Raw genomic sequence first — 72,089 nt, 5'->3', positions numbered from 1 at the left:
CATCAGCCGCATTGTCTCACAATGGGATAAATGTATTAACGCTTATGGAGTTTACTATTGAATGAATGGAGATTTAGCTATTTTTCCATCTATCGCGTTTTCATTTGACAGCCCCTAATGGTACGCTGTGGCAACGGCCTTGCCGCAGTGGATACACAAGTTACCGTGAGATCACCGAAGTTATGCGCTGTCGGACGTGGCCCGCAGTTGGAGGGGTGACCATCCAGCCGCCAGGTGCTGTTGCCATTTTTCGGTGTGCGTTCAGACTCGTGAAGCCAATTGAGGAGCTACTCGACCGAATATTAGCGGCTCCGGTCAAAGAAAATCGTCATAACGACCGGAAGAGCGGTGTGCTGACCACACGCCCCTCCTATCCGCATCCTCAACTCAGGATGACACGGCGGTCGGATGGTCCCGATGGGCCACTTGTGGCCTGAAGACGGAGTGCTATAGTATGCTGTAACAGATCAGTTTAATCAAAACCTCTTAGAAGATTTCTTTGAACTAAATGAGGCAGCCTTCCATTGAAATGAAGATATTTGAATTAATTTGTAGATTTAGCCATTTAGTTCTCTTATTTAGCAAAATCATGCAGTTCCAGTACGTTGCAGGCTCTGGCGGCCGACCTCGAAAGTTAATTAATGTAACATATTGCGCATACATAGGAAAAGGAAGCCATTACTGTACAGCTACACTATGGATGAGAAACTTCTAGAAACAGATCAACCATGAGATAAATAGGAGTATCTATCGAGAGCAATCGTAAGTGTGATGAGGACGTAAAACGAGTAGTGTTCAAAGCAGGTGCCAGACTGAGATTCATAGGGAGAATCTTAAGGAAATGTAACTCATCCACGTAGCAAGCGGCTTGTAAGGTAGTTCTTTGACTGATTCTTGAGTATTGTTCATCAATATAGGATCATTACTAGGGCGGACAGGTACAAGAAGTAGAGAAGATTCTACGAAGAACAGCTCACTTCGTCACGGGATCGTTTACTCGTGTCGAGAGCGTTACAGAAGTGCTCAACACACTGGATTGCAAAAAATTGCAAGAGACGCGCTCTGCACCACTGAGATGTATAGTATTTAAATCCATGGAGAACACTTTACGGGGAGAGCCGTACAACACGTTTTCTCCTCCAACATGCTCCTCGCGTAATGACTACGAGGAGAAAATTCGAGGAATTAAAGCCAATAAAGAGGCTTGTTACGCGCCATTCGCGTGTGGAACAGCGTGGGATATTAGTTTAATGGTACCACAAGTATTCTCCACCACACGTCATGTGGATTGCCAAGTATGATGTAGATACATATGGGCTAGTGACACTACAGTTTGTATTGCTCTACGCTAAATAAATAAGTGATGCGGTAATCCGTTTTTTACATCTGAAGGGAAACAACACTGCAGCAATGCGCCCACAGTTGAGGGTACTGTAGGTGTACGAAATTGACGCGATTTATATATCAATGGGGAAGCGGCGCCCACGCTTCCGGTGTGGTCAGGCAAGTGCGAATGACGGAAAACGAGGTGGCAGACAATGTGTCTCTGAGAATAACCGGAAATAACAAGATATGTTGATGTACTGGTGCTCTAAGACATAGTGTAGGTGATAGTGGAAAAACTAAAACACAACCTTGGATCAGTTTTCAGCATCTTTTTTGACACTCTGAACATGTCGAACGTCGCCACCCGGTGAGTTACGCGACTGCTCACATCCACTCAAGAACTCGTCGAATCAGATTTTGTCTTTTTTTTTTTTGTTAGAGTGCTAGCTTCCGACTCTTCTTGCAATAAAGACTTTAATAAAATGGCAAAAGTAATGTAAATCAGAACACTGGGAGAAGTTGTGATCCAAACAACAATTGATTTATTGATTTCTAACATCACATGACAAAAGATGGCTAAAGTAACGCCACACAAACATTTTTATCTGACAAACGTATTCAATAATATGCGGTCTATGGTGAATAAATTGATCAGCTGGGGATCAACACACCACACTAACTAGAACGAGTCGCTTTATCTGATTTCATAACTGTGAATCGTGATATGGCCTAAGAACTACGCTACTATCAAGCTACTGTACTCTACTATTCCATAAAGAAAAATGTGGTTCCAAAGAAGAGGGTGCTGAGAAGCATATAATGGAGCCCTACACCGTAGCAGCGAATACTTTACCCTACTGCAGGTGAGTGGGCCCGCATCTCGTGGTCGTGCGGTAGCGTTCTCGCTTCCCACGCCCGGGTTCCCGGCGGGGTCAGGGATTTTCTCTGCCTCGTGATGGCTGGGTGTTGTGTGCTGTCCTTAGGTTAGTTAGGTTTAAGTAGTTCTAAGTTCTAGGGGACTGATGACCATAGATGTTAAGTCCCACAGTGCTCAGAGCCATTTGAACCATTTTGCAGGTGAGGGCAACACAGCACGATACGCTCGCAGACTACATCCACGGACAGCGACAATCTGTTATTAGCGGCACGCGCCTGGAAATATGCAAGTACGCGGTGTCACATTCGGCTAATTCGAAACACAGATACTTCCCTATGATCCTCTGAAACCCCGGTGGATTCCAGTGTGCAGGTGGACCCATTTGCTGGTGTGCCAAACCAATTTGACTCCATGACATGACCAAAAATGACGGAATATGTCAAACGTTTAGACAGCCGACTCAAAACAAATAAGTACAGACGTGCATGACTCATTGTGTGCGTGATGCAAGAAGCAGTACCTCTGACGGTTCAGATGGTGACTGGCACAGGCTGTAAGTTGCACCCTACCAAAGGTCACAATTCTCACCGTTTAGGTAAAAACCTGCTGTTCTTTACTAGCGAAGCTCCATTACAAGAGTGAGATCTTTTCTTTCCCTACGATTTCCTCCGCAGCTCGGTAGCATAGCGCATTTACATGCTTAGACTACACCCACCTTAGCACAAGCCAACCATGAGCTGGAGCTCGGCATTCGAAGCTGGGAGACGGCCACCTTGCTCTGCATACATAAATTTGACGTACGAGCGACTTTAAAAATTAATTGGGAGAAAAGGAAAAAGGATTCAGCTTCGCACCCTATTTCCCACGCGTTTACGCCATGTCTCTGCGAAAGCATGACTTGGATAGAACCACAGCCCTCAATAAAACGATCGTTATCTCCCCTGGTGACTCCATTTAGATCTTTCTAAAGAATGGCCTCAAACTCGCTAAAAGCCTCGTGCCTTCACAATCATGTTTTGTACCAGAGTCTGGACGCCTGGGCGCCACTGCTCTCTCCCACAGAATTTGCAGAAACACTCCGCCGTCTCATCCGTTTTCTACTTAACAAGGGCCCATACATACTCTTTATTATTGCCGACCATCACATCTTACAAAGCCCTGCTCATAGCAGCAGTGACTCCTCGGCGCTAGTCAGCCTACCTGGGCGTGGCTGCAGACTGACTGGCGCCATCCAATGTGTCTGCACAATGAGACTGGGGGACTTGGCTGTTGGGAAACGGTTTCACCCAGAGAAAAAGTTCGCCTTAGCTTTCAGCTGCCGTACCCTTTTACTGCAGTCAATTATATCGGCACCCTGTTGCTTCAAACGCAAGTAAAGCCTACCACTATGCCTACACTAGACCACACAAGCAAGAGCATTAACTACTAAAAACCATTTCATCATATGAATGAAGTCAAATCATATCAAATATAGCAACTAAGTAATAAAGATCACCTTCCCTGTTAACATTAAGCAGTATGACACCGTATCAAAAGTGGGAGTGCCCCGAAATCTCTCATGGGCGCAGTACAGTGGAGGCCATAAGAACCTAAATCATATCTTTAATAAGACGCTGGCTTTGAGTTAAGCAATCCATCATTCCTGGAGACAGGTACTGCAAAAGAACTTATTTGACGTCAGGAGACGAACAACCATGAGGAATAACGACAGAGGATCTGTGACACTGGCTAGAAAGTTAAATGAATAGTCAGAACCAGAAGCGCTTGGTAAATCTATCTAAAATAACTGCTTTCCATGGTCGAAAAGTAAACGTACTATGGCATGGGTAGAAAGGCAAACACGTTCCATAGCCCCTGGTGCATCTGCAGGAAGCTCGAACAGTTCAGATGGCAAGGAGTTGTTAACCGGTACAGTCGTAAGAAACTAACACTGCATTGGACAGTGGCATACAGTTAGTAGCGCCAAACTGAGTCAGCAGTGAAAACTCTGCAAATGCGTCAGGACAACCATTAGCAACACAAACTCCAAACACAAGCGCTGGATGTACCTCTGTTACCCAAAGACAAAGTATGAGAGCAAACAGAGGAAACATGTGGATTCTCCACCACCAAAAAGAGGGGAAGATCGAACCATTATTATGCATGCTGATGCTGAGTGTTTTCTGGGTTTGCCATGGTGTGGCGCTAAAATATTACGATCATAAGAATGAAACCTTCTCAATAGCACACCATCGAAACGTTCTGACGATGTTACAGGACACAATCACAAATGCGGTATCTTGGAGAATCAGATTTTGTCTCGGTCTACCCCATTCTCCATTTGTGGCATCCAATGATATCTGCCTCTTTCCTCTGATGAAGAAACCATTGCGAGAGACGCATTCAAGGAGATGGAACATTTCTAGGAATATTTCTACAGTCAAATTATTGCCGTGCCTCACGGTGTTTACTTGATTTATTGAAAGTAATAACATAGGCTTCATGAATACTTTTTGTATAAGATGAAATATTTACATGAAAAGCATATAGTGGTTACAGTAATGTTGCTGTATCCGCAAATGGAGGTGAAACAAAAATCCCAAGTCCTGTTGTAAGCAGAGTCGAAATCCAGATGAGGACTATCCGAGTGGTGCGGCGTTGAGGTAACCGTAACAGGTCCAGGACGAGACAGCGGAGTCCGGTACCACGTGCTCTTACAAGGCCCTCGTTGCATAGGAATATGCCTGCCGTCTGTGTTGGCACGTTCGCGTAGTACAGCGTGATTGGAGCGGCGTCGGCGTGCAGAAATTTCACGAGGGTACGCTGTCCGGTGTTGCTAAGATACCGGAAGGCAGCAATCTGCAGAGGCCGCACCTGCGTTGTTCGGCTTAGTGGTTCTGTGCATGAGCCGGAAACTGCTGTCCATGGACTGCGTGACGTATGATTTGCGGCCGCATGCTGGCAAGCGCCTTGGTATAGTCACTGTTGATACCACGTATGTTACGAGGAACTACCAGATCAAAACAAACTACGTTCTAATACACTTTCCAAATATGTACGTGGCACAGGGCTACAGATTTGTGAGGAAAATGACAGTTGGCCACGTGAAAGTGACAGAAAACACTCGAAAGAGGCGATGAGATCATATGGAGTCAAAGCATCATTTAATTAAATAATTGCGATTGCACACAACTGGTGATTTGGGTACCATTTGTAATACACACTGATGAGCCAAAACACCCACACCACCTGCGTAATTGCTTGTTTGTCCGTCTTTGGAACGAAATACATCACTGTTACTAAGTATCATGGATCCAACAGTTGTTTGTAGATTTGTGGATGTACGTTAGATTTCTACGCACAGATCACGTAATTCGCGTAAAAAACAGGCCGCTGATTTGTGTACGCGATGATGGCATCCGATAGTGACCCAGATGGGTTCCTTAGCGTTTACATCAGACGAACTTGGTCGCCGAGATATCAGCGTGAATTCGCTACAATGCTCCTCAAGCCACTGTAGCACCATTCTGGCTCCGAGACACGAACAATTATACTGCTGAAAGATGATATCGCCGCCGGGGAAGATATGAAGCATGAAGACATATAGGTGGTTTGCAGCTGTCAGCATGTCTTACATTACTACCACAGGTCCCATGCAAGTGGAGAAGACTGTCAGCCACAGCATAATACTGCTACCACCAGCTTGCGCCCGTGCCGCGCTGCTCATTTCGAGCCGCCTTTAACCTTCATGACGGCGTTTGAGGAGAAGACCATCGTTCTAGTGCGGCAAAAATGTGATTCACCTGAGGAGCCGATACGTTTCCATTGATCGACGGTCGAATTTTGATTGTCCCGTGCCCACTGCCATCGTAATTGACGATGTCGTTGGGTCAACATGTAAACACGCAAGGGTGATCAACTGCGGAACCTCAGGGTTTAACAATGTACGATGAATCGTGTGCTCCTAAACACTTGTGCGTACACCAACGTGTACTCTTTTAGCAGAGCTCCCACAGATTATCATCTATCCTACGTTACAGAGGAGAAAACCCTCCGAACCGGACGATATTGGAAGAGTCGTGGACGTCCGAACGTAGCGTTTCCACCTCTTTCCGCAGATGCCCACAATAGTAGCGCGTCAACATTCGACCAGCTTCACCGTTTTCGAAATACCCGTTCACAGCCTCTGCTGAATAATAATCCACCCTTCGTCAAAGTCGCTTATGTTAATGGATTTTTCCCATTTGCAGCCTCAAACGCCAGTGTAGACAGCTTGTGACACTACGCTGAAATTCCCTACTGGATAAGGTGCTGGGCCTATCTTGTGAAGATATCTGGACGACTGAATCTCAAATTCACCAATTCATCAACGGTCATCATAATTTAATTTGTCATCCGCTTAGCTAAAATCATGCCAGGCGAAAGTTTGGATTTTTCTTCAGCATAGTTCCAGATGACGCAACGCTCCGCAACTGCATCTCTCGATATCAGATTCTAAGCAACAACTGCAACGAGTTTTGAGCGATATCGACAGCATCTCCCTTGCTCACAGCTACGGTAGAGACGGCACTTTAAAATCTCCCGCCACCTTGTCGTCAGGCGAGCTCGCGCAACCATTGCTCACTGTCTCCGGTACGAGACGTCACGATTACACGCCACTAGAGGACGCTCCAATCAGGTGATCTCGCTGCACGCAGCTCTGATTAACCGACGCTTCCTTTCCAGCAGCCGCTATTAAGCGCTAACCCAGATACACTGTGTCAAAAGTGTGGTCAGAAACAGTCTGTTGTTGTTGTTGTTGTTGTGTTCTTCAGTCGAAAGACTTGTTTGATGCAGCTCTCCATGCTTCTCTATCCTGTGCAAGCCTCTTCATCTCTGAGTAACAACTGAAACCTACATACATCAGAATCTCCTCACTGTATTTATCTCTTTTTCTCTCTACGATTTTTGCCCGCTACACTTCCCGAGTACTAAACTGGTGATCCCTTGATGCCTCTGAGTGTGTCCTTCTAACCGATCCCTTCGTCTAGTCAGGTTATAGCTCAAATTTCTCTTTTCCCCAAAATCTATTCAGTTCCTTCTCATTAGTTACGTGATCTATCGCTCTAATCATCAGCATTCTTCAGCAACACCACATCTCTAATGCTTCTGTTCATTTCTTGTCTTAACTGCTTATCGTCCATGTTTCACTTCCATACATGGCAACACTCCAAACAAATACTTTCAGGAATGACTTCCTGACACTTAAATCTATACTCGACGTCAACAAATTTATCTTCTCCGGATACGCTTTTTTTGCCATTTCCAGTCTATATTTTATATCTTTCCTACTTCGACCATCATCAGTTACTTTGCTTCCCTAACAGCAAAACTCATCTACTACTTCTCATTTCCTAATCTAATTCCATCAGCACCACCTGATTTAATTCGACTACTTTCCATTATCCTCGTTTTGCTTCTGTTGATGCTCATCTTCTATCCTCCTTTCAAGACATTGTCCACTCCACTCTACTGCTCCTCCAATCCTTAATGTCTCTCACAGAATTACAATGTCATCGGAAAACCCGGACGTTTTCATTTCTCCTTTTCTATATCTACTGCAATTTTTTTGTTTCCTTCACTGCTTGCTCAATACATAGATTAAATAACATCGGGGATAGGCAAATTTTACGAAGTTTGTTGCACAAAATCATTACCGAAAAGCTTGGTTACCACAAGTTTTGTGTAAGATGGATACCAAAAATCTTGACAGAGATTCACAAAAATCAGCAAATGGCTGCAGCGTTAACTTTTTTGGATGCTTACGAGAAAGATGTCGACTCATTACTCGATTGCATCGTTACTGGTGACGAAACATGGGTTAAGCATGTGAACTGCGAGACAGAATTGCAGTCAATGCAGTGGGGGCACACAAATTCCCCCCAAAAACCCAAGAAATGCATGCAGACAATGTCGGCAAGGAAGGTGATGGCGACTGTCTTTTGGGACAGAAAAGGTGTGGTTTTTGTGGATTTCCTGGAAAGAGGCACTACTATAAACTCTCAAAGGTATTGCCAAACTCTGCACAACCTCAGAAGAGCAATACAAAACAAGCGCAGGGGAAAGTTGGGCTCAAAGATCTTGATGATTCACGACAACGCCCGGGCCCACACGGCAAATGCCACTCGTGAAGTTCTCGAATCTTGTAAGTGGAAATTGTTTCCTCATCCACCGTGCAGTCCCGACCTGGCACCGAGCGACTTCCACTTATTCCCAACAATGAAGAAGTGGTTGGCTATGCAGCGTTTTGATGACGACGCACAGCTTCAAGAAGAAGTAACCACGTGGTTGAAGGCGCAGGCGGCCGAATTTTACGACGAAGGAATTTCCAAGCTCGTCCATCGCTACGATAACTGCCTTAATTTAAATGGCAACTATGTAGAAAAGTAATACTTAAGTGTGGCTTTCATCTGTATATTTATTTTTAATTCCAAAACGTAATGTACTTTGTGGATAGCCCTTGTATTTCATCATGCATTTCCTCATCATCTCAGGAACTTGTTGTCATATAAACTTGTACTACTGTGGTGGGTGTGGGCTTCGTGTCTATCTTGGCTACTATAGTACGTTCACTACGCTGTTCATGGTAACTTACCCGTGTTGCTATTTTGTTATTCATTATTAAACCTACGCCTGCATTACCCCTGTATGATTTTGTAGCCGGCCGCGGTGGTCTACCGGTTCTAGGCGCTCAGTCCGGAACCGCGCGACCGCTACGGTCGCAGGTTCAAATCCTGCTTCGGGCATGGATGTGTGTGATGTCCTTAGGTTAGTTAGGTTTAAGTAGTTGTAAGTTCTAGGGGACTGATGACCGCAGATGTTAAGTCCCACAGTGCTCAAAGCCACTTGAACCATTTTTTTTATTTTTTTATTTTGTAGTTACGACCGTGTATTCACCTCACCAGAAGTCCTGTTCCTCCTGCCGCCGATCTTCACTAATTCCACCATATCTAACTTCAATCTATGCATTTCCCTTTTTTAAATTTTTTAACCTACCTGCCCGATTAAGGGATACGACATTCCATGCTCCGATCTGTAGAACGCCAGTTTTTTTGTTTTTTTTTTTTTTCTCCTAATAATGACATTATCCATAGTAGTCCCCACACGGAGATCCGAATGGGTGACTATTTTACCTCCGGAATATTTTACCCAAGAGTAGTTATCATCATTTAACCATGCAGCAGAGCTGGATGCCCTCGGGAATAATTACGGCGGCAGTTTCCCCTTGCTTTCAGCCGTTCGCAGTACAAACACATCAATGCCGTTTTGGCTGATTTTACAAGGCCAGATCAGTCAATCATCCAGACTCCTGCCCACGCAATTACTGATAACGCCTCTCTTCAGGAACCACACGTTTGTCTGGCTTCTCAACGGATACCCCTCCGTTGTGGTTGCACCTACCGTACGGCTACCGGTATTGCTGCGGCACTAAACCCTTCCCACCAACGACAAGGTCCATGTTCATGTGGGGGAGAAACAGTCTGATAACTATGCAAAGATGCTGCAGAATAGGTTGTGCTGAGAAAATTTTTTTACGAATAAATTAGAGACACTGCGCCGTTTCCGACTTAATTAACATTGCAGTTAGCCAATCGGGTCATTGCGCACGCGACTTCAAGAGGCTCACCAAAGACAGTTTTGTCAAAGGTGTTCTTCTTGTTACAACCGGAAAAGAGAATGGTACCGACGTCGGATGGTGGTAGAGATCGGAACCGAGGTAAAGACTGAATAGCCACGTTAGCAATCGTCTACGCTATGAGAACAGCTACCACTAATGTTATCTGGCGGACAGCTTGATTTTGCGCCCGCAACGGCCTTGTATGCTAAATTCAATGGCGATTAACTCTGAAACGGGGCAACGTAGCTAATTTTTTCTTGATAATTATTTCTCAGCACAACGTACCCTGCAACACCCTTAGAAGCTTTTTAGATTATTTCTCACCATCCTGCATAGATTAATGATTAGTGTGAAACACTGCACAGACGAATAATAGAGCGAAGTAGCCCGATGCTACTGAACCCTGCTAATATTCAGAGAATTAAAGATGTGTATCAGTATCCGAAACTATTTGATTACATTCAAAGTCAGTATCGCCATTTGTATGTAGTTCGACACCACGAAAGAAATTTCAGCATTCCGTGTTATGAATAATTCAATTATTAAGTGTATATAGCATAAATAATTTTATTAATGTGTCCTGTCTACTGACCACTACATCACAGATACAACATTTTGGTTATTAGTACTTCACCATTACGACACGAGAGGTGTATATGATTCCCCCTAGCGACATTATTGATTTAAAAATCATTGGGTTAAAGCCTAAATATCACGCCATTGCGTCAACGACAGACAGCTTAAAGCCATCCTCTCACGGCATGTGAAAAAGCACGTGGAGGAGCTGGTGACGTCACCGCAAGGAAGTCAAAGTTCTGCTACTCTGTGGAGCGTGAAATAATTGGTCTGATCAGTAAGATTTTTGGCTCGCGCCGTGGAACGTGGCCAATGAGATGTAACATCGCTTACGTCACAAGCCGCCATATTGTATGTCGTTAAACATGGTATTTGATGCGTTTTCTTTCTCATAGATTATGTGGTGTGAATATCAACTATGTCAAAGCAACAAGCAATTGAGGAGCTCTTGGAATCGGAGAGTTGAACTACGTTTTGCTATAGTAAAATGACAAATAACTACGTATCGGTATGTAAAGGCCTCCCGCAGTTAATGTTTTCAGTGATATAACTTGTGGGCCACGAAAGTACACCGTTTCAATGCTACAGTACATTATCTATCAAAATTGCGTCGTGCTGGTACAATTTGCTTATTGAATACCAAATACTGACGTATGTAGGTACAGTACAGTCTTTAGTGTGTGTCGTATACGCCGGCTCAGCTTCAACGCCTTGGTAGTAGCGCAGTTAACAGCATCTTGAGCTGTTAGTTGTGTGGGGAAAGATAGCAGGTTCATGTCGACTTCTTTTCCATTTTTTCAGCAGTTTTTTCTAAAATATTTTGTTTTTCTTATTCATTTAATATCAATATTACTCAAAAATACAATTTTATTTATTACAAATACCGTATTTGCTGCAGTTCTTATGGCAACGGCTAACGACTGGAATGTTTCTAGTGGCAAGAAATTGTAACGTGACTACCAGTCTCTGTCACAAAAAAAGCACAAGTACTGTAACATAGCGAAAGTTCTTGCTTCCATCTGCTTAATATCACGTTGGCCACCCTCGGGCACGCAGAAGTGCCGCAGCTCGACGAAGCATTGACTCGACTTCCGAAGTAGTGTTGGAGATAGTAGATACCATGAATCCTGCAGGGCTGTCCATAAAATCGGTAAGAGTACGAGTGGGTAGGGATCTCTTATAAACAGCACGTTGAAAAGCATCCCAGATATGCCCAATAACGTTTATGCCTGGTGCGTTTAGTGGCCAGTGGAAGTGTTTAAACCCCAAAGAGTGTTCCTGGAGCCATTCTGTAGCAATTATGGACGTGTGGAGTGTCGCATTGTCCTGCTGAAATTGCCCAAGTCTGTCGGAATGCACAATGGACATCAACGGGTGCAGGTCAGAGTCGCATCTAGATGTATCGGGGGTTCCATATCACTCCAACTGCACACGCCCCACACCATTAAAGAGCCTCCACCAGCTTGATACTTCCCCTGGTGGCACGCAGGGTCCATGGATTCATGAGATGGTCTCCATTCTCGTACACGTCCATCCGCTCGATACCATTTCAAAACGAAACTCGTCCGACCAAGCAACATATTTCCGGTCGTCAAACAGTCCAATGTCGGTGTTGACGAGCCCAGGCGAGGCGTAAAGCTTTCTGCCTTGCAGTCATCAACGTTACACGAATGGGCCTTCTGCTCCGAAAGCACATATCGATGATGTTTCGTTGAATCGTGCGCACGCTGACACTTTTTGATGGCCCAACATTGAAATCTGCAGCAATCTGCGGAAGGATTGGACTTCTGTCACGATGAACCATTCTCTGAAGTCATCGTTGGCCCCGTTCTTGCAGGATCTTTTATCGACCGCAGAGATATCAAAGATTTGATGTTTCACCAGATTCCTTATACTCACGGTACACTCGTGAAATTGTCGCACGGGAAAATCCCCAGTTCATCGCTACCTCGGAAATGCTGTGTCCCACAGCTCGCGCATGACGATAACACCATGTCCATTCTCACTTAAATGTTGATAACCTGCCGTTTTAGCAACAGTAACCGATGAAACAACTGCGCCAGCACTTTTTGTCTTATGTAGGAGTTGCCTACCTCAGCACCGTATGTAGCCTGTTCATGTATCTCTTTATTTGAATACCCATGCCTTCGCGCTTCAGTGTATTTTACGTGCGATGTTGTAGAGATACATCGTTCGAGTGCATATTTAAGATAATGAAGCATCCAGAATAAAATAATGTGGATAGGACTGTTAGTTAAAGTATGGGCACAAACATCTGGTAATCTACATAAAAATTAACAGCTTTGTTTAGATTCCCAGTTATAATTCTACGAGCTTGCGTCCAAGAATAACGGAAAATTTATTGTATTAGCCTTTATACTGTTTCAGCTTACTGCGAGTATAGTAATCCACACGTATATTCCATGGGTACATTAAAATACGGACTCTACTGGAAAACTGGAAGGCGAGATGATAATTGCTTCAAAGTCCCATCGATCAAGAGACTTTTAGTGATGGAACTGAGGCTCGGATCGTAGAAGGACGGGAAAAGGAAACGTCACCAGATTTTTGAAAGGAACTTTTCCGAATTTCAACTCAACTGATTTTGCGAACCCGCTGGAAGCGCATTTCTCTACGGTTGGACGGTGTCTTGATCCCACTACTCAGCTTCTCATCCAGGGCGCCCAGTCGCTCGATAGTGAACGCCGAGTCTCATGAATATGTGATGAACTTCCATGTCATGAGAACTGCATTCTACCCAAGGCCTTCAAATGGTCCGAAGAGAGGGGAATCACTGGAGATAGGGTCGGAGCATTAGGGAGGATGTTTACGAATACCCTAGAGGAAACGCCAGAACAACATCAACTCTACAATCGGGATATGACCCGCCCTATTTACAACGTCTAACTATTACTCTTAAGACTTATAGAACGCCATTCGTAAGTAATAAAAACGCTCGGCGTTCCTGATAACATGATACCAAAGGACCTATGAAGATAATTTATATTGACTCAGTGACAGCTTGCTAGCAGAGAGTGTTGTACATTGAGGACAGTGTACCCAGGAACACATGAGCTGTATTTGGTCAGTGTTTCAGTCTAATGAAAGATTTTAGTTACATGAAGGAATCCGCCCTAGAAAACGCCATAACCAGTTTCCAGCATTCTCTGTTGTTTTTGCTGTCGTGGGATGTGAGATTGTCTTTCGAGCAGTGATTTTAATAATTTTAATTCTAAACACTTAAGTGCTGTAGAATTTTTTAAGGCTATTTGGAATATATTGTCAATTCTTTAGTAAAAGAATTTCATGAGGAATAAAATTCAATAGGTTTTTAAGACTAGTTATGTAAAGTGTGGGCGGTTAATTCATACTTACTCGAGCGTGAACACCTTGTGCCTTGAATCCTAAAAAGGTCCTCTAACATAGAACGTGCGATACTTGCGAATGAACCGTTTTTCTGTAATGTGTTAACAATTGTACCCGACTTTAAAAAAGAAATTTGAGTTAGTTTTCATAGTTTCTACACGGTCACATTAGCTTTACCATTACTACGTTTTACGTAACGTGTAATAACTACTCACAGGCGGCAGCACTAGGAGTTGAGGGTATATAAAGTGTGGCAAAGGCAGGCAGAAAACTGTAGTTTTTGTAATGCGGAAACGGATGACGTCCGAAAGGACTTGATCATTGGCTTTCGTGCAAAGTGTGGAAGCATTTCCGAAACGGCTAACTCTGTAAACAGTTCGCTTGCCGCTGTGGTTAAAGTATATCTTGCATGCCAAAACGACGCTATCCAAAACCTGAGTCAAGGCAACGTTGGTGCACCGCAGGTCATATACGACATAGATGAACGATGGCTGCGTTGATGTGTACGGGTGAATAGACGTGCAACTGTTGAGCAACTGAACGCACTCACGGAAAGCTTGGTAGCCACTCTGGGACGCACTCTAGGAAACTTTTATTGACTGAAGCAATTGCTCCTTACGTCGTTGCCGTGCGCTGAATTGCAAATTTGTCATGGTAGCTGTCAGGAAGAGGAGACTGTCGTGCTGTGCTGTTGTTACAGCCAAGTAAATTTTCAGTTTTAAATCAGCGTAAAGTCTGGGAAGAAGCAGCCGCAACAAGCAGAAGACGACGATTGTTTGGTCAGAAACATCAACCGAGAAAAATCGTAGGAAGTAAGACTGCAGACAAGACAACAACACAGCCAAGAAGAAGGAATCCCTTATCGGGACAGATACTGGGCCGATGGCTGTCTGCTGTTTGTCCGATATACCGGGATTGACTTGACTGAGACCCATGGGGACCTGACTGAAGGTCTCTTCTATGTACGAAAAATCACACTGATGGATAATGATAATTCACTTGCGATCCGGATGTTCTGTTTAAGTGACAAGGACAAGTCGAGGAAGGTGATTAGGGACTATATTATTGAAGACCCAATTAGGACAGTCCTTCTGAAGCAGACGCCACAAATTGTCACTCTGCCAAGTGGACTAACGAGGATGTTCGGTGACAGGCGCTGATGAACCGTGGATGGGATGGCACGGTGAAACTTCACCTCGAACTAATAAGAAGAAACCGCCGCTGTTCAATCTGGCAGTGGACCGGACTACAGATGCGGTTGGTCTCAAGAAGACAGAAGACATCATCAAGGTGATGAGCTTGATTGGGTTTGAAGTAAAGACAGAACCTCCCCATCTGGGTTTGTCGTTAAACCACATTGTTATAAATGTCAAGAGTAGCGGCATCTAGCAAAATATTGTGCACAGGGTGGCAGCCAGCCCAGGAATTGGTTTACAAAATTAATTTCAAAGGCCCAGTCAGATCTGTTCAAGTTTTCTCCCGCCGTCCCTATGAGACACAAGTTGCCTACCTCTCAGAACCGAGGCGGTTCTGTCCAGTTAAATCTGCAAACAAGAGACGCCTGGAGCCCTCATACATACACTCGTAGATTAATACTTGTTTCATAGATCATGACTACGACATTGCGTAATGATGTGGAACGTGTCACTTTAACATAAGTTTTCTTTACACAAAATAATTAATTTTTCCGATTACTACTTCATACCTAAAACTTCATGTATGACTAGAAGGAGTAGTCATTCAGAAATTCTTTTAATTTATTTTTCAACGTTCAATTGCTGTCTGTCAGACTTTTAATGCTATTTGGCAAATGACCACATACTTTTGTGGCAGCATGTCACCTCTTTCCGTGCCAAAGTCAGATTTAACCCAGAATAGCGAAGGTAATCCTTTCTCCTAGTGTTGTAGCTACTCATTTCGCTGTTATTTTTGAGTTAGCATGGGTTATTAATAACAAATTTCGTAACTGAATATATGTATTGCGAAGGTACGGTGAATATCGCGAGTTCCTTAAATAAATGTCTTCAATGTGATCTTGGGTGGGCTCCAGCTATTATGCTGATTACGCACTTTTGCGCAATGAATATGTATTCTCTTAATGATGAATTACCCCAAAATATGATTCCAAATGAAAGCAGTGAATGAATATAGGCATAGTAGGCTAACTGATGTGTTTATCACCAAAATTTGCAGTAACCCTGATAGTGTAAGTTGCTAAACTTCACCACTTCAACAGATCATCGACGTGTTTCTTCCAATTTAATTTCTTATCAATGCACACGCCAAGAAATTTTGAATATTCTGCCTTACCATCAGACTTCTGTCCATATTCTGAATTTATAATTGGGCTATAGCATTTACTGAACAGAATTGTATATACTGTGGTTTTTGAAAATTTAGTGAGATTCCATTTCCAGAGAACCATAAAACAATTTTCTGTAAGACATTATTTACAATTTCCTGAGCTGATTCTTGTTTGTTGGGTGTGATTATTATACTTGTATCATCGTCAGAAAGAACTAGCTTTGCATCTTCATGTGTATAGAGTGGCAAGACGTTAGTATACACCCTACATTAAGAACAATAAGGGACCCAAAATTGAACCCTGTGGGACACCATTCTTTATACTTCCCCAGTTAGAGGACTCTGCTGATTTTTGCAGGCTATTTGTACTGTTAATTTCAATCTTCTGCATTCTTCCAGTTAAATATGAATTACACCATTTGTGAACTGTTCCACTCATACCACAACACTTACACTTATGTAGAAGAATTTCATGATTCAGATAATCAAAAGCCTTTGAGAGATCACAAAATATCCCAATTGGTGCTCTTTGGCTATTCAGTGCGTTTATTATTTGATCAGTAAAAGCATATACAACATTTACTGTTAAAAAGCCTTTCTGAAAACCAAACTGCCAATTGGTTAGTACTTCATTTTTACAAATACATGGTGCTACTCTTGAATACATTACTTTCTCGACAATTTGGGATAAAGTTGTCAGAAGCGAGATTGGACGATAGCTTTAGCATCAGACCTATCCCCATTCCTATGCAGTGGTTTAACAATTGTGTATTTCAGTCTATCTGTAAAAATGCCCTGTTTCAATGAGCTACTACGTAGGTGGCTGAGAATCCTACTTATCTGTTGTCAACAAGTTTTAATATTCTGTTGGAAATTCCATAAATTCCATGTAAACTTTTACTTTTGAGTGAACCTATTATTTTCCTAATTTCTGTAGGAGAGATGGGTTGAGTTTCAGTTTTATCAGATTTCTTAGGTATAGCCTCTTCCATATTCTGCCTTCATTTCCTAACGGATAACTGGATCCAGTTTTTTCTACAACACTCAGAAATGATTATTAAAAATGTTTTCTACTTCTGACTTCTTGTTAGTAAATTTGTCATTGGGTTTGATAGAAATAGTCTTCTTGTGCTCTCAGTTTCCCTGTTTCCCATTTAACAATATTCCAAATTTGTTTTCATTTTACTGTCAGATATGTTGATCTTAGATATAATGCACATACGTCTGGACATTTTAATAACTTTTCTTAATGCGAGGGCAGTTCAATAAGTAATGCAACACATTTTTTTTCTCGGCCGATTTTGGTTGAAAAAACCGGAAATTTCTTGTGGAATACTTTCAAACATTCCCGCTTCGTCTCGTATAGTTTCATTGACTTCCGACAGGTGGCAGCGCTGTACGGAGCTGTTAAAATGGCGTCTGTAACGGATGTGCGTTGCAAACAACGGGCAGTGATCGAGTTTCTTTTGGCGGAAAACCAGGGCATCTCAGATATTCATAGGCGCTTGCAGAATGTCTACGGTGATCTGGCAGTGGACAAAAGCACGGTGAGTCGTTGGGCAAAGCGTGTGTCATCATCGCCGCAGGGTCAAGCAAGACTGTCTGATCTCCCGCGTGCGGGCCGGCCGTGCACAGCTGTGACTCCTGCAATGGCGGAGCGTGCGAACACACTCGTTCGAGATGATCGACGGATCACCATCAAACAACTCAGTGCTCAACTTGACATCTCTGTTGGTAGTGCTGTCACAATTGTTCACCAGTTGGGATATTCAAAGGTTTGTTCCCGCTGGGTCCCTCGTTGTCTAACCGAACGCCATAAAGAGCAAAGGAGAACCATCTGTGCGGAATTGCTTGCTCGTCATGTGGCTGAGGGTGACAATTTCTTGTCAAAGATTGTTACAGGCGATGAAACATGGGTTCATCACTTCGAACCTGGCGCCACACCCACTCCCCTACCAAGAAAAAGTTTAAAGGCATACCCTCAGCCGGTAAAGTCATGGTTACAGTCTTCAGGGACGCTGAAGGGGTTATTCTGTTCGATGTCCTTCCCCATGGTCAAACGATCAACTCTGAAGTGTTTTGTGCTACTCTTCAGAAATTGAAGAAACGACTTCAGCTTGTAGGCACAAAAATCTGAACGAACTTCTCCTTCTTCATGACAACGCAAGACCTCACACAAGTCTTCGCACCCGAGAAGAGCTCACAAAACTTCAGTGGACTGTTCTTCCTCATGCACCCTACAGCCCCGATCTCGCACCGTCGGATTTCCATATGTTTGGCCCAATGAAGGACGCAATCCGTGGGAGGCACTACGCGGATGATGAAGAAGTTATTGATGCAGTACGACGTTGGCTCCGACATCGACCAGTGGAATGGTACCGTGCAGGCATACAGGCCCTCATTTCAAGGTGGCGTAAGGCCGTAGCATTGAATGGAGATTACGTTGAAAAATAGTGTTGTGTAGCTAAAAGATTGGGGAATAACCTGGTGTATTTCAATGTTGAATAAAACAACCCCTGTTTCAGAAAAAAAAGTGTTGCATTACTTATTGAACTGCCCTCGTACAATGCAGTAATTTTTGTAATGTATCATTGTTTCTGGATCATTACTCCTCCTAGCTGTAAGATATGTTTCCATTTTCTGCTTACAACATATTTTTATCCCTTTTGTATGCCATGGCTTTTAGATGGTTTCTTACAATTATATTTCACTGTTTCCTTTGGAATACTGTTTTCAAATACACTCACACTGCTGAATCTGAAAGTGAATTCACGCCATTGGTTTTAATCAATAGCGAGCGTGGGATATAGGTCACGTGTGTTGTCGCTGGAGGGTTCCGCTGTGCAGAACACAGTTGGCTGCTGAATCTGAAAGTGAATTCACGCCATTGGTTTTAACCAATAGCGAGCGTGGGATATAGGTCACGTGTGTTGTCGCTGGAGGGTTCCGCTGTGCAGAACACAGTTGGCTTTCACTCTTGTGATCCAGACCTCGAGCAGAATAAACGTCTTTTTGGGAGGCAGAGTCCTCCTAGACTGGCCTATACCTGACAGCTTCCTACCACTAGGCGCGTCCCTTGTATACCGTAGACTGAAATATATTACTTTACTTAATTTTCTCCAGCTCGTGTACGTTGTCGTCGTAAGCTGTATGCAACAACCTCTTTACCCCTTCACTGTCCATGTACAGTTGTTACAACAAAGTGAAAAGCATTAAGTATGCCGGTAGTCATGACGGCCACAACTGTACGCAGAAGATTGAAGATAATCCAACATGTGCCCGCTGTGGGGGATAACATGTTGCGAGCTGGCGTGGCTGCAAGACCTTCAGAGTTGGTAACATCGTTGGAGATAAGAAACAAACGAAACCGGAGGAAATCGCTAAGAAGTGGAAGATACGAAGAAGACGCTGGAATCGCGGAACATCATAGATTGAGAATATCGAAAGTGGCCCGGCAGAGGCCCTGAACCCAGTGACCAACAGCCATCCCCTGCCATTGATAATAGTGGCGGGGAACGGTCTCATTGTGCAGAGCCGGTGCAAACTGAACCGAGGTACCGAGATGGAAAAGTCACTGCTGTGGCAGAAGGCAGTGCTAGCCTAGAAGCTATGGATTCTGGGATGGAGTTGTTAGTGAACATACAGGCACTCGATGATGTTGCGGTGAGGAAGCTTTCCCATCAGCTCGAGACCTTACTCCTGAATGGAATTGAAGAGGTGCTTCAAGCCGCAGTTGAGACATCCATATAGCACTGTGATCAGCTTTCAGTCTCAACGACCGTTGAGAAACGTTGCTGTCCACGGGCCTCTGTAGCAGGCTCTTAGCATATGAACTCCTGCTGACTATTGTTCATAAGCGATGATGGCTGGAATCTGCACACCAGTACCACAAATGGACATCCACTGAGTGCCACCAGGTGGCCTTTTCAGATGTATCGTGTTTTATGCTCCATCGGACAGATAGCCACTGGTACATACGGCGTGAAACGTTTCAGAGTCGACAGGAGCCATATGGCCTGGGGAATGTTTTCGTGGCATTTTCTGGGCGATCTCGCCATTTCAGAAGGCACAACACTTCAATAAGGGCCTATATCTATCCTTGGGAACCAAGTCCACCCCTACGTTTAGTTTCTTTATCCTCGGAACGATGACGTGTACAAGCAGGACAAAACGTGTCGCACAGCTCGCAGTGCACGTGCGTGGTCCGACGTACACCAAGATGAGTTTACCGCAGTTCCCTGGCCACCAAACTCCCCGGATTGAAGCGCTGTCGAGAATCTGTGGGACCACCTCGATCGGGCGGTTCGTCTGATGGGTCCTCAATCGGGAAACATGGAATCGGCATTGTTCTGCATTCCTGGCTGTACCTTCCAGAAATTGAATCACACTCTTCCTGTACATCACACAGCAGTCCTCGCTATAAAATACAGTTATTCAGGCTTATAACTGATGGTAATGTTAAAGTGGTTGAATATTGTATTTGACAACGTATTTATCTTGTAAATGGTGTTTGAAAATATTTCTGCTTAATTTGATTTCACTTATTGATAATTGTAACGTATTAGAGTAAGAATGATACAGATAGACTACTAAATACAATTCTGACAGAATTTCGCGATTGAAACGGCTTTAGATGTCAATATAATATTCATTCATATATACATGACGATGTTGCATCTTAGAACGGTTTTTGACGTTTAACGAAACCTTACTTTCTCAGAACGATTTTTGTAATTTCACAAAAGGGCTGTAGCATACAAAAGTAAGTGCTGTCATTCAACACTGCAGTAAGAAAATATACTAAACCTCAGTACCAGAGCTGACAAGAGGCGGAAGAATGAAGAGGGCTCCATGCTAGAACACTGTCCCCTACCATGGTGGAACAGTTTCTCGACAAGCACTGTGGCGACCAAAGGTTATCTAAGTTTCAGACTGTATAACAACCATCAAGCTATAAAAAAGGCAGAGGGCGCTAAGGACTTATGCTGTACATTAGTCTGAAGCCAACGCACCATACTGGGTTCTCGAAAACGTTAGTACACTAAGTTCAGCGTTCCGTACCTCTATCGGTAAAAGAGAATCTTTATAGGATCACTTTGTTGTCTGTCTGAATGACTGTCCGTGTGCCTTTTTGTCTATCCGACTGGCCAAAACCTTTTTTTTCTGTAATAGGGTGACCTATCAACTTGAAGCTTATGTCATATATTAAGGTCTATGGCCCCTTGGTGACTGAAGAAAATGAAGCATCTAACTCAATGCAACAAAAAGAAATGGCAGCTCATGTAACGTATTTTGACACTCGCAAACTCAATCATCAAATCCTACAGTGTATTTCCTTTTAATCTCGAATCGTGAAATTTGCCAAGAAGCAAGGTTATCCACTACAACGAAAGAAAAAAACTATGAAAATTGCAGATTTACAATTATATAACGATAAAAAAGTTGTCATCTGGTATCAGACTATCAGTCTGACAGCGCGTCTGTTAGGCGTATTAAATTGAAATGTATGTCACATAATGACGACTTTAGTCCTTTGGTGGGGTAAAAACGTTTCATTTATAACTCAATGCAATCAAAAGATAAGGCCATTTAGGTCACGTATTTTGATAAAGGCAACCTCACTCATTGAAACCTGTAGGGATCTTCTCCTTGATGTATCATCATCAAATCTGGAAAGAAAAAAGATTTCACAGTGGAAGTAAAGGGAAAAAAACAGGAAATTGCTAATTTATAATCATGTCACACGAAAACAATTTTTCTTTCGTTATTTGTTATCCGACCTAAAACATCTGGGAAAGCCTTGAAATGTGTGGGAACGATCTCTTGCAAGTATCAATGTCGATAACAACGAAATATCGTAGAGATACTTTATTCTCGAATTGGATGAAGTGTCTGTGCACATAATTAAGTTTGTACGGAATCCTTAGTGCACGAGTCCTCCTTGCAACTGCCATATTTTTTAGGATTGGTTCTTGTTCTTAATTTCTGTCCTTTGCAGGTAACAGTTATTTTGGATAGTACATGATACAGTGCTTTTGTGAATAAAATAGTGTCAGGAAGGCCTCTTCAGTAGTTTTTCTGGTCGTGAGATTCCTGTTTGATGCAGTAGTACGATGCATTTATTCCCATAACGTGTCTTCGGTTTTGATATACCTTTTTCTGGTGAAGACAAGTTTGTAAAGTGACAAGGAGGATTTCATAATTCATTATATTTATTAATACGGACTAAAGAACCTGTAGTTCAATCAATGTCCTCTTCCTGTATGCACGAAAAAGTATTTTGCTATGTTTGACAGGTTTCAAAATTTTCCTTGTCTCAGTGGTCATCGAGAGAGCATTTAGAGATATAATGATAAGAAATCTGAAGTCGAATGACAGAAATAAAACCAGTACTGGTATAGTAAAAGTAATCAACTGAACTAAGATTCATATACATGGTGTGGCACTTAAGACATGCCACCCGAATAGCTTTTAGTGACAGAAGAAATTCCTTGAAACATAATATGCTCAGCATGAAGAGCCACAGTGTGATGTTCATCATCTTTCCGTAGGTGGTGGAGTAGAGGAAGTATGATAGTCAACTTCGTCATTTTAAATGGATTGGCATGATAGATTTCTTGCCTCTTAATACTACGTTTCAAAAAGTGTGCAATGCATTAGGTTCTTTTAGTTTTGGTTATGCATGAGAATCTGTTAATCACAGAGTATGAACGAAAAAGCAAAGGGTACACCTCGTGGTTGCTTTAGTGTACAGGTTACACTGAATGTAAACTACATTCCACTTACTGCAGGGATCGTATGTTTACCTGTTGCATGGAGACTATTGGCCTGGGGCTTGCTGTAGTTACGAATAAGAACAAAACGTCTCAGATCAGCAACAGACGTGCGACATGCAGTGACAGCTTAGCAGCTGCAGCAAACCATCCACGTGTTAGCCCAAGACAACTCGAACACGAGGGTAGAATCAGCCGACGAAGTGTTCCGCGTATACCAATTCCAACAAATTCCATTCGTACCACTTATCACTCCATGATGAGCTCCATGGCGGTGAAGTTCGAAGAAGGGTACAATTCTCCGAAGGCCGGCCGTGGTGGCCGAGCGGTTCTAGGCGCTTCAGTCTGGAGCCGCGCGACCGCTATGGTCGCAGGTTCGAATCCTGCCTCGGGCATGGATGTGTGTGATGTCCTTAGGTTAGTTAGGTTTAAGTAGTTCTAAGTTCTAGGAGACTGATGACCTCAGATGTTAAGTCCCATAGAGCTCAGAGCCATTTGAACCATTTTTTAATTCTCCGAAAGGGGTCTACGGAAACTGCAAACTGATGACATGTTCATAACCAAGATGATATTTGCAAATGAAATGTCAGTTACAAACCATATGCACGTTAATCTTGCGACGGGTTGCTTACATGGGCTGCCATAAATTACTGTGCTCAGAAGTGGGCGAGAATAAAGTGGCTGCCAAATGTATCCTCCGACGCAGAAAAAAAGTGAAAAATTAAAATAAAATTCTGGTGTGTTGCCTTCTGTGGGTGACTAGATCTGTACAGTGACGAGCAGGATAAAATTACACTGTAATTTTTTATTATTATGGTTGATTGTAAGGTCTAGTTAGAAATTTCAAGTGACACCGGACTGTATATATTATCAGAAAATACAGTGGCATGGATTTTAATTGTTAGTGTAATAGATTTTTGTAGTTTCGCCCTTGATGGTTTATTCTGCTGAACTATGGCTATACCATACTTATGAATTTGAAGGCTGGGTTGATTAGAGTTCATTTTGGGTAGGTAACTGCAGTATATTTCTGCAAATGGTAGTTCATTTATTCTGTGCGAGTGAGTTGCTCTCAGATACTTGTCATCTCACTAAAGGCTACTGAGGTTTGCTCCCGACGATTACTGATCAGCTAGACAAGTTGCTAACTCAGGGTTGCATTACTACCGTAAGACAGTAAAATATTACAGAAATAACTGCGCTGGCCCCATAGTGGTGTGTTGCGTCCCTAGGCAAATAGCTTGTACTGTGTGCGCCTAGGCTTCTACTGGCCAACTGGTCGACGAATTACTTCATCCCGAGAATACTAAATGCCTTATGGATATACGAGAACCGCCACAATATTCGCAGCACACATTACAGGTCCTCTGATCGCTTTTCTAAATGCTCTTTTCTAAATTATTCAATTATCGGTCCTCTTTTTATCGATGGGAACTTAAATAGTGCGAGGTATTTTGATTTCATAACAGAGGTACTGCCACTATTACTAGAAGGCATCCCAATCATGTGGTACCAACAGGATAGATCTACTGCATATTCTGCACTGAGAATTACAGGAGGTTCTGAACAACAGATCTGAAGATCATTAGATTGCTCGGTGCGGCAAAAAAGAAAAAATAAACAACCGCCTCCACGATAGCCAGACTCAGCTCCTCTGGACTTTTATTTGTTGGGCAAAATTGAAAAACTGAAACAACAAGTTTATAATGGAATTACAACCACTCGTGAAGATACGAAAGATGGTATTACACGAACTTTTTCTCGTTTTACCTCGTATATTGTTTACATCCAATTGCAGTATTGTTTACATCCAAACGTTTTGCACCATCAATTACTGCTTATGGTCGCCATTCTGAACACATGTACTAACAACGTTATCTGATTTCATTAAATTACTTACTGTACAATTCATTGTATTCTCTCTGTAGGGGTTGCAAATGCACTTGTAGAGGGTCAACGCCATCATCTGATTTAAGGTAGCTGCATTAACATTTACATGGATACTCTGCAAATCAAACTTAGGTGCCTGCTGGAGTGCTTATCGAACCATCTTCACAGTAATTCCCTACTATTCCACTCTCGATCAGAGCACGGAGAATACTATCATCTACATCTGTTATTTCCCTAGTTATATTATGATGAGCATTTATCCCTACGCAGGTCAGCGTCAACAAAATATTTTCCCATTCGGAGGAGAATGTTGGCGATTGAAATTTCGTGAAGTCGCGGCAACGAGAAACGCCTTTTCCTTAATGATGTTCATCCCAGATTCTGTATGATGCCCATGGCACTCTCTGCCCTACTTCTCGATAATACAAAACGTGCTGCCCTTCTATGAGCTTGCTCGGTGTGCAACCGAATGCGTTCAACGCGTTTTAAACGTATTATTAAAAGTTAAATCTATAACATTCTAATCAATTTAAAATGTATCAACATTGAATACCATATCCCGCCTACCATCCTACCTTCGAAATAATGACAAACACAACACCATGTCCCCTTCCAAGCTGAGCAGCTATTGTGTGAAAGATTGTCTTCTAAATCTAAAAAGTGGCTGAGTTATGCAAGTGTCTTTTCTTAGGAGCGTCATACAGTATATAAAGGAAAACATCTCATGAACGTGAACAGTTACGAATGAAATGGGATTCCTTTACACTTCAGACTGTAATCATCACGGTTAGTTCACCCGTAAACGTCACAAGGTGGCATTGCTGATTAAAATACCTCCCCCAGAAGATAATGTTTGTGGAAACTGACATGGCGGACGTCAGCTTCAAGTCTGTGACATCATGAAAACTCTCCTTACTGTAGATTCATGATGTGAATTGACGTTAGTTACATTTCTTGCTTGGATACTGTGAAAATCATCGAGGGAGTGAAAATTGGAGGTTAAGTCACTAGGACTCATTTTTATACGGATTTCCTTATTCATTTTGGTGCTTCCTATTTACTGGTAGGGGAAAAGACGAAGACTGGGATTGAACGTAACATCGAGAACCAAATCGTTAGAAATGGAGCACAACTATCACTGGGGAAGAATGTGGGCAGATATCGGCCTCGTCTTATCTGCGGAAACGACCTATCAGTAGCATTATGCAATGAATGCAAATCACGGGAAAACTAAATATGAATGGCTGGACGGTATCTGAATGTCGTCTTCCCGAAATCAACTGCAGTGTTGTATCACTGTGCCCTCATGCGGTCATTTGGCACGATCATGTATGTACGCTACGAAACAAAGAGCGTACCAAGTGAACCTGCTTCGTAGTAAAAGATAAGACAGGGCGTTGTGAAACGTGAGTAAACAGGGTCTGTTATTGAATATCTCACAGTACCCAGAGATGGAAAAGTAGATGAAAGGGAAACGTAAATTCTGGCACTTAACAGATGCGAACTATAATGAGCAGTGGAAACAAATTTGAAACTATCGAATTTTAAGGAAAAAATCTATACAAATATAGCACCACAACGATGCTCCATCCCGTCATCAGATTTTCTGACAAACATAATCGTATTTAGCTTCTCGCTAGAGTGAACTATGAATGATTCTCTCTTTTATCAGAAACGCACTTTCAAGGTATTGCTTTTGACACTGTTGAAAATGTCTCCACTCTCTAAGCAACTAACTTTCTGTGATTCGATTTCAGGGATTTGAGTAGAAGAGTGAAGAGTTAGCGCTTTCTCCTACGATTGTGCGCTTGTCCACGCTTACCAAAACATTTTTCAACAAATTTAGTGATAATGTCTCCTTTCCACACATCTTCGTAGAATACTGTTGCTACTGGTAAACCTGGCTACGGAAATTGTCCTGGTTTCTTCATTTGGCTGGTTTCAATTACTCAGTCAATTCGGATCTCAATACATGAAACCAGAAAGCAATCACTGTGAAAGCAACTGTGTGGCTTTGTTATACTGACGGGTCAGTGTAACGCAATGAGAATGCCTCCTGGGAGAGGCGAGAGAATAACTGGAAATATTAAAAATTCCATTCGGGCGTGCAAGCTGTATCACTGTGCTGCAAACGACAGCTAAATCAGACTCGGTGAAGGGAGTTATTACTTTGTCCGGACTGCACTGCGCATGTTCCACACATTTTTCCGCAAATGGAGTACTTTAAAATGGGATAACACAACTTTACAGGTTGGACAAATAAGTAGTCACAATCTGCTCTAAGGGGAAAAATAACTCAGTGCCTTAGCACTAGCATACGAAACTGTAACATATTGTAGTTTGTCTTTATCTAGCTATCACTTTTAAATATTTCTACAGCATCTCTGTTGGCAGATTCTGTAAATACATCTTACACTTACAGTGTGCAACTTTTAGATCACATAGTATTAGAATCACTATTACAAAGCTTTCATTGGCGCACATAGATGCAATGTAATGGGATTCCGTTTATTTTGCACACGACATTCCCTAATACTTGCTAAGAACTTGCACTAAGGTTGTGGTCACAGTTGCACCGACATAGGGGGATTTGGAAGATGACCGACACCCTTCACAGACGGACGACTTTTTCTGAAATCAGTACGCTAGTACTTGAGCGGTATCGGTACAGTCCAAACCCAACACCCGCACATACAAACTTCGGACCACAGATCAGATCGGGCGACGTTCCCAAACGCAAAACATCATTCGTAATAATCTATTAAGGTTATTACAAGCTAGAAGGCGTTTCTGGAGTCATGAGGGTGATAAATATAACAAGAAAGATTTGTCTCGGAATATATGGTCAGAAATTGTTACTTTATTGGACTTTCTAATGTCTTAAAAGTTCAACAATTATTAATCCAACGTAGCCTCATATTAGATTATGCATGGTCTATAGGTATCTAATCATATCGTTCTCATGTCTAAGCCTAATGAAACGTGTTTTCCGTGAACACGAAAAATCTATATCGAAAATTTTACGCCTAAATTACAACCTCAAAAAATTGTGTGTGTAACTATGTCAATTTTCACATGTAAAAAAGTTGTATTTGACGTTTTGGGTTGTGAAAGGTGAACGTTAGCTGTCTACGAATTATTATTAACGCGCACTGGTGTTTCAATGCCATTGGGATGGTGACTGTTATATAAAGTAGTTTACAAATGTTGTGTGTGTGTGTTTCCAATTTTCAGCGCCTTAAGCGTTCAGAGTATCTTACTCTAATATTCATGTTTCTCACAGATATTCAGAATGACAGTTATTAAAGGTCGGTTGAAATATATCTGTTTTGCTGAATTTATCTGCATTAGTTCAATTTTTTGCAATCTTGCTTTTGAGTGTCACCATGAATCATCCCAAGAACTTTCTCACTGTGTCTAATTTATTCGTAAAACCTGTCTCGTTATACTAATAACTGAGGGAAAGGAGTACAGCAATCGCCACATTCTTTTCGAGAACGATACGGCTCTTTCCAGAATGACATTTTCACTCAGCAGAGGAGTGTGCGCTGATATGAAACTTTCTGGCAGATGAAAATCGTATGCCGAAGCGGGACTCTGCCTCGGGACCTTGGCCTTTCTCGGGCAAGTGTTCTACCAAAGCAGCTACCCACGCACGACTCACGACCCGCCATTACAGCTTTACTTCCGCCAGTATCTCGTCTCCTGCCTTCCAAAATTCACAGCTCTCCTGCGAAACTTGCCAGACTAGCACTTCTGGAAGAAAGGATATGTGGAGACATAGGAGGATGTTTCCAGAATGAAAATTTCAAGGTCCTGAGTCCGAGGTTTGGTCCGGTATACACTTTTAATCTACCAGGAAGTTTTAAAATACGGCTAATTCACATGCATCAGGTGTCGTTTTAATAGCAAAAGCCGCACTGCAGCACTCGTCTGCAAGTACAGAGGCATCGTCACATCCATGCCTCTCAGGGTGGTTAGAATACTTGTAATCTCTTTGATCCCGCCAAAAACTGATGAAGGAAAACTGCTGGCGGTCGATGTTATGGGGAGGCGTCTGGTGGCGAATACCGTTTCGGCGCGACTGTACCCGTAAGCCCAAGACGTCTTACTCACTGTCGACTACTTGCCAGCAACCAAGGCGGCAGCGACGAGGAAATAGTAACAAACAAGAGCGTGTGAAAAGTTCGGTGAATGATTTCAGAAAATAAAACTAACAAATGTTTCAAACAAATAATCTTACTGGGCTTCAAACTAATCAGTATTAGCTACATCACAATTGCTGACATCCGTTTGCGAGCTTTCAAAATGATAAATGAAGTGGTGTGGTGGCCCTCAACTAAATACCCTCTGACTCAGAGTTGAAAATATTAAAAGTTTTGGCTGGTTTCGTTGTCTAGGGGCTCGGATACGTAGTTGCCGCATTACAAGCCAAATACTGCTGAGTCTACGGTATACGTACGATATGAATATACACATGAATCGAATGGTCGAAGGTTCCTATCACTCGGCAATTGCGAATTTTAGACATTATATAGACATTTATAAATGAAAGATTGAAATGAAATAAATTCTGCAGGTACTACCTTTACGACTTTAAATGATGAGTACGATAGTAGAAGTACTTTTGAGAATGTGGTATATTTCTGTAAAACATTTATTGGTGTCGATGGTCCACCAATTAAGTAAAATATAAGTTGAAAAACAGGGAAACAATAGATTCCTACTTCACGTAAGTAGTTATGAACAACAACATAGCTCGTGAGATATTCACTTCCAAACACGTACTACGTCATCACTGCAGAAGCCACGGAAATCTCACAAGTACGCAAGTTGTCACTACGAAATATTTCTATCTCTCGCGACCACGTGCAAACTGCTCCACTCCAAGTCTTTCTCGCTACTGTGGATCCGTTGCGCAATACTGCCCCGGACTCTTCGTGTCCTGATCCATACTGTTCAGAACTGCCACCCTCGTCCGAACTCCCCGTGTCTTTTGTCGGCTGTCCAGAACTCCTTTCCCACTTCCATCCAGTCTCCCCATTCAAGAACGCTGTGATTGGCTAGAGCACTCACGACATATCTTCAAGCCAATGCACCCACGCAAACATAATGAAACACATACGAAATACTGTATTTACATTTAAATAACCTGAAATTAAATAAATATTCCTACCGCTGCACCATAAATATGCTTTAACACACATAATTAAGTACATAAACAATTAAATAAACATATATAAAAAGAGTAGAAACAAAGTTAGACCAGTACCCTAATGTCTCTGTGCCTTCTAAAACGACATAAATCTTTAACCAATTTCTTCATGAATAGTAAATATCGGCTATAAACAAAGACACAGACAATAAATATATTTATAAGCATTCTGCTACCGTTTTTTCGTGTAACTGTGGAGTACTTATGGCCTAAAGCGATCGATAGCAATCGGACAATTTGACCTTCAATAACTCATATACTATTCAAGTTACATGCCTGTAATTCATACCAATTTAGGTTTACACTAACAGCTTTCTAAAGATATGTCGATCGACGAAATGGGATGAAGTGTTTAGATTTTGGAAATTCGTTGCCGGGTGTTACAGATACTAAACTTTAATAAAGATACTGAAAATCTGATTACACCATCAGAATCGTCGCACAAATAAAAATAATAATGTACATGTTTCTTTTTGAGGTATCATAATTCATCTGGCTACTATAAATTTCTATACGAACTGTGAAATGTCTGCCATGATGGTTTCACAAAGTCTGCGATCTTTTGCACTCTCGGCATACAAGTCTCTTTCATCGACACAGCGTCACCACGGAATTTCCAGCCAAGTGCTCAGGATGGACCCCCTATTGCTTCGGCCAACGTCCGGCACCACGTGGTCAGCCTGCCGAGCGGCCCACGCCCGCCGAGCTGCCCGTGCTGCCACGCCAACTCCGAACTTAGAATATTTTCAGGGCGCCACAACTCGCCCGCTACCTTACAGGTTGCAAAGAGATTGGAAATTGTCAGCACATGCTTCTTTTGGAATCGATCGAAGAACCGCTGTCACGTGTTCCTTGAGGTCCGCATCATTACAGGAGACGAGAGCTTGTACTACCAGTACTACCCTGAGACCAAGCGACACTCAGTAGAATGATGTTCATCGTCTTCCCTGCCTCCCTCGGATAGAAATTCACAATGGATCAAACTCCTGCTGTTGAAAAAGGTGAACAACTTAACCTTGCGTTCTGTTGTCCGACTTGGTTTCGGAGGCAGGGATGACGCTATGGTCTCCGGATCGTATTGGCAGCACCAGCTCTCATCTCCTGTAAAGATGTGAATATTCAACAGTGTGTTTCTAGGGGGCCTTGAAAGGTCCTAGGAGAAGTGACTTCTGACAGTTCCGAACGGCTTCAGATGTCAGAAGTTTGTCGTAGCTAGTAATGGTGATTAATTTGAATTGTAGCAGATGTATTTTGTATCTAACCCTCTTATCCTTTATTTTCTGAGACCATTCACCGCACCTTCCAGACACTCCTTTATATGAAGATAGTTACACACGTGGTAGTCACAACCAGTCAGTTTTCGGGACCAGATTTGCGGGAGCGATCAACCCTGGCTTTGGAAAACTGCATTTACCAACTACGTGGACGCGAACTAAGTTTAGAGGCTATATGGTGAACCGAGCGTTTATCAGGTGTTTCCAAAACATAGCATAGGTGCAAATAGTGTTATCACTGCAATTGAACGACGTAGGATAATATGGGACGTCTGTCGCTATGAATATTCAAATTAGCAAGTGCAAAACGGTCAGTGGGAAGAACTTGTTGAAAACTTTGCTGGTTGAGAATTATATTACAAAGGAAAAAGTGAACTGGGCAAGCAACGATATTGCACTCCTGGAAATGGAAAAAAGAACACATTGACACCGGTGTGTCAGATCCACCATACTTGCTCCGGACACTGTGAGAGGGCTGTACAAGCAATGATCACACGCACGGCACAGCGGGCACACCAGGAACCGCGCTGTTGCCCGTCGAATGGCGCTAGCTGCGCAGCATTTGTGCACCGCCGCCGTCAGTGTCAGCCAGTTTGCTGTGGCATACGGAGCTCCATCGCAGTCTTTAACACTGGTAGCATGCCGCGACAGCGTGGACGTGAACCGTATGTGCAGTTGACGGACTTTGAGCGAGGGCGTATAGTGGGCATGCGGGAGGCCGGGTGGACGTACCGCCGAATTGCTCAACACGTGGGGCGTGAGGTCTCCACAGTACATCGATGTTGTTGCCAGTGGTCGGCGGAAGGTGCACGTGCCCGTCGACCTGGGACCGGACCGCAGCGACGCACGGATGCACGCCAAGACCGTAGGATCCTACGCAGTGCCGTAGGGGACCGCACCGCCACTTCCCAGCAAATTAGGGACACTGTTGATCCTGGGGTATCGGCGAGGACCATTCGCAACCGTCTCCATGAAGCTGAGCTACGATCCCGCACACCGTTAGGCCGTCTTCCGCTCACGCCCCAACATCGTGCAGCCCGCCTCCAGTGGTGTCGCGACAGGCGTGAATGGAGGGACGAATGGACACGTGTCGTCTTCAGCGATGAGAGTCGCTTCTGCCTTGGTGCCAATGATGGTCGTATGCGTGTTTGGCGTCGTGCAGGTGAGTGCCACAATCAGGACTGCGTACGACCGAGGCACACAGGGCCAAAACCCGGCATCATGGTGTGGGGAGCGATCTCCTACACTGGCCGTACACCACTGGTGATCGTCGAGGGGACACTGAATAGTGCACGGTACATCCAAACCGTCATCGAACCCATCGTTCTACCATTCCTAGACCGGCAAGGGAACTTGCTGTTCCAACAGGACAATGCACGTCCGCATGTATCCCGTGCCACCCAACGTGCTCTAGAAGGTATAAGTCAACTACCCTGGCCAGCAAGATCTCCGGATCTGTCCCCCATTGAGCATGTTTGGGACTGGATGAAGCGTCGTCTCACGCGGTCTGCACGTCCAGCACGAACGCTGGTCCAACTGAGGCGCCAGGTGGAAATGGCATGGCAAGCCGTTCCACAGGACTACATCCAGCATCTCTACGATCGTCTCCATGGGAGAATAGCAGCCTGCATTGCTGCGAAAGGTGGATATACACTGTACTAGTGCCGACATTGTGCATGCTCTGTTGCCTGTGTCTATGTGCCTGTGGTTCTGTCAGTGTGATCATGTGATGTATCTGACCCCAGGAATGTGTCAATAAAGTTTCCCCTTCCTGGGACACTGAATTCACGGTGTTCTTATTTCAATTTCCAGGAGTGTATTTTAGAAGCAAATCTTATTCTGTTATAACCAGGAATAACACATTAACTTCGTCAGTCTGGATTATTAAATCACAAATCACTTTTTAACAATTATGTTAGCCAATCGTCTACCCAGGCTCACACTCACAAGTAATGCATAATTATAGTTTGGTTATACCAATGTCCAAATGTGCATAGTGGGGTGCACGTCCCGTAATTATTCCCAGGTTCAGTGAAGTTCAGTCTCTCCAAGTGAAGTCGCTTGATTTCCGCCGAGCAGCCAGGTAACCTCGAGTGGTGCGGCGAGTCATCCACAAGCAGCTGGAACACGGCGTACTGCACTTCCCGATGAGAACTGTCGTTTGCGGCGGCGGCCGGGTTTATATAAGGCTTGCTAGTTAATGGAGCCGTCGGCTGAGGTCGCTGTTTTCCAGGGAAAACCAATCGCAATGTTTCCTGGCGTAGCCAATTGCTGTGTGCTGACAAACGCGAGCGCGCGAAGGCGGCCAGCGATGGTAGCCGCGAGCCGCCCGGAGAAGTGCGGCCAGCGATGTATTTCTCGGCCACGTAAGGGAGCGTGCGTGTGAAGACGGCCAGCGATGGAAGCAGCGGGCTTCCCAGAGCAGTGCGGCCAGCGATGTATTTGGCGGCCGCGTACTGGAGCGCGTTGTTCGGTGTTTGTTAGAAGTGGTGTATACCACACCCCTTCCCCCGTGGGGAAGCGTGGAAACATTGGCTGCGAATGAACGCCACGTTCATGGCGTCCTCCTCCTCCGAAACCTCGGCGTCGGCGGTGAGACTGGGCACAGGAGCATACGGGCGAAAACGCCCCAGCCGGGGGCGAAGGTTATAGCGTGCGGACCGCGGCAGCAGAGGAGGCAGTGCAGGAGGAACCAGTGGCATGTCTTCATCGGCATCCGGAGTGACCTGGGGATGGCGATCGGGAGTCCCCGGCTGGCTGTGGCTGGGCCTGGTCCACGTCCGGGGAAAGAAGCTTTGGCTGGCAGGCGTCGTCCGTGAGCCGACCGGGGGCCAACGGCGAGGACCACCCTGGCGTGTTCTCCTCTGGTTGGCGTGGGGAAGCAGAGGGCGGGAGGGTAATATGCCGAGGGGGGTGGGAGGATTAAAACGATGGGGAAGGCAGGCGAGGGCGAAGCTGATTGGCATGACGAAGAACCTCCCGGTCGGGAAGGTGAACCCAGAAGACTTTCCTGCCCCTGCCCTGGATGATGGTGGCCGGAATTCAGGCTGGTTGTCGGCCGAAGTCCTTCGCCCACACCAGAGTACCTGGGCGGAAACGAGAAGCAGACAGCGACGGAGCCAACCGAGATGTCGGCAGAAGCAGGTTCAAGAGGGTCCGGGGCTGCCGTCCGTGAAGAAGTTCCGCCGGGCTTTTATCTCCGATGGGCGTGGACCTGTAACTGCTCAAGACAAAAGTAAGAGATGCGTCGGGGGAGTGATCCTGGAGGTATTTCTTCATCTGTGCTTTGAAGGTGCGGACCATCCTCTCTGCCTCGCCATTAGATTGAGGATGGAAGGGGGGCGTCGGAATGTGGCGAATGCCATGCCGGGCACAGAAAACCCGAAAATCCTCACTGTGGAACTGCGGACCGTTATCCGAGACGAGAACTTCCGGCAGACCTTCAATGGCAAATATTTTTTCTAGGGCTGCAATAGTGGTGGAGGTGGAAACGGCGTTGCAGCGGACAATATATGGAAACTTGGAATATGCGTCGACGACAATAAAAAACATGGCATTAAACACCGGCCCAGCAAAATCAACGTGCACCCGTTCCCAAGGGCGAGCACATGGTGGCCAAGAGGCAAAGGAATGTCGTGGTTCTGCCTGCTGGCATTGGCAGGAGGGACACGCCTGCGTGAGGCATTCAATCTCCTGAGTCATAGCGGGCCAGTATGTGAACCGGCGAGCCAAAAGCTTCGTCCGGGATGTCCCCCAATGACCTTGGTGTAACAGGTGCAGAACGTGCTGACGTAAAGACTGTGGAATGACGACCCGTGGATGTCCGTCGTCCGAAAGAAGTAGAAGGACCCCGTCAACCAACTGAAGCTGGTGGCGGACACTAAAGAACTGACGAAACGCTGCAGAAGCTGTGGGAGGCAGTCGTTCGGGCCATCCATTACGCACGTGACGCAGACTTGTCGGAGCACCTCGGCGTTACTTGTTGCGTCTGCTACCCGTGAGCTGGTAATGGGAAACGCCTCTACTGCGGCCTGTGCTTCTTCGTCTACGTAAAAACACAGAATTTCCTCTTTGTCGAAATCCAAATCCGATCCCCATGGAAGGCGGGAGAGTGCATCATCAGTGTTGGCATGCTCGGTTGAGTTGCGAAAGTGGATTTCATACTGGTATCGTGCCAAAAACAAAGCCCACCGCTGAAGACGGTGAGCAGTCCGGTCAGGGATCTTTGCTGCAGGATTGAATGATGATATGAGGGGTTTATGATTCGTAATGAGGTGAAACTTTGTACCATATACAAAAACATGGAACTTCTTTAAGGCGAAAATGATGGCCAGTGCCTCTTTTTCAATTTGGGAATACCGGCGTTGCGTATCGGTTGATGTTTTCGATGCATAGGCCACAGGGTGCTCCGACCCATCTGCCTCCCTGTGAGCCAGGACCGCCCCGATGCCTGTATCCGAGGCATCCGTTGCAATGACGATTTGCTTAGTAGGGTCAAAACATGCGAGGCACGGGGCCTGCAGTAATTGGGATTTCAACCTGTGGAAGGCGCGGTCGCATGCCGGCGTCCACTCGAAAGGAACCCCTTTTTTGCATAACTGAGACAAGAGGGCAGTTGCCGTCGCAGCCGCGGGTAAGAATTTAGGGTAATATGAAATCTTCCCCAGAAAGGAACGAACTTGTGTCAGCGGCGTAGGTCGTGGCAGCTTGATGATGGCTTCTTTATGTTTCTCTAACGGACGAACACCCGAACAGGAAATGACGTGGCCCAGGTACTCAATTTCAGGTTGGAAAAAACAACATTTTTCTTTCCTACATTTTAGGCCAGCCTACCGTAAGACTCGGAATAAAGACTGCAGGTTGTGAAGGTGTTCCTCCGTCGTAAGACCCGTCACCACGATGTCGTCCAAATAGTTAATGCATCCATCCACTTTAAGGACTAATTCTTCCAAAAACCGCTGGAAAATAGCAGGGGCACTGGCTATCCCAAACATAAGGCGTTTCAGACGATATAACCCGTGCGGTGTTTTGAGGGTTAGGAACTGCTGAGATGCGGTATCAAGTGGGAGTTGTAGGTATGCTTCAACGAGGTCTATTTTCGAGAAGAATTTTCCACCCTTCAATTTGGACAGCAACTCCTCCGGCTTTGGAATAGGATATGTCTCGATCTCTGATTGGGCGTTCACTGTTACTTTAAAGTCGCCGCAGAGACGGAGCTGCCCTGACGGCTTCCGAACAACGACGATGGGAGTAGCCCACTCACTAGAAGGAATAGGCTCAAGAACGCCACTTGCCGTGAGGCGGTGCAACTCCTTCTTCACTTGATCTCTGAGAGCTAAAGGAACGGCACGGGCACGAAAATACCGAGGCCGCGCATTCCGTTTCAGTGTGATGTGTGCCTCAAAATTCTTTGCGGACCCGAGGCCGGGGTTGAACAGGTCTGCATAATCCTGGCAAAGCCTGTCCAGATCCGAGTACGGAACCTCATCCGACACCAAATTCACAGAATCGTCGATTGAAAAACCAAATTTCCGAAATGCGTCCAGCCCAAGTAAATTCTCAGAAGAATCCCTGTTAGCGACTAAGAAGGTGACCTGGCGGGTGACATTCCTGTATGTCGTCAGCAAGTCGACTTGACCGCAGATTGGAATGGAATGCTTACCATACGCCATGAGGCGTCGCTGCGTGTCGTGCAAGGGAGGAGCGCCAAGTCTCAAATATGTGGCGTAATTTAGAATGCTCGCGGCTGCGCCAGAGTCGACCTGCAATTGAAACGGTTTTTCCGCAATCAGGACTTCAATAAAAAGCCTATTGGTGGTCTCCTGGTGATTAATAGCAGCGATCAGATTAACATTCATCGGAAGATCCGAAGGTTGCTGCGGCCAGCGGGACTTTCGACACACAGAAGCTAAATGGCCCTCGAAAGAACATTTGGAGCAAAAGGCGCATCGATCAGGACAGTCATCTCGTTGATGTTTTTTAAAACAATCAGGACATGATGGCAAACGTTTTGGCACCCACGACCGGTTTGAACGGTTGGAGCGAGGTGGGGACGGTTCTGCTGAGTGGACCGGCGGCCTGCCCGCACTATCGCTATTTCGGAAACATCACTCGGGTGGGCCTTAGCCGCCGGCTCTGATGGGTTGACATTGATTGCTGCAATGTCGACCCACGATTCTAGTTTCTTGCTTGCTGCACGGGTCACCTCGAAGCTTTGTGCCAAGTCCAAGACTTTATCCAATGAGGGGTCGACGAGCTGAAGGGCCTCATGTTGGAACTCCCTGTCTGGCGTACCCCTGATTATCATGTCCCGGATTATTTCGTCGGCGTAGGAGTCCTTATTTTTAGAGGTAACAAAGTGACATCGTCGCCCCACACCTTGCAATTCCGCTGCCCATTCTCTACGCGTCTGATTCGGCTGTTTCTTGCATTGGTAAAAGGCGACTCGAGATGAAATAACATGGGTATGGCGCTGGTAATGTTTAGTGAGCAACGAGCGAATCTCGGCAAAAGTCAGCTCCGAAGGTTTGGATAAGGGGACCAGTTTGCACAAGAGCCGATAAATCTCAGGTTTAGACCAAGAGAAAAACAAAGATTTCATGGGGACAACGTCAGTTACCTTGAAAACATGGAAATGTTCCAGCAATCGGGATTCGTAGGCTTCCCAGTCCTCTAACGTTTCATCAAAAGACGGAAACGGCGGTACTTGCTGCGTGGCTTGCGTCTGCATGAACCCTTGTATAAGTGGCTGGAGGGTGTTGAGTAGCAGCCTGTGGTTCTCGTTCTGCTGTTGGAGATATTTCTTGAGGAGATTTTTCCAACGTCTTCTGGTGCGTGCTCGTCGCCAATTTATTGTGTTATAACCAGGAATAACATAATAACCTCGTCAGTCTGGTTTATTAAATCACAAATAACTTTTTAACAATTATGTTAGCCAAGCGTCTACCCAGGCTCACACTCAGAAGTAATGCATGATTAAAGTTTGGTTATAGCTATGTCCAAATGTGCATAGTGGGGTGCACGTCCCGTAAATATTCCCAAGTCCAGTGAAGTTCAGTCTCTCCAAGTGAGGTCGCTTGATTTCCGCCGAGCAGCCAGGTAACCTCGAGTGGTGCGGCGAGTCATCCACAAGCTGCTGGAACACGGCGTACTGCACTTCCCGATGAGAACTGTCGTTTGCGTACCTGCACAATTGGAGGAGGAGAAAGATCCTCGTCTGGTGGCGAAGTTCTAGCGCACGAGGCGCTTCACCTTCTGGCATGACTGTTTGGGTACAAATTTGCATGGTTTTTTCGTGCTGCTTGGCTCTTTTGTGCATTTCCATTTATTTTATAGAAAAATATAAATTAAAGGACAGTGAGAGGGACAGTGAGAGAAGGGGAAAACGAAAGGCCTAAGTGACTGACCGGTGGTTATGGTGAATCTCCGCTACGCCTGATGGTTGCCTAGTGTGTGTTCATTTCTGAACTTGGCCCTGTGATTTCATTTTTTTCCTGACAAATATGTCACTGGGAAGCTTCTTCTCTCTCCTACCCGACCGGGCCTCTTCCCACACCCACGATTCTATGACGTCGACCAGGCTGTCCCATTCGGAGGGCGTAAATATTGGGTAAGAGTTGATGATGGCTAACTCTTCGTCCGTGACTGCTTCCGCTAGTATGGTACGCCATCTATATGTCCGTAGGTCGAGCGGTTGATGGGGGCGGCGGCCGGGTTTATGTAAGGCTTGCTAGTTAATAGAGCCGTCGGCTGAGGTCGCTGTTTTCCAGGGAAAACCAATCGCAGTGTTTCCTGGCGCAGCCAGTTGCTGTGTGCTGACAAACGCGCGCGCGCGAAGGCGGCCAGCGATGGTAGCCGCGAGCCGCCCGGAGAAGTGCGGCCAGCGATGTATTTCTCGGCCACGTCAGGGAGCGTGCGTGTGAAGACGGCCAGCGATGGAAGCAGCGGGCCGCCCAGAGAAGTGCGGCCAGCGATGTATTTGCCGGCCGCGTACTGGAGCGCGTTGTTCGGTGTTTGTTAGAAGTGGTGTATACCACACATTCATTAGTTTCTTCTACCCTTTTCTTATACTAAAAGGTGAAATACGTCTACCTGAAAGAATTACTAATGTTTCTTCATTCCTTAGTGAGAACACAATTCTTGAAAGATTTTTATTGCAACAGGTTTGAAAAATATATACGGTACTAACAGCTACTGAACAATATCGTCCCAATGGTTTAGAACTGAAAAGACAACAAATTGTACTGAAAGCTATCGAAAAAGTAAATGAAAAAATATAATGTAGCAAAACTGCAGGTACCCTTCGTTCATGGAAAATATAAGGGAAACGTCCTGTGTGAAAACTACCCTTAATGACGCTCTCAGATACCTGTAATCTTCTATCTTTCCACAATTCATTATAGTGTTGCGCCGCAGAAGTTTAGTGTACATATTTAAATTCTGTAAAAGTTCTACCACACGAGCTCAGAACAAAGAATGTTACCTGTGAGTGCCAACCTGAATGTCAAAAAGGCCAATTGCAAATGTAACACACATCAGGGCAAGAGGAGAGCGTTATCACACAAGCTCAGAGCGAGGCAGGCAGAAACGCAAACGCTGCCGTGCTACTTAACTAGATACTGTAGGGCACCACTAGGTAACTTCAGAGCTAGAGTGCCACTGCAAAATAAAATGTAGGCAGAAGACACCGAGCTCGGCGTGACAGAATAATTGTTTAGTTACAAGAAGGAGGCAAATAGCACTGACGTGTCTGATAAACGAGTGCAGAAGCCCTCATACACCGAGAGCCAGCCACCGCGTCATAGGCGCCAGATCGTCCTTTTAAATAACGAGGCTTTCGGAGCTCAGACACACATACAGTCATGCTGCTGTTCCGTCCATATCACTCGAACCAGAGAGAAAGACAGTCCATTCAGTTTCAGTGAAACTACGATCATCTGAAGGACGATAGCTTGCCTCCTGCTTGTTTGCTGATTTCAACAGCGGGATGCAACCAACCTGATGCATAAGTTGTCTTCTCCACGCCGCGCAGGCATGGTACATTTGCACAGTCTCCTACCCACTGGTGAGCGCCTTCTGCTGACACTGAGAGCAATAACAAGGGGAGGCCGCCAATTGTGAAATTCAGATTCGATTCATACTGCGCATAATAACAGCTCATGGCCAGAGGTGTAATGTGGCAAAGCATCAAGATGCACTTCTCAGCCGTTGTCGAGAAAATCGACAGTTAAAAGAAACCGTTGCGGTAAAATACTCTCTACGATTTATAATTTCCTACAGCGTCGTGGCGCAGCGGTAAGCGCTCGGGTTCGTAATCCGAAGGTCGCCGGATCGAATCTCGCGCCATGCAACCTTTTTTTTTAGTATTTGTATTTTGTAATTGAAACATATGTGTATATATATATATATCGTGGGGTCTCTACTCTAATTCGAACGTTTGACTTACACTATACGTATTCGTTTCGGAATATCGTTTCTACGCGTTCCGTTAACTACACATGTAAACATTATAAAGACAATTAATAACATTTGTGAAATACAACTTTGTTTGCGGAAAACTAATCATGTTCGAAGTCGCCAGTTTTTCCACGACAAACGACTTTCAACAACTTATTATATGCATAATTGTTGCAACTGATTGCTGGGAATATATATATATATATATATATATATATATATATATATATATTTGAATTACAAAAACAAATATTAAAAAAGAATTGCATTGCGCGAGATTGTATCCGGCGACATTCGGATTACGAACCCGAGCACTTACCGCTGCGCCACGACGCTGTAGGAAATTATAAATCGTAGAGAGTAATTCACCGCAACGGTTTCTTTTAACTGTCGATTTTCTCGACAACGGCTGATAAGTGCATCTTGGTGCTTTGCCACTTTGCACCTCTGGCCATGAGCTTTTATTATGCGCAGTATGAATCGAATCTGAATTTCACAATTGGCGGCCTCCCCTTGTAAGATGGGAACCGCACTGCGTCGTGGTACATTAGGAAAGCCCTCCGTGTCTTTACTCTCCCACCAGCACAACATGTAACCGTGGCACTGAACTGTGGGGCAACGTCAAGTCCTGCTCATGAGGCATCAGCACTTCATCACGGCACGTGCGTTTGAGCCAAGGAGGCGACCGCTGTCCTGAAGACACTTGTAACTCTGTATACGTTACAAGAAAGATAAATATTATTGCATTCCTCCGGGTGTAATCTTTACCGCTCACCTACACTCCGATCTCGGCCTCCAGTTCATAACGCGACCCAAGCCAGCTCTCCGGTTGCAACAACAGTGAAGGTTGAAAATATCCTTCCTTATTGTTTCGTGTATATGATGTTGCATCAAACAGGCCTACTTTCTTTAACCATTTCATTTAAGGACGTTGTACGATCTCACCTTGAGTAATGAGGTTATAATTAACAATAGTATTTTAAATGGACAATCTAATTTTCCTGTGTAGTCAGTACTTTTAGTTTGAAACAAACGCTTCATTTAGTTCATTAACAATTAAATAATCTCACTGTGAAGTCCGTACGTAAAACGGGAAAAGTGTAACGCTAACGCAGCGCATATTTGGATTTCATATCTGGTATAGAGGTTCCCATACATGATTGTCCGAAACTACACTCCTGGAAATTGAAATAAGAACACCGTGAATTCATTGTCCCAGGAAGGGGAAACTTTATTGACACATTCCTGGGGTCAGATACATCACATGATCACACTGACAGAACCACAGGCACATAGACACAGGCAACAGAGCACGCACAATGTCGGCACTAGTACAGTGTATATCCACCTTTCGCAGCAATGCAGGCTGCTATTGTCCCATGGAGACGATCGTAGAGATGCTGGATGTAGTCCTGTGGAACGGCTTGCCATGCCATTTCCACCTGGCGCCTCAGTTGGACCAGCGTTCGTGCTGGACGTGCAGACCGCGTGAGACGACGCTTCATCCAGTCCCAAACATGCTCAATGGGGGACAGATCCGGAGATCTTGCTGGCCAGGGTAGTTGACTTACACCTTCTAGAGCACGTTGGGTGGCACGGGATACATGCGGACGTGCATTGTCCTGTTGGAACAGCAAGTCCCCTTGCCGGTCTAGGAATGGTGGAACGATGGGTTCGATGACGGTTTGGATGTACCGTGCACTATTCAGTGTCCCCTCGACGATCATCAGTGGTGTACGGCCAGTGTAGGAGATCACTCCCCACACCATGATGCCGGGTGTTGGCCCTGTGTGCCTCAGTCGTATGCAGTCCTGATTGTGGCGCTCACCTGCACGGCGCCAAACACGCATACGACCATCATTGGCACCAAGGCAGAAGCGACTCTCATCGCTGAAGACGACACGTCTCCATTCGTCCCTCCATTCACGCCTGTCGCGACACCACTGGAGGCGGGCTGCACGATGTTGGGGCGTGAGCGGAAGACGGCCTAACGGTGTGCGGGACCGTAGCCCAGCTTCATGGAGACGGTTGCGAATGGTCCTCGCCGATACCCCAGGAGCAACAGTGTCCCTAATTTGCTGGGAAGTGGCGGTGCCGTCCCCTACGACACTGCGTAGGATCCTACGGTCTTGGCGTGCATCCGTGCGTCGCTGCGGTCCGGTCCCAGGTCGACGGGCACGTGCACCTTCCGCCGACCACTGGCGACAACATCGATGTACTGTGGAGACCTCACGCCCCACGTGTTGAGCAATTCGGCGGTACGTCCACCCGGCCTCCCGCATGCCCACTATACGCCCTCGCTCAAAGTCCGTCAACTGCACATACGGTTCACGTCCACGCTGTCGCGGCATGCTACCAGTGTTAAAGACTGCGATGGAGCTCCGTATGCCACGGCAAACTGGCTGACATTGACGGCGCCATTCGACGGCCAACACCGCTGTTCCTGGTGTGTCCGCTGTGCCGTGCGTGTGATCATTGCTTGTACAGCCCTCTCACAGTGTCCGGAGCAAGTATGGTGGGTCTGACACACCGGTGTCAATGTGTTCTTTTTTCCATTTCCAGGAGTGTATTATTAGGAACACCATCACAACTCGCTTCCCGTTATACTAATGTGTCGAACATAGGATGCTGAAAGCATAACCATTTTTCGTGCAATATGGAATGATGACACCGAAGTCTAGTGAAATTAGTTAATTGCTGAATGATGAAATAAGGCGTTTATTTTACAAAGGGCAGCCCAACTAGAAAAATGACTTCCTTTAAGAAATTTATTGCGGTTGTGGAGCCGTAAGTAAAAAGGACTTGACAAACTGTGGCTAAACTATGGCTAAATGGAAAAGAATTGTTTGGTCCCAGAATCAAATACACTTGTTACCACCTAGATTGTCATGTTGGGAGCAGGCACGTTGTAAAACACGCTTGATCGTCACAGTTCTTTGTAGAATTTGTGGCGGTAATGGACTGCTATTGCGAACAATGGAGCATGATGATGCAGAACATAATTTTTCAGATACGCAAACGAAGGGCTACAAGCAGTAAGATGCCATTATATGATAATGGGACAAATCACAAGGAGACTTGCTGAATATCATGACAAACACACTCTTCAGTTTTTGCAAGTAACGCCACACCGCTCTTTAAGTTATCGTTCAGTTTAGTTTTTGCTGTGCTACTGGTTTAGGTGAAAGTTTACTATCCAACAAAGATGTTTTGTTGACAGAAAGTGTTACATATTTACATAAGAAGCACAACGTCAAAATATAGTGCTTATAAATAATGTTTAACCACGCAGAGATAGATTTACTGGCTCGGTGTATGATTTCGTGTCGTTTTTAGAATGCTAACATAGGTTTGTCAAATGTTTTGTTTTCAGCAGCAACTCAACGTCGTCCTGGATGTTCACTATGCGCAGCAGCTTTTATTATTTCATTTCTTGGTAGTATTTCACATGGCATTTAGGTGGTGTGCGCCATACTTCGCACAGTGTTGGTTTTTTGATGGGGTGAACCATTTTTTCGTGTTCTTTAAGTTCAAATATGGGCACCTGTAGCGTTGTTCCCAGGAAGTGGTTTGTACCTACGTGAGGCCAAACGCTAAAGGCTAACAAAGACGAACATATAGTTATTCGTTAATTATTGTTGTTGTCGATGACACACATGGTACCCAGGCTATCCCTGTCTCATTGTTGCACCTTATCTAGTAAATGCGCTTGACGCACAATGATTGTACGATGACAGTCCATAATATGCGCTAACTCCCGTGTAGTTGGCCGAGGATTACCTGCATTGTGGACCAACTTACTTAGGAGGTTTTCATCACAGGGTCAAAGAATCCCAGAACGTGATTCGTCACAGAAGTCGAATATTTCTTCTCAGAAACGAGAAAACTACATCTGTGCAAATGCTTCCCCCTCCCCTCCCCCCCCCCCTAGACACTACAAATCGTTCTCGTGCCTTCTACAACACTAGATCTCGCATGAACCTAGAAGAGTAAAATGTGTCGGAAATGTTCTTTTTTCTGTAATTGACATTCCATATAGATTAGCTTTGAAAATATCCAAAATGAGCTATTAACAAGATACAAGCTCCCGTTCTCAACAATCAACTTCAAACTGAAGAAAAACAATTGAATAACGAAAAAACGGTGGCATCACAATGCAGCGGCTCTAAACCAGCGAAGAAAGGAAGGAACTTATGCTTCAACCAAATACACACTGACATGCAAAACTTATGGACGAATACAACTTTTGCTTTATGTGTCACTATCAAGTAACTTAGCTCGATGAAATTTGGACCACAAATAAAAGTATTGCTACAGTGTATTACAGCAGATAATTGAAAATTGTACGCAGGAGACTGTGAGAAGCCGGCCGGTGTGGCCGAGCGGTTTTAGGCGCTTGAGTGTGCAACCGCGAGACCGCTACGGTCGCAGGTTCGGATCCTGCCTCGGGCATGGATTGTGTGATGTCCTTAGGTTAGTTAGGTTTAAGTAGTTCTAAGTTCTAGGGGACTGATGACCTCAGAAGTTAAGTCCCATAGTGCTCAGAGCCATTTGAACCATTTTTTTTCTTTTTTACTGTGAGATGTAACACTTTTACTCGTAGACGTTAATAACACTGAAGTAACCTCATCCATGACGGTCACCTGGGCATGAAAAAATGTGGGACATGATCTTTAGTAGAATGTGTGATAACAGATAGCAGTTTATAATTTGCAACATGCTCCCATGCTGGCCGCAGGGTTGGTAAGGAGTTACTGTGATAGGGCGTTCCATTCCTCCATCGACTCCGTTGACAATTTATGGATGGTAGTCCGTGCGTATCGAAGATCTGCAATACGTCTCCTCAATGCATCCGACACGTGACCTGTGGGATTCAAGTTGGAGGATCGGGCATGCCAGTGTATTCCCGTGAACATCCTGTAGTTCTAATGGCTCTTCCACCTGTGCTGTTCGATGTGGTGGCGAATTTCCATGCATAAAAATGAAGTCAGGGCAGACAGCACATAGGGAAGAAGTACTGTGTTACAACGTGTTACAACGCTGGTCGGTGACTGTACAGTGGTCAAAAATTTAGAGATTAGTACGCTCATGCATTACTGTCAGTGTGATCACATACCCTGTTGACTATCATGTCCCCCATTTTGTAACTTCCAGGAGACTATCATAAGTCACGACGACTTCGGGGTAGTTATTTTCTTTGAATAAAAAGTGTCATCTCTCTTCGTCTCATTGCGTATTTCTTTCACTTATCATCTGTGCTGTGCTGTACTGTAACAGTTCTCTCTGCAAGGAAGTGCTGAAAACTAATACCTCTGAAATGTCTTAAAGCTTTGCAAATAGCAGAAACAGTATTAACGTTCTTTGGTCTTCATGTCTATATACTTACAGCTGTGTACCACTAGAGTGCTACGAATTGTAACGCGTAAACATGGCGGTGTGTCACTTAACAATGTCAGTGCGTGAGGAAGAGCCTACTGTAATCGAGTCTCGAATTCGAAGAGTTCTTCCAGACATGGAGAATCCTCTCCAGAATGATGATGATAGACGTCACACTAGCATTGCTACATCGGCAAAAATCTGACGCCTTGGGTTCACGGTCATCGACCATCCCCCATACAGTCCGACTTGGCCCCAACCGATTTTCATTGTTTCCAGAATTTAAAAAAACACCACCAAGGACTTAACTTCGAGAGTGATGAAGCGCTGCAAGCAGAGACGAGGATGTGGCTCCGTCAATGAAGTCAAACATTCTATAGCGACGGTATCAACAAACAGATCTCTCGTAAATTGAAATGTGTTGGTCGCCAGTGTAGCTATGTTGTAAAATATATATGTAGAAATTAAGAATAAAGGTGCAGAATACTAATACAATTTGTTTTGTTGAAGAAGATTCAAGGCTCTTTACATAAAAAAATTCGGAGGCATTACTTTCTAATAGGCTCTCGTATGCATGGTCCAAGTTTTGTCGAGACATGTTATAGGTACTTGGCAGTGACCAATCATTCGAAAGTTACTTTCGACGTTATATTTTGGACACCACTGTCTCTGTAAGTGTTGCTATTAACAAAAATTTGTGGTGGATAATGGTCTTTAGCAGAAGCCAGTCGCGTAATAATGGCAACTTAGAGCGTTACATGACAGTTTTTCTACAATTTATAAGAGTTGAGTTGCCATTCTGTTAGGCGAGCATAACTCTTGGCTGCCTGCCTCACCACCTACGCAGCTGTAGGGACTTTTCTCAGGTCGATCCTTGGAGCACTGTCTGTGGATCACTTCCTTCTTAATCTGGTCTGATTGTGTCAATTGTTCAAAAATAATATTTTGTTTAAATTATTCCTATTGCTTGTGGCCTTTAGCCGACAAATGATTTGAATTTTTCTTAATAGGGTCTTCAGCCATCAGTGTAGATTGTGTTAGTCATTTTTAAAAAAAGAATTTTAAATGTTTGTTTTAAAAATGTTTGTTTTAAAAAATTATTTTCGTACTTTTAACGTGTAATTGTCTTCCTCATTTGTAGTTCAGCCCTTCAGCCGTTAACTGTTCTGAAGTATTGCTCCTAGCCTTCAGCTGACAAATAATTTGAAGTCTTTCTTAATAAGGTCTTCTCTTCACTGTAAAGAGATCTTCTGCACCATGGGTGGCTAAAGCAATACGCTTGTGGAGAATAGGAACAACTTATTGCAGACGGTTCAAGGTATATCCAACACTGGAGTGTAGGGAGCAACATAGAAAACTGCTGAGCGTAGTGTACCAAAATGAACTCAGTGTCCAAATCAAGCTATGCCATATGTATTGCAAGCAACAAGTCCAATTCTGGACTATCGTGGAAACTGCTCAAACTCCCCATAGAAAATAAAAATAAATGCTTTGTTTCTCGAGCGTCCAATGCGAGATACGAATTAAATAATAATTCAATCAAATACAGTGATCACTGTACGATTTCCAACACTGTTCTCCTAGTGTGTCTCAGGTGCGCAGAGGAATATCCGTTAGAAGTAGAATAAACATTGCGTGTTAACATGCTAAAGACAAATATTATTTTATGAAAAGAAAAATATATCTACAATGAAATGAACGGTCGAGGAAAATGGGATCATCATATCACAAATTACAAAGCAAGATTCAAGTGTCGTTTCGGAGCTGTGGAAACCATCCGGAGGTAATACACCCCGGGGAAAATGTCGTACTTTAAATTCCATCAGCGATTGAAAAGGATGCCTGACATGGACGACATAAAGCTTCTTTAAGCTCTTCATAATTATAAACCAAACTGGCGCAGTTCCGCCATTGTAAGTGGAAGCCGCCTTAATTAAAAAACAGGGGCCTGGGGCTTACGGGGGCCGCGGAACTCCGCGGATGCTGCTTTGGTGTTCGGCTACGCTGCGCTGTGCAGCGAGTTACTGCTAAAACATCGTTTTATACACCAAGGCTACTACATACTAGATATTATCTATCAGAAGAACATTCGGAACTTTCACTGGAGGCGCAATACAGTCAGACTTGTGAAACAAAATTTAGGACACATTTTGTAGATTCTACTTGCAGCAAGTGCGCATTATTTCTTTACATTAATTATGTCGATAAAATGTCATTAATATGAGAAAAACTAACTTCGTGCTTTTGAGGACAATACCTGCAATATCCTCTCCGAGGTGTTTCATTCAGCTTAGTCTCACAGCTGCTTTCACAACCGCTTACCTGAAAGAAAGGAAAACAAGAGTTACTTTTTCATGTAATTATCCTGAAATTTTTTAACAAGACAACCAGGCTAGAGATTTAGTTGTCTTGTATTAAATTTTATGCTTCTTTTGTAAGAGAAATTTCTAATGAACTGAGAATGTAGATAATATATTCCAAGGAAAAAAGAAATGTTTTTGATCGTATTGCATTGTATTGTATTTTATTGCATTGTGTTTTATGTTAACCGCGGTCCTAGAAACAACAGAGGCTCCGTCCCCGCCGCAGCCGCAGTGGTCCACAACCCCACGACGACTTCCGCAGTCCATTTCAACCCTCCGCCGCCCCACACCGACCCACTTTTTCAGGGTTATTGTGCGGTTCGGCCCCCAGTACACCCCACAGGGAACGACTCACACCAGACGAGTGTAACGCCTATGTTTGCGTGGTAGAGTAATGGTGGTGTACGCGTACGTGGAGAACTTGTTTGCGCAGCAATCGCCGACATAGTGTAACTGAGGCGGAATAAGGGGAACCTGCCCCGTATTTGCCGAGGCAGATGGAAAACCGCCGAAAAACCATCCACAGACCGGCCGGTTCACCCGACCTCGACACAAGTCCACCGGGCGGATTCGTGCCGGGAATCAGGCGCTCCTTCCCAATCTGCGAAGCCCTGCGTTAGACCGCACGGCTAATCGGGCGGGCTTTGTTTGATCCTTATCACATTTACGCTTTGCATAGCGGACTTGGAAAGAAATTGTCCATTATTATCAGTTTGTATTTACACTATATATGAACAAATTCTAAGATAGATCGTGGAGAAATTCATACTTTAATAACCCAGCCTACCTGTGTTTTGATGACTTGTCGTATCCTTTGATTGGGTTAGAAAAAGGAATATAATTCAAACCTTAATCGACAATAAAGTGCCAGAGGGTACAGCAAAAACCTTGTAAACGAAATTGAAATTGAAACACATGGAACATTCACAGATGAAACTGTAATAGGTAAAGGACCTAGACAAGGAGTGTCATTGAGCCCACTCCTGTTCAATTTAATAACGGACCATATAACTGACGCTGTAGGGAAAAAAACAGGATATAAAATTGAAGATAAAATGGTGTATATCATATGGTATGCTTATTATACTGCACCGGTATCAAATAATGAGGATAATTTACAAAGGTTAGGCTACTTCACAAATTCAGTAAACCAGCTAAGCGATATAACATGCAGATTTCATCTAGAAAATTAGAAATTATGGTTATTTGAAAACACCTGTCAGATGTAACTTAGAAGTAGATGGCATGTCAATCAGACAAGTGATGAGTTTTAATCACTAAGTAACTATTATCATCATCTATGGAGACTCTACCATGAAAGTGAAAAGCTTAGTGACAGACGCAGTATAGTTCGCCGTATGTCTGCAAAATACCATATGGAGAAACAAATTTATGACGACTGAGGGGAAAATAAAAATATCCCGTTACGCCATATGTAGCAGAAAGGAGAACAGAAACGATACACATGTAACAAACGTTATCGGCAATGAATATGAAGGTACTAAGACAGATGTTGGACAAGAGAACAAATGTCTAAGACGTCAGTGAAAAAAAAAAAAAAAAAATTAAAAAAAAAATAAACGGATGAACACTCGAAAAAGAAATTAAGGAGGTTATATGGAAAGTATAAATCCCACAAGACTAGTTAAAATTAGTAAACATGGACAATAGCGAGGGAAATGACTGTCTGGACGACCACACAAGAGATGGGACAACAGTTTGCCCAGCACATCCGCGGAATGGCATCGACAAACAGGGGAAATACTAATTTGAAAATCAGAACAAGACGAATAAGCTGATAATTTGTAAGTGCTCGTAGCTCTTACTTGTGGACTCTGCTTAAGCTGAAATAAAAAATGTTCCCATCAGTTCGTACAGAATAGCGAGAGTGATGTTATAAAATACCGTAGCTTCATTTTTATCTTAAAAAGTAAGTCGATTTATGGCAAATGCTGAGGTTATTTTGCTGTTCAAGATTCCAGAAGTTAGAATGTAGCAATGTAACTCATTAATTTAATATGAAAATAATTTTATGGTTCACTACCTACTTATGGTAATTTCCACAAACACAGAGTATATTTTTCACTAAATACACATTATTTTTAGTATCTTCACAATTGAAAACCAGTAGTTTTTTTTAGTTAGTTGTAGTTATTTACCTCACTCTCTTACGGAAGATCGGATCGTATATGACAAGTTTAAATTGTTGAGAAAAATGAATATGAGGCTTATATCGCGAACACCGTTTCAAATTGTGTGAATTTTATTTTGTTAAAAAATTGAGTGGCATTTAAAATATTACGTACTTTAATCGAAACGAAATATTTCCGTTTGCTAATACATTAGTGCTACGAATTACGTTTGAATAATTCACGGCCGCTGATCACTCACCCGACATGTTGCTGAGAACTCTTATTATGCAGGTCCAGGTCTGACCTAACACAATTTCTTCTCTCCTAGGCTGATCATAGCGTCGTTATGTTTCTGACTGCAGATGTATTATAACGGAACGTTGCTAGGCAACCGAAATGTGACTGACGTCAAGAGACACCGTCAACGATATTTACTCTTAGATGGAAGACGCACTGCAAAAGACGTCTGCTCTACTCATGAAGCGAATCAACCATGGCGCTAGACAACATTTCGAACATATTTATGCAGCTACATATATTACTAAGGAAACCAGTTAATTATACTACAACTGCGATCAATGGTCCTCGATTACGATCTTTTTTTATTGCCAGTTAGCTTACGGTTATTTCTGACTTCCGTATTGAGAAGCAATCCTAGAGGAGTGAAACCGTTAGAAGGCAGTTAAAGGAAGCTGGAGCCTTTCTCAGTTCCTTTTTTAAGTCGTCCGTCTGCTGAAACTTTATTCACGAATATGAAGCATTTAATATGTGAATCGTCACTGGGAAACTGAAATAATCCTCGATATTTCAATGTGAAGCAGACGTTTGTTGTCCTATGGGATAGTTAAAATTGCCAAGAACAGCATGTTAGAAACATTTTGCATCAACTGAGTAGCAAAGTTCCTTTAGAAACGTGATATTAGTAAGGTATCACTGGCCGACTAGTAATGCTGACGTATCAAGCTGGCACCTTCAGAGCAAAACATGTGAATTAACGTTCCGTCGACAGCGCTATCACTAGAGACGGAGCACAAACTCGGATTACGAAAGGACTTTTGAAAGGAAGTCCCTTGGCAACAGCATGGAGCCATTTTGCATAATCACGGCGGTCCTAAATTTTGATGATCAGACCAGAATTAGAACCGTCATCCCCCCGAAGGTGAGTCCACTCCGCCAACCGCTACACCACCTCGCTCTGTCGAGGCAAGTGAGCCTGAGACAATAACCATCTGCTAATAACACTTTTGTCCCTCCTATCGCAGTACCAGTGTGTACCCTGTTGTATTATCAAATGACATTTGTGACCTGACGAACCGCTTTTAGTTATGCGTTGAAAATGTACAAATGTTTGTGAATATCATGGTAAATGTTCCCGGCAGCAACATTCAGAATATTACTGTTCATAATTGTGTTTATCTCCTAATGTTTGTTTATGCTTGCTACAGGAAACCTATTGGGTAGTATTATTTATAATAAGCCCCTGTTGTTAATACTTATGATGAGTTCTCTCTTCTTCTTTGGTAAGACCACGCAGCTTTTTTACCAAAGAGAACATCCCGAGAACGATGCTGCACATACATTCTCGCAGTATTACTAGAGTGAGAAAAAACGACTCGTAATGAGTATTCTAGCATAATAATAATAATATAATATTGACTGATGTAGTGTATCCAATAGATCAATTTCAGTATTAAAATATTTCTTCTTAGCAGACAGAAAGCGAATATGTTAATCTAACTAGCAGCAGGAGCAGCAATAATAAGGAACCAAAATTATATTAATGTGACCACTTGTCAAAAGTCTTCATAACTACTTTTTTCAGTCCGAGAGGTGCAAGAGAAGAGCCGGCCGAAGTGGCCGTGCGGTTAAAGGCGCTGCAGTCTGGAACCGCAAGACCGCTACGGTCGCAGGTTCGAATCCTGCCTCGGGCATGGATGTTGTGATGTCCTTAGGTTAGTTAGGTTTAACTAGTTCTAAGTTCCAGGGGACTAATGACCTCAGCAGTTGAGTCCCATAGTGCTCAGAGCCATTTGAACCATTTTGCAAGAGAAGGATACTGGAGCTATGCCGTAGCCAATTGTGGTAGGTTTCTCGGTTGAAGATTCATGGCCGGAACAGCCAGACTGAGGTGGTCCAACAGATTTTCGATTAGTTTTAAATCCAGGAAATTTGGTGCGGAGAGGGGTGCGGTAAACTAATCCTGCAAACTTTATGACACGTGGTATATGCCATCATGTCGAGGAAAAACGAAGGTGTAGACATGGTCCCCAAGGATAGGTGCATACTTGTGTTGATCCATTCTGACTTCCACAACGACAAAGTCACCTAGTAAATACCGCAAAAACATTCCGCAGAGCATAATCTCTAGAAATGGTTCCAGAGTATTTGCTTTCAGATGTTTCTGGCCGTACATGCGAACGGCCATCTGTCCGATTCATTTGAGAAGACCACCCGACATCCAGTTGCGGTACTGGCGTCCAAATGCCATCCCTCGTCACTGATGAATAGCAGTCAGCATGAGACCTTGAACCAGTCGTTTGCTGCAGAGGTCCCTGCGCAGCGATGTTAGCTGAACGGGCGTTTTGCAGACACTATTGGTAGCCGCTTGCTTGATCTGGGTGGTCAGATGCTTAACAGTTGCATGTACTCGTACACATGTCCGCAACCGACCTTCAAACATGTCACCCTTGGGCCACTGTTCATCACAATTGCCAAGGCGTCGGTTTTGGATAGCGCAATTTCTCCATGCGCGGTATTGTCTAACCACCGCGGCACGTTAACAGTTTTCAAACTTGGCAGTTGCGGAAATGCTTTCACCTGTGACCTGAAACTGACTGATCGTGCCTTTCTGACGTTAGACAAATCTCTTCGTATCCTCATTACGACAACGATTACACTGTTTTCCACTTCCCCTCCTCCCCCCCCCCCCGACCCTTCCGCAACACGGTTTATGTACCATCCATTGTTTGTGCTACTACCTACCATCCGTCAGTGCTTACTGCACGGGCGGTTCAAAATTGTTCAAATGGCTCTGAGCACTATGGGACTTAACTTCTGAGGTCATCAGTCCCCTAGAACTTAGAACTACTAAAACCTAACTAACCTAAGGACATTACACACATCCATGCCCGAGGCAGGATTCGAACCTGCGACCATAGCGGTCGCGACGTTCCAGACTGAAGCGCCTAGAACCGCTCGGCCACCCTGGCCAGCTGCACGGGCGGTAGTCACCTCAATGTGACCGGACCGTTTATAGCTTACTGACGTAATGTCGACCACATAGTATTAGGAACAGAACGTAGGCTAAAAGTAGCAATGAAAAGCAACGAGATTTTAAATTATGATTGGAATATGAATCTTAAGGACAGACTGAACACTTATGGTGGCTGCGACTGTACCGCCATAAAGAACGCTCAGTTATCTTAGAAACGCTGCAACCTGTGTGAATACGAAACAATGTGGGTGAGGCTAAAGATGGAATGCTTATCAAACTTGGTAACAGCGTCTTTTTCTAGACCATCTCCCTCAAGAGCATTTGATGACAGATGCCCTTTAGCAAGTACTACAGTTCCCTTCATCGCCTCCGGGCGTCACCAATGGAGACACGTACTGTTTTGAAGATGGTCTGCCGGCCGCGGTGGTCTAGCGGTTCTGGCGCTGTAGTCCGGAACCGCGGGACTGCTACGGTCGCAGGTTCGAATCCTGCCTCGGGCATGGGTGGGTGTGATGACCTTAGGTTAGTTAGGTTTAAGTAGTTCTAAGTTCTAGGGGACTTATGACCTAAGATGTTGAGTCCCATAGTGCTCAGAGCCATTTCAACCATTTTTGAAGATGGTCTATCTGTAACTGAAACCGGTTATCAGGTAAACAAACACCGTTTGCGATCAAGACAGATTGATTTTGTTAAATTATGACTGAGGTAGTTGTTTTTCGAATTATGACTTCAAAGATTATTAGAGCACAAGGTGACACCGTGGCAGTGCATGGACAACTGGCAGTGGTACCGTCTCAGCGAAGAAGTAACAGCTGATGCTAGCTATGCACAAGTGATCATGACGTCAGACACCGGCAGCCAGCAGTCACGCTCCTAGTAGAGAGCCGGGTGACCAAGCGGTCGGTCAGGCGCCGGCTGGAGTGGCCGAGCGGTTCTAGGCGCTACAGTCTGGAACCGCGCTACCGCTATGGTCGCAGGTTCGAATCCGGCCTCGGGCATGGATGTGTGTGATGTCCTTAGGTTAGTTAGGCTTTAGTAGTTCTAAGGTGTAGGGAACTGATGGACTCAGATGTTAAGTCCCATAGTGCTCAGAGCCATTAGAACCATTTTTTTGGTCGGTCAGGAGCGTGGCGCGTAGGTCCCAGACCCGAGACAGCCTCGAGATCCCCAGAGACCGGATCAAGTCAACCTGAATGTGTATCCTCTTGGTGAGTCCAGCTCAAACCGTCAATCTCAAACTATAGCAGCGACTCGCTGACCAGCACCTGGTGGATGAAGCGGCTAAACGTAGGACGTAGGCAAAGCTGCGATTGACGTACATGAAACCACTAACTGGCGTGGAGTGTGTCCGTTGTCAGTAGTGGCAGACTAGAAACTGCTTATGTCTGAGTGGCTAGTATTTATAGTAGCTATTCGCAAATTTGTTGTGACAGGCTCTCCGCCTTCGGTCACGTAGGTGACCAAAGCAGTGCAACATGAGGATATTCAGCTCGCCCCTGTGATGGACTAGGTTCTAGCACAATGCTGTTTGGACTACATTCCAGCCCCTGCAGGAAGCTTTCACACGTATGTAGCTTTCCAGCTAGCTAGGGTTTGTGAGGTCTGCATGGAGCTGTGTTGTTACAACACATGCTATTTTTCTCAAATCACCTTTTATACAACAAATTCCTGAAATTCCTGTCTTCAAAATTGCTAAAAATTTGGTTGACAGCACATCCACAACTGAGCATCGTGGAATCAGACAACAAATCGCTTCAGCTGCAAAAGAGATATTTCTTCAATCACGACCGCTTTCGGACCATTATAATTCCATATTCCGGCGATTATAATCCCATATGCAATAGGAACACAGAGAAACCATAGTAAAATATCGTAAACAGTTAACTTTGTACAGTTACAGTAATAGGAATTCACTGCTCAGCTGTAAATGTGAAGAACTGTCAAAGGGGAACACGGGTTACGGGTCATATAATCAACAAAATTACCTAAAGAAATGGAAGTTCCAACAAAAAAAAAAAAAAAAAAAAAAAAAAAAAAAGAAAAGAAAAAAAGAAAAACCAATAAAATCGACGAAAAACGCAAGAGAATTTAGAGGCGCTTGGCCGCCGCACACAGACACGAGGCTACGGGCTCTTGACAGCCGAACGCAAAGGCGAGATACGGTGTGACGTAGCTGTAGAAGGCACCAGCATGCCGTAAATAGAGATCGTCGTATCGTGAGGCAAAGTAAATCCATCCAGTGGAGAATAGGATCAGAGTTGACTAGCCCGATTTGTAACAGAGGTGGATACATAATATGTAACTGATTAAGAAATTGTTAGGTATACAACGTCTAAATAAATTAAAGATTTGCTTGTAGTCGCCCGTAACCGGTTGTGATTGAACAAGTAAATCTTTTACAACTGAAGGACTTTGTTATCTGATCGCTACAAAGTTGATACTGTCGTAGAAATTGTTGGTGCAATCACTTGAAAAGCGCTCGTGTGTAGGTAAGGTTTGTTGTGGCTAGGCACAGCCAGCATGTTCGCTTGCCAGACACACGCGGTCCACTCACATTAATCTGACTACCGCCTATGTTCGACGTCAATATAAGTAACCACTCACAGAGCAGCTTGCACTATTAGCAGTAGAGGATACATAAGGCGTGTCGGGTCGACGCATAAATCTGCACAGTCGTTGTCGTAATGCGAATTATCTGACGTCCACAAGGGCATGATCATTGCCTTTTGGGTCAAGGGTTGAAGCATTTCCGGAACGATTTAAGTTGTAAACTGTTCGCATCCAGCGGTGGTTAACGTACGCTGTGCATGGCTAAATGACGCCATCCAAAACTAGGGCGGAGGCAACTGTGGTGGACCACCAGCGTTAGATTTCAGGGCGAACGACGTCTCCTGAGAGGTGTACGGGTGAATAGGCTTACAACTGTTGAGCAACCGACCACGCTGGTGAACCAAGTTGCCGCCAAAAGTGTCCCCTCAGCGACAGTTCAGCGAACGTTTCTGCGTATGGGCTTCTCCAGCACACACTTGGTTCATACAGCAATGCTGACTGCCGTTCATCGACTACGAAGACTAGAATATGCACTCCAGGACAGCAACTGGACGTCCTCTAACAGGTGGTTGTCCGATAAATCACGTTTAATGCTCCATTGGCGTGAAAAGTCTGACAGCAAACACCTTGGCAACAATCGTTCTAAAGCCACAGGGCGCGGGAGAGAGTTAATGCTATGGGGACTGTTTTCGTGGCATTCACTGGATGAACTCGTCATTCTGGAAGGCACAATGGATCGACACAAATACGTATCTCTCCCTGGGGAGCATGTGTATCTTTCTATATATGCAATTTGTTTGTCATCGGCACGATGGCATCTACCAACAGGTCAATGCTATATATTACACACCTCGCAGCGTACGTTCTTGTTTGGAAGAGCACCAGAACGAGTTGACCGTACCCTCTAGCCATAAAATTTCTCGGATTTAAGCCCAACAGAATCTATCGGATCTGTCTGTTCGCGCCATGGATCCTCAGCTGAGAAACGTATCACAGATGGCCATGGCACTTCAATTGGCATGGATCCACATTCAGAGACTCTCTTCCTACACGTCTCGCAGTGGTCTGCACAGCAAAAAGAGGATATTCAGGTTTCTGACACGTGATCACATTACTGTGACAGGACACTGTACTCCCACACACTCCTCACTGATAGGTTGTCGTTTTGCAGCCGTAGCTCCACAACACTGCGTTTCCAGCCTGTGCTCGTTCGTAGAAGTTTACTCGCTTCGACGTCCCCTACCCTGCTCTGACCGTATTACCGGGTTGCTATTTTGCAGTCAGTATACAAGAAGTGTAAATTAGAACCTTGGAAGACTCTCAGGCTGCTGGCTGATGTTGTAGCTGCGTGTAAAGGAGTCGCAGAGCCACTGAATTCTGGCAGATTGCCGGGACACCTGTAGAGTACTGACGCTTGCAGCAAGGACTGTCAGCAGAACCTCAACAATGAAAAACTTTTTTGTACTGTGCAGTAACATTGCTCCTTAGCGTCGAACACTTACAAGATAGAAAGAAGTAGGAATGCAGAGAGGAGTCAAGGAGGGAAGGACGACCGTCCATGGGCTCATTTGGTAACCATGAGAACGCCACCGAATTCTATTGACAAAAGCTGCCGGAAAGTCGTTGTGCCCAATGATGCTTTCTGTAAAATTACCAAGAAAGAATTATCTATGAAGATTCATGAATACAAATGCTTTCCACATAAGCATGATGACTGAGTTGAACCATGTAACATAGCATAATTCTATTTACAAATGGTTTGTGAAAAAGTCGTCATGAATCAAATACATTTTCATAGCTGTCTTAATTACAGACATATAGGTATAAATTTCACTTTTCCTTTCAAATGAAACTATTGTAATTTCCGCTGCTACTATCGTAGGTTTAAAAGGGAAGAATTAAACTTCCTTTCACTCTTCAAAATACTATTACTAGTTCTGGAAAAATTACAGTATTTGTAACCTAGATTTATCCATTTTGACCGTACACTCAATAGCTGTCTTACACATGAAGGACTTTCGGGCAGAATGAAGGGGTTCATTCGATATTCTGCAACAATGCTATCTTTTAAATAAACATCAGTCGCTGGAACTTGTGCATCGACCTCATCTTCGAGCTTTCCGCAGAGGAAAAGTACAGTAGCACTAAATCAGGCAAACATGCTGACAGATTGAAAATGTTCTCATCTCCTTTCCAGCTACCGGAAAGCTGTTGGGTGAGAGCTTTCCCAGCAAGAAGCTGGTACTGAGGGGGGCGACTATCGTGCTGGTACCATATACATCGAACTGTTTCAAATGGTACTCTCGAGGCAACTTAACGACACAGAAAGAAATAACAGCTACATTTCCAATTCATCCTTTTGTAGTGGTATCGCAGAGGTGAAAAATTGTTTTCTCCTTGGACAACGTGGCGGACTGCATTATTTGACTATGAAATCAAGAACTTCCTCACAAAAATAGCTGTAAGTTTCATGTACGACATAAATTAATTGCTACTCTGCATACTGTAATTATTACGAAACTAGTAATCGGATTTTGAACCGTGAAACGCCTTTGAATTTCTCTCTTACAGAAATAGGATGTAAACACAAGAGATTGCTGTAGTTCAGTTAAAATAAAAGCAAAGGTCATACCGATGTCCCTGTAGTTAGTATAATTACGAAAAGAGACTATACACCATTTAATTAGGTCGTATGATACCTCAAACTATTCCAGAAGTATTTCAGATAAAAAACTTACTTGAACACCCTGTATTTGCAAAAATTCTCATGGTGGTAAAACAAGAGAAATTCTAGTTTGTATGGAGGTACGTTGACCGTATTTCAATCAGCGAATAATTTGCGGCTGTGTCGGCAAATGAAGCAGGTGAGAGCGGCGCACGAAGTACCCCCTCTACACCTGGTAATGATGTGGATGTAAATTCCATTAACCCATGTCTGTCACACACCTCTCCAGCTTAAGTACCTTCAGAAGAGCTGCTAAACTATTCTACCGTTGTAGTAAATCTACTAGACGTAGACACGTGGTTGCTTAAACCAATTGCAAAGGAGTACCGGCACTGCAAAATAGACTTATTATCCAGAACATAATGACCACCGACCTACTATCGATATAAACCCGTCCAGGCGATAGCAGCGTCATTTGTCTAGGACTGACCGCTAGTCAGACATCCGCACTGTGTATGTAGTATCAGTGAGCATGCTCTCCGTGTGTAGAATGGGGAAGGCGAGCGATCTGAATTTGACTGAAGGCAGACTGTGATGACCCCTAGGTGCGGCATGAGCGTTTTGGAAACTGCACGACTTGTCCGGTGTTCTAGGAGTGCTGTGGTGAGTGTCTTCAACAAGCGGCGAAACCAATGTGAAACCACGTCCAGAAGTTGTGGGGTCGGGCAGACTGGTAGTAAAGCACAGATGGCGAACTGTGGTGGAACTAACATCATATGGTAATGCCGGGCAGAGTACAAGTGTGTCTAAACACACAGAGCACCGAACACTCCTAACGAAGGTCCTCCATAGCCGACGACCTTTGCATACGCCAGTGTTAACACCATGACATCCACAAGTACAACTGAAATGGGCACGTGACCATCGGCACAGGACTTCTGCTCAGTGACAAAGCGTTGACTGGTATGATGAGTCCTGGTACCTTCTTCATGATGCCAAGTGGAGGGCGTGAATCTGACGTCTTCCAGAGGAACAGCTCCTTGACACCTGTATTGCGGCACGAAGACATGCTGGCGGCGGCTCCATTATGCTCAGGGGAACATTCGCACGGGCATCCGTTGGTCCAGCAAAAGTCGTGCAGGGCTCCATGAAGGCTATGAAATATCGTACACTGGTTGCAGACCACGCACAACACTTCATGAAGATCATGTTTCCTGACGGCAGTGGCATTTCTTAACGAGATAATGTGCCATGTCACAAGCCAGGATTGTGATGGAATGGTTCGAGGGACACAGTGGCAAGATCCAGTTGATGTGTTGGCCTCCCAACTTGCCAGATCTGAATCTGATCAAACTCATCTGAGATGTGATTGAACTTGTCCTCAGAACTCATCGCCCCTCCCAGAATATATCAGAATTAGCTAATTTGTGTGTGCAGATGTGGTGGCGACTCCCTCCAGCGACCTACCACGTCTCATTGCTTCAATGCAGCGACACATCGACGCTGTTATCCATGCCAAAGGTGGATATACTAGCTATTGGGTAGGTAGTCATAATGTTCTCGCTCATCAATGACCACGTGGATATGCTGTCATTAAGAATTTAGGAATTTGGAGCAGCGATAGATTCTCGAGTGAAAATTATCTAAAGACAGTTTCATATGCAGAAACCGATTATGTAGTATGCTGAGATTGTTTTAATACATGCTTCTAGGTTAATTATAATCTATTCGTTGATAATAAACACTGATAATACAAGTGTGCGCATTCTTTGAAACTTGTTGCTTCCGTGATAGTAAAGGTAGCTACTATTCGACACAATCTGATTCGCGAAAGCTTGCTAAAATTTGCAGCTTCCGTCTTACCCTGCAAGTTGAGACGACCAAAACATTTATCATTACCATAAACAATGTTACATAGCTTCCGTAGCAAACAATAATGCATCCAAGTGACCAAAACAATCTTATCCTCGTGCTAGATGTATGGATATAAAGACTCAGGTGGCGAGAAATGTGATACTAACATAAATTCCATTCATCTCCTTAACAGCCGGCCGCTGTGACCGAGCGGTTCTGGGCGCATCAGTCTGGAACCGCGCTGCTACTATGGTCGCAGGTTCGAATCCTGCCTCGGGCATGGATGTGTGTGATGTCTTTAATTAAGTTAGGTTTAAGTAGTTCTAGCTCTAGGGGACTGACGACCTCAGATGTTAAGTCCCGTAGTGTTTACGGCGATTCGAAACATTTTGAACCAACTCCCTAACAGTGTGGTAATCTATTTGTTGTAAAATACGTTCTTTCTGTATGATACACTTACACGAGTCTATAAAAGCCTTAAAATAGGTATCAGTAGATGGCTCAATATAACTTTACAAATAGTACCGTAGGTGGACGACAAACTGTCAAAGTTTCTTTTTTCGAATGTGGTGCCAGCAACTACCAAGCTACATTCGACAATCGCGGACGTGTGTGCCAGTTTTCCCCTGTAGCGAAAGGTCAACAGACGGGGCACAGAGAATCGACAAGCAACCATTGAACAAGTCCAGGATTCCGAATAAGTTAACGTGTTTTGAACAATATCCGACAAGACAGTCTAGCGCTTATTCTTCGCTTAGAGAACTGTCAATGCTATCGTCCAAACAAGCTTCACTTGTGGTTCATGCAGCACCTTGAGACTGATAGCAGGGATATCCTCTTTCAGCAAGATGTCGCTCTTACATATTTCCACAACTGTGTACGATATTAGCTGAATAAGACGTTGCCACGTCGCTGATTGGACCGTATTGCAACAGCAGATCTGGCACTACTCGCGTGTCCATCACGGTCGCCGGACTTGAGGCCATGGGGTTTTGTCTTCTGGGGATACATCATGGATAGCATTGGCGTCCCATTTTTAGCAAAGAACTTCGAAGAAATGCGACATCACATCGCAGCGGCTATTCTTACCATCACTCTTGATATGCAGGGTCGGATATGGGCAGTTGATACCACGCCTTCTACAATTACCAACGGTGGATTGTATCTTATCAGAAAGAGAGCACATAACGTACAAGCGTCAGAATAAAAATTTCAGTAATTTCATGACATTGGCTGCACTAAAACAATTCATTAATTTGCTACCGGTTCCTGTCAACGACTAACATCTGGCACAAAATTGTGGCTACTGCAAGTCGCATGTCAATTATATTGAACCATATAGTCGCATTAACTGTAAATTTCATGAGTAGTTATACAGAAGAAGAATAATTTTCAAGCATAACAAACCAACTTCATTGGCAGACAAAAGGAAACTCCATGTTCTCATGGAGATACAACAAGAAACTCCTGCTGTTTTGCGTCAGGAAGGTTGCTGGTATCTGAAAATTATTGTTCTTCTATATTATTACCCAAGAAATTGACAGTTAATGTGATTTTACGGTTCAACATGATTGACATGTGATTTGCAGTAGCCGATTTTTCGTGCCAGATGATGGTCGTTCACCGAAACCGTCAGCATGTTGGGAAATTGTTCTAATGGAGCCAAGTGTCATGAAGTTCCTGAAACGTACATCCACTGCCGAAGAAAACATTTGTCGGAATTGAAACCAGAAGACTTATTGCATGGAATAATAGTCATCTTCGAAACTAATGCTACGTTGAAGGACACTACACCTGCTCACTTTTCACATATTGCCTCATTTGTTGCACTGTTCGTGACCGTTTACATTTACCAATTTTTAATAGAGTTAATATAGGTTATAATTATCTTATATGCTACATGAAACGATGCGTTAATCTGGAGGAACATGTGGGATGATAAACAAAACACTTAACTAAAATTCTGAAAATATCTAAAAATCGTCCTTCCTGTCTTCTCCAATTTTAAGGAGCGGGTCTCCGTCCGTTCCGAAACAAAAACAAAAAGGAATTAATTAAAACTGTTGTGTACATCTCTTCGTTGGTCGACCTCCATCCCGTCTTCCAGCTTGGTTGAAACGTAATGTTTTCCAAAGCAGTCACTCATGTTGCACGTTTTTGATATGGCCATACTACTTTTTTGGTAGTGCTTAATCTCTTCTCTCAGTATTGTTTCTGCATTTACAGTCATCTTGTCTTCACTCTGCACTCCGTCTCTTTGCGTTACTCCAAGAAATGTCATTTCAGTTGCTTCAGCTCTTCGTTCATCTTCTTTTCTTAGTGCCAGTTTTTCCTACTAAATCTAAGAGTAGGCTTAGCCACCACGTTGCCTAGACTTAGTCTTATCCATTTCCTTGTAGTTGTACCAACATACATCCTTATACATTGATTTTACAGCATTATATCAGTACATATTATAAAAAGAGATGTATGTATGTGTGTATGTGACTACGCTTCACATCTCTTGCTAAAAAGCAGCACTGATTTCAAAAAAACTTGGGAAATATCTCGCTTGATGTCTCTGAAAAGAATCGCCGTGAACGTATCACCCCTAGTTCAGGAGATACGACACCATAAATATGAGACGTGTGAAACCTGCCGCATCATGCATGATGTCCAAATTTGTTACTTCTGTGCTACTAATATTATAGGCAGCAAATTTTGCCGACGTTACTCACATATGGTGCTGAATTCTCCTACAGAATTGTACTATGGTGTCACAATTAGTTAAGCAGATATGATGTCATAAACACCCGGTCTTGTGAAAGACCGTCTCATCATGCATGATGTTTATAGTTATTATTTCTTTCTTACTAACTCTATTCCCAACATCTTTTTCAGACACTATCCACAGACGTTAAAGTAACCTCTGTCGTGCCACAGGGGAGTGTTATGGGACCATTGCTTTTCACAATATATATAAATGACCTAGTAGATAGTGTCGGAAGTTCCATGCGGCTTTTCGCGGATGATGCTGTAGTATACAGAGAAGTTGCAGCATTAGAAAATTGTAGCGAAATGCAGGAAGATCTGCAGCGGATAGGCACTTGGTGCAGGGAGTGGCAACTGTCCCTTAACATAGACAAATGTAATGTATTTCGAATACATAGAAAGAAGGATCCTTTATTGTATGATTATATGATAGCGGAACAAACACTGGTGGCAGTTACTTCTGTAAAATATGTGGGAGTATGCGTGCGGAACGATTTGAAGTGGAATGATCATATAAAATTAATTGTTGGTAAGGCGGGTACCAGGTTGAGATTCATTGGGAGAGTGCTTAGAAAATGTAGTCCATCAACAAAGGAGGTGACTTACAAAACTCTCGTTCGACCTATACTTGAGTATTGCTCATCAGTGTGGGATCCGTACCAGATCGGTTTGACGGAGGAGATAGAGAAGATCCAAAGAAGAGCGGCGCGTTTCGTCACAGGGTTATTTGGTAACCGTGATAGCGTTACGGAGATGTTTAATAAACTCAAGTGGCAGACTCTGCAAGAGAGGCGCTCTGCATCGCGGTGTAGATTGCTCGCCAGGTTTCGAGAGGGTGCGTTTCTGGATGAGGTATCGAATATATGGCTTCCCCCTACTTATACCTCCCGAGGAGATCACGAATGTAAAATTAGAGAGATTAGAGCGCGCACGGAGGCTTATAAACAGTCGTTCTTCCCGCGAACCATACGCGACTGGAACAGGAAAGGGAGGTAATGACAGTGGCACGTAAAATGCCCTCCGCCACACACCTTTGGGTGGCTTGTGGAGTATAAATGTAGATGTAGATGTAGAATTAACCTGCAAAATTATACCACTGTATGACTCATAGATCAGAAGATACGTCATAAATGCTATGATGCGTGGAAAACTAACTCATCGCATTTGTCTTTTAAATTTATTACTTCTTTGCTACTAACTCTGTTCGCAACATATTTCGCAGACAGTATCAATATCTTTCACTGTCTGTTTATACACAAGTGCATCATTCTATGGCACATGGTTCACGAAATATGACGCCATGAACACTGAGCTAAGTAAAGAAATGTCGCGTCATGCAAGAAGTTTTAATACATTTAGTGTTTACTATTACGTCTCTTCTGCAGTCAGTTCTACTTAAGGAAATCCCTGACATGTGGCAGACAGCTTTCAAATGTGAAGCGCAAATTGCTGTAGCCAAAATCAATAGCTTCTATAGGGCCTTGAGGACGCGTTGCCATAGGGACGATTACAAAATCGCATTGTAGACATGTGAAGCAGCTGCACTAACATATATGTACATTACGCAAATTTCTTTGTACGGTTTAGTAATTTCATAGGCGTTTTCATGAATACATGGAATTGAAATTGTTTTCCATACTTCATTACTTTCTTTTCGTTACTAATAGGAAATTGACAAAATGAATAGCCGAGCAATACTGGTTTTGCCGGCCGGAGTGGCCGTGCGGTTCTAGGCGCTACAGTCTGGAACCGCGAGACCGCTACGGTCGCAGGTTCGAATCCTGCCTCGGGCATGGATGTGTGTGATGTCCTTAGGTTAGTTAGGTTTAAGTAATTCTAAGTTCTAGGGAACTGATGACCTCAGAAGTTAAGTCCCACAGTGCTCAGAGCCATTTGAACCATTTGTTGAATACCGGTTTTGTCAGCTAGTTGCTCCGTATTCTCAACCACATTTGAATTGGTTTTGTAGGTTTGTATCTCTGTTCGGAGATATTTAAACGAATTTGCTTCTTCTTTTAGTTTTCTGCTCACCAATATTTTTGGTCGTCTTATGTGTTTCCCTTTCATAAGCCGTACTTTTGTTATATTTGCAGATATAACCATTTTAAAAGTATGCGAAATTTCTAAAGCGCTTTCACTGTATCCTAGGAGAATTTGTTTGTCTGTAAATAATGTTACACAATGGCCACAACCTTGTTTTATGATCTCTTTTTACAGTCAGTAACTTCTCGTTTATACTAATTAAAAACGAAAAATTATTGACTCTAAACCAGCGGCTAAAGCAGGGTTGTGATTTCTCACCAATCATTTTTTAATAATATCCCAGCAGATGGACCTAGGAAAGAACTATTTTACTAGAGCTATTTTATTGCAAACTGACAATTTCTCCTAGCAGACAGAGAAAGCGCTGTAAAAGAACGTGTGTTTAATTGAATAACGCTTTACAAACTTATCAATTGTAAACATCGAATTTCAGAAAACTACAGCTATGTCGTTACTTTGGATACATTAAAAGATTAATGATGCCAAAACACTGGTAGCAGAGGTTGAAGTGAGGGTCTGCACAAGAAGAGATTCAATTGCAAATGAAACCATTCCTTAACGATCTAACCCCATGAGAATTAGTGGTTTCTGCCATTTTATTAATCTTGTTTCAGAGTACCAGTGTCTTTAGCTTGTTACCACCGACGCTGTTGCAGGAAAGAGGCGTATAGTGGTACTTAGAGGTAGTTTTGCGTCTGTCGTGCATTGTGTTAGTCACTTTCATTGTTGGAAGCAACTGTCATCGCGGATGTTGAGCCTTGTGTAGGTAAGGGATCGAGACATGATGTATTTTCATAGTAGCCATATTGAGGCGATAACTGAAGAGAAGTGGAGGTAAGTATATCTAAAGTCACTGAAACTATTATGCTTTTATGAGGTCTTTCGAAATGAAACAACAGGAGCAGTAGGTGGTTTTTATACAGGATTAGTTAATTTTTATGTCCATTTTACCTTTTATTTAGGACTATAATTAGTTTTAGGCATTATGACTTCACGGAAGTTTCGAGACGTGGGATTGGGCCGAAGAAATATGTGGCTTTACCTTTCCGACACACCACATGAAATGATGTGTGATTGAATATCGTATATCGCAGTGGTTCCAAAGTGAAACCACCTCCTTAAAACCACTCATTGCTTACAATTTACCAATTTCGTGCTGGCCGATGCGGCCGAGAGGTTCTAGGCGCTTCAGTCCGGAACCGAGCTACTGCCACGGTCGAAGGTTCGAATCCTGCCTCGGGCATGGATGTGTGTGATGTCCTTAGGTTGTTAGGTTTAAGTAGTTCTACGTCCGGAGGACTGATGACGTCAGATGTTAAGTCCCATAGTGCTTAGAGCCACTTGAACCATCTGAACCAATTTCGTCTCGCATTCGTTGCTTACTCTGATGTAAGGGTTAATTATGTAAAAAATTTAAAATTATATATTTTTTCAAGTTCTTGGTATTCAAAGGGGTTAAAGCTATATGGTATCAATAAGGTATTTATTAAATACAGAGATCAGTAGAGACAACACTTGAACGGAATGAGGGACGAGAGATTATCCATGAAGGTACTGAATACTTAAACTCCACCAGGAAACAAGAAGATATAGGTCGACGAAGGAAACGATGAACATGAAGTTTCTGATGATGGTAAGTCTGAAACCCATGACTCTCACAGTGAAGCACCGACTGCCGTCTGACTTGTCTCAAAGTCTGTACTAGATAAATGACGGCCACGGCATCGCCATGTTACGAAGCAGGCGGCAGCCGTCACCCCCTACCACGTTCCCCAGGGCACACGCTGCCTCGCCTGGTCTTTATGCGCGGGCCCGCGCTGCTGTGTCAGACAGCCCGGCACAGCACACAGAACGGCGTAGCCAGTGTTTTTATTTCTGTCTGACGCTCCGCCAGCACTCGCATCTCCCGGCTCGTAAACCTCTGCTGTCAGCAACCCGCACATCACACAGCAGCCACCCCCCATTCTACGACAAAGAATTTGCCCTCGGAAATACTGGTTTGTTTTCATAGCTGTCTGCTACATTCCCACGACACTGCTCGCATCACTTTTCCACTTATATTAGATTTTGTCTTACAGTCTCTTTGATAGATACTGCACCATAGTAAATAAACCTATAGGAACAAATTTGCTTCTCAAACGCAAACGCGAACCTACGTTCACCTTTTCTTCTGTTTTGAAAGGATCATTAACATTTCTTTTATTTAAATAAAATTTTCATTTTCAACGTAGAGGGCTCGTAATGAGACAATGTAAACTCAGAACATACCAGCCAAATATCGCGGGAACTGGTAGTAAGTATTGTTCACGCAGGAGGAATGGTTTTCCGATCTATGGTAAATCCCCATTATGTACGAAATTTGGAAATACACCGACCACATGCTGAGATACGGCCTACTATGTAATCGCGTTACCGTACCTGGTACGCCAATGAGAATTCTTGTTTGGGCCTGCTGGAAACATGGTTCATACCTTAGCGTGAAATCAAGGGAAACAATGATGGTGTTAGAGTCCAGTAAGACGGAGCTCTAGCACACTTTGGTATTTGGGTGCGTGAGCTCCTTGATGATACAGATTTGAGGCCACTGGATCGAGTGTGGGTCAGAAACATCTGCAGCACCTTTGAAATAGGCACCATGAAGACCAGACCACACCACGACGAACGAGTGCAATGCTCAATCCCTATACGCCTCGAAGTCGGTAACGGACTAGTCAAGAATTGCAAAAACTGTTCAAGTCTTTCGGTGATGAGATGCTACGCAGGATATGGATGAGATCATGGGATGCACACATCTCCTTGTCAAGAAGGATAGTTATATCCAGACTGTAAGTAGTTTTTATATGTATTTACTCCAGCACACACTATACCTGATGTACGGGGAGCATTCATTCAAACATATTGTCTTTCTTGTCCTCAGGTCATCCGAATGCCATCGAAACTAATTTTGACTTGTTAGCAAACCAAAATCAGATGACGTGTTTAGAAAAAGAGAAAAACCAGGAAGATAAAATGCTAGTGAAACACATACAGACAAAGGAAATAAAACTGACATTTACATCATTTTGTTCTCTATTGCCATTGCGAGTTTAGAATTAAGAAAACTCATTTCAAATGGCTCCACAAAGTTTATGAGAACCACAGGTGATAAGACCACTGATACATCTTATAGACGTACTATGATCCTCTGAACCTGCACTATTCCATTCATACAAGCAACTTACAGTAACAAATTAAATTTTTTTAAACTTCTTACAGTGCATGCATTACAGCGATGCTTAATATTTTGACGCACTATTCAATCTTGAAAGAAGCCATTTCGATACGCTAAATTAACTGTGAGCAGGTGTTGTGGAGATTTATTAACGACATATATTCGGAAGTTTAGTCCGTCGGCGGATTGCTGTATGGTACCCAAGGATTTTTTGGCTTTGTAGAGGTTAGTGCCAGGTTTATTAATTTTTTGTCGTCGAGTTCATCACTCTCACTAGTCAAGACATTATCTGATTGTGTATCTCAATCACGATATAACTCTGATTTTCTGAGAAATTTTATGCCATTCATGAATAGTGGCTTGTCTCATTATACTGTGGAAATGACTTACGCGGCTACACAGCTGGGTGATCACGTTTACAGCCGATCTAATGACCACAAGTTTCTAAAACAACTGTGTGAAAGGTTCATATTTCAGCAAAAGTGCTGAGTACCTCTGAATGGAATCTAGGAAAATTTGCTACAATTAAGCTTAATTTTACAGGAGTATGTAATGGCGTTAGATGGCTACAAAATTTATGACGCACGTAGGAATGTAGTGAAAGAATTTTAAACAGATTCATGAAACTATGTCATTTTCCACCACCGTGAGTGGTTGATAAAATATTTAAGTGCTCAAATAGGCACATGTCTATAGACAGTGTTCAACAAAACTTCTATTTTCGTACAGTTGAGGAGAGCTGTTGTTCGTTAAAGTTCAAGAAGGAAACTTCGAACAGCAGTCACGGAGCGCCAAATATATCAAATTATATAATTAAAGATTTACCCCATCATTGATAGCATTACCTGCAAGTCAAGAACGAATAACAGAAACCACATTATTATGTGCATTAGCGCTTTCCAAAATGCTTCCCAATAACAATACACTTGCATTATGTCATACGTGGTGGAACTGTTCATCAGAATTGTAGCACCTTCCATTAGAAAAACTAATCCGTCTTCTAGAGCCCTATAAGGACGTTGGAGAAATATGATCAAGAAAAATCCTGTGAACAAAAATGGCGTACGGAAGGTAGTAGATAATGAGCAATATTTACGATAAATAGGCAGTATAGAGAGATCGGTATATACTAAGTATTTAGGCTGATAAATATTGATTCCATATTCACACATTGACTTGAAGACAGATACCAATACGTATACCGAATATAATAGGAATTTCATATCCTGATATGTAAAGACTGGAACCTTTTGGACTTAAGTTTGCGCATGTCGAGAATAAAAATGTCATAAACACTGATTCTGAATAACATATCTCAGTTGGTTTGCAAACTGCTACAAGATTCCGCTAAAGTAAATAACAGTTTATTTCCAAGCACTGCAATTAATGTGAGCTTCTTTCCCATATTTGTAATGTCAAACATAAATACTTTTTAGGTCATGGGATAAAAGCAACATGTATTGTGGATCACGCTCAACCAACATCGTGCAAACGTTATGCAATTCCACCACCACTGGTGTAGTGTAACGACGTAAGTTGTGTATAAATGATTATCTTTGGACATATGACCATGTGCAGACTTCGTCACCTACGTCAGTTACAACACGCTTAAAATTATTTAAACTCTTTTTAAATTGTCTCTGAATGGTTCTTGAACGAAACTGTAATTAAAACATCATCATTTGAGTCGTATGCGCAGAATTACGTCACTCAGTCCTATCGGTTTGCGCAAACTTTTTCAATTTAGATGTCGTTTGTTTCTCCTCAGAAATTATACTAATGCAAGTTATCTGATTTGACAAATATTAGTACCACATTGCATAAACTTTCAAGACTCAAACTCGCGATGAACGTTGTCAAAATTAATGATCTTGTCAGATAGATTATTAATTCATTCACTTAATTCTTCGTAAATAAATTCTCGGAACACGTATTTAAACTTTTGTAGTATACACTACTTTATTATCTTCGTACATATAGACGTGAACCTGAGCCTTGACAAGATAGGACTGAACATTTACACATGATTAAACTTTCTATGGCGTCATTGTTGTACAAAACATTAAAAAATCACAAATTTTCAATTTTTAGAGGCACGACGCAACAACTCGGTTTCAGGATCTTCTGTTGCTCTTTGGCGGTCGCCCCGCGACGTATAGCGGCCAGCAATTTTCTCTCTGGTCCCGGCAACGAAGATGCTGTCTCCGTTCGTTGCGCCGCCCTCTCCGTACATGAAACATAAAAAATAAATACAAACTTTAGACAATTCACAACCATTACAAATATTACAAAAAATACATAAACAAAAAAACTAAATTAAACCTATATTCACCTGCAAACTGGGCTGACACTGGTGGAGGGGTGACGCTTCAATTTCGCGTCCCACTACACTGGACGAGAATGATGTCAGAGGAATGGCGCAGGATTTCATCATGCGTTTTCCCCTGCATTGAAATACATAGTCCATTAGAATCCACACAAATCTTAGAATGTTAAGCTGAAGCCCTCTTGTGATTTTCAGCTCAATACCTTTACGCACAAGAGTAGATGTTAATAATGTTAGCTGTAGTGATGCTGCATTGATAAATTGAAAAGTAAAGCAAAATCTAAGTCCCATTAAAATAAACGTTTTATGTATCTTATCAATGTTGAAATTGTAATGCCGATGTAATTCGGTTTGAAATAATTTCCGTCTAAAATGAAATGTGGCGATATTCCATACACAGCGTATGTGGGGAGAGTCTCTACAGACGTTCCGGACGATAGCAATTAACGAGCATGGAGCTCTGTAATGAGGTTAAATTGGCAAGGGGGTAACGAGTCTGCAGCTGCTAGGTACGAGACACGAGGTAAACTTCACACTGCTTGCGACTAGCGGAAGCGACCATCTCAACACAATCAAGAAACTATTGCCCTATGCACACTTCGTTAATTGCTTGCTTCCAGCAGCGGCATCTAACTTTCTATATCACTGATAATTACAGCAGAGAAACTGTGGGTCCTGCCATTTTCTGCAGTACAGTGGGCGTACAACAGTAGCGTAAATGGTCAAATAACGGGTGAAGACTCAAAACAGAAACAGCAAAATAGTAGAAAGCGTGTAAAACTACGAATACAAAGCAACAACAAACACTAACAGAAATATGTAATATTTCAAACAGATAGCTTTATGACACTAGAGTCGCAGGCGAATTTTTCTGAAGAGAAATTAATACAAGCAATACGAAAGATAATGTG

This window comes from Schistocerca serialis, chromosome 5 (genome assembly GCF_023864345.2).
Source record: "Schistocerca serialis cubense isolate TAMUIC-IGC-003099 chromosome 5, iqSchSeri2.2, whole genome shotgun sequence".
Classification (NCBI taxonomy): domain Eukaryota; kingdom Metazoa; phylum Arthropoda; class Insecta; order Orthoptera; family Acrididae; genus Schistocerca; species Schistocerca serialis.
Note: the sequence above shows the minus strand (reverse complement) of the source record.